The 72,089-nt window shown below is 41.3% G+C and overlaps 1 protein-coding gene across 6 annotated transcripts; it reads right to left on the minus strand.

Moving 5' to 3' along the window:
- Positions 1–2,156: 2,156 nt before the first annotated feature.
- On the minus strand, positions 2,157–52,169 carry LOC116995764 (ankyrin repeat domain-containing protein 26-like). Of its 6 annotated transcripts, none has more exons than XM_033058712.1 (39): positions 51,785–52,169; positions 49,962–50,076; positions 49,525–49,698; positions 49,302–49,408; positions 48,650–48,787; positions 47,723–47,874; positions 44,673–44,723; positions 41,845–41,878; positions 41,693–41,762; positions 40,404–40,464; positions 39,031–40,040; positions 38,377–38,512; positions 36,093–36,154; positions 34,877–34,979; positions 33,339–33,367; positions 33,172–33,238; positions 33,023–33,067; positions 30,818–30,903; positions 28,181–29,161; positions 27,148–27,356; positions 26,448–26,597; positions 25,479–25,512; positions 25,190–25,328; positions 24,558–24,771; positions 22,401–22,584; positions 21,872–22,018; positions 19,121–20,074; positions 17,465–17,617; positions 16,350–16,525; positions 16,057–16,150; positions 14,947–15,021; positions 13,661–13,795; positions 12,633–12,745; positions 12,074–12,215; positions 10,621–10,902; positions 10,100–10,335; positions 9,127–9,373; positions 4,685–4,730; positions 2,157–3,609 (listed from the first exon to the last, which is right to left on the minus strand). In XM_033058712.1, exons 1-39 carry the CDS (start codon positions 51,985–51,987, stop codon positions 3,488–3,490), a joined length of 7,476 nt encoding a protein of 2,491 aa, XP_032914603.1. In that variant the 5' UTR covers positions 51,988–52,169; the 3' UTR covers positions 2,157–3,487. The 6 variants fall into 6 exon arrangements, with proteins under 6 accessions (XP_032914603.1, XP_032914602.1, XP_032914606.1 ...); XM_033058711.1 differs by having other exon boundaries at positions 41,693–41,765; XM_033058715.1 differs by lacking the exon at positions 44,673–44,723.
- Positions 52,170–72,089: the final 19,920 nt, after the last annotated feature.

A 72,089-nucleotide genomic window follows, 5' to 3' on the forward strand; every position in this document is an offset into this window, starting at 1 on the left:
GATGTCCATGATTAAAGTGCAAGTGCAAAATCCATGAACACGTGTGCTCGTCAATGCTGAACGGAAACAGCCTTCTTGCTTTTTGCCATGTTTCTTCTAGGATTGTCCCAACTCATCCTGGATACAAGAGTCAGGCGTAAGTGCAGCTTAAATCTAGGAAGTGCAAATGGTCAAGGACTTTGAAAAGAAAGGTTTAAGGTTATTTTGTATAACTATGACAAAGTAGGATCACTCTCTGGAATTGCACTTCCGATTTTCAAGACAGCTTCTGTGAAAATTCATCAGCTCATATTCAATTAAAATTGTCAGGATCCAAGTGGAAACAGTCTCTGATAAGAAATGGAACAGAACTATTGTTGTTATTTAAGTGATGATCATTATGTGAGTGAAGGGGACAGCTTCCTAATTTGTCTAGAGACTAGTTTAACTTCTTTCATAATTTATAACATCCATCAAGCAGTTTTGAGTTTTATGCTGCAACTACTGATTTCACCATTTTACGGAAGTCCAGCCAATGCAGAAAGCAGTGAGAAAGGCAAACATTAATGTGTTTGTATATATCCATTCCATTTATGCATAAGACAAGTACAATGTTTTATAAGTACACTGTATGTGTCAATAGTTTTGAGTTTGGTTCTAATTATGCTTTTCTAAGTTTCAACAGCAAAGTGCAGAGGGCAGCAAAATGGTCCTTAGCTAAAAGGGAATTACCAGGCCACCCTACTGTTATTGCCACTCTTCAATACACAGGTATTGCGGAGCAGTGCCCTCCACCATCTTGGGTCTTTAAGCAGCTGAGCATTAGTTATGAAAGTACTGAAGTTTCCATGCTGTCTGCCATGAGCCACCTGAGCCTTAGTAACTTAATGAAGTGAGAAACTTCTTAGATGACACTAAGATGACAGAGGTTCTACCGCAGGACTCTAAAAGGCCTTATCAGTGAACATAATCTAGACAGGGAGAAGTACAGCTGAGTTACAAAAGGCAGTGAGCAACTTCTTTCACCTGCACTTCTGGTACTTATTTTTATCTGTTTTTTCCTGAGTGCATTCCCAGAACATCGACACATCTTGTCTTCTGTGTTCAAAATGAAAGTTGGTTTTTCTCACAGTGACTTAGATCCAGATGGTGAAATGAAACTGCAGGATTTCATTTAGAAATAAAGTTGGAAAGCAATATAGTCATTTAGAAGAGGAGATTAAATTTAGCCCATGTTTAAAGTAACTGCTTCTTTATCCAAAAAATGATCGGTAAACATTAAATCCTCATGCCCAAATATGTCCTCTTCTTAATGGAAGAAGACTTGGCTCCACTGTGGATACCAAGAAATCAACCAGGTTTTAAAATCCAGCTTCTTCAAAATATCAGTGTGTTCCCTGGCTACAGCCCTGCAACTCTTGAAAAAGAGGAAAAAGACAAGTGGAGGGAGGGAGAGAAAGGAGAAAAGAGACTGAGAAACACAGTAAAGATCATAAATATCACCACCCCATAGGTTCTGATGATAGCCTGTTGCTGTAGTGGCTGCAGACTGTATCCATCAAGAGAGAAGAAAAGAGTCCACAAAACACCAGGTCCATGGGGTTTATATTATGCTGAGACTAGCTGGAAAGGCCCCCTGTAATTCCCCTAGGTTTATGTACCACTGGATCATGGGACATTTCATGAGTCACTGACATCTTCTAAGATGTTGCAGCTCTCTCTTACCCAGTATATCCCAATCAATCACAGCCCATCCACCAAGATGAATGCCTTCATCCTAGGGTACTTCAGAGCTGAGCCATTATGTAAGGGAAGATATTGGCATGGTAAGGACTATCCCACTTTACAGGATTTGCTTTAGCCTCTTCCCTTATCTGGAAACCCAGTTTGTAGCCTCAGGTGTGCACATACATCTGCACTGAGGAGGCCACTCTGTGCATCACTAGCCAAGCACTATCCGACCAATTGTTTGAGCCAGTTCTGTCTCTTGCAGAACTTGGGCAGTTACTACGAATGGTTGAGTGTTTGCTTCATTCATCTGTAGCAGGCCAGTCTCTCACAGGAGAACAAGCACAGGCAACATGCATTTGTGAGCCCAGGAGAGCGCTGGAGAGGTCCATGAGCAGGGACAGGGTGGAAAGCAGTGCCAAGAAAGGGAACAATAAAACAAAGCCAGGTTCTAGATTGCAAAATTTATTAAATATCAAGTTCAAGTAAATACAGTGGAATAGCTACACAAAAATGTATTAATATAAAAAGGAAGTGTCACAGCAGCATTTAATGCTTTTCTCACTATCTGTCAACTCAAGCCCTTGAAACAGTGGGCAAAACCCTAAAATTCTTTCAGTATTCATTCATCTCAGTGCAATCACTCTTACTTTTCCAAAACTGGGACTTTGTTCTATCCTCTGCTGGTGACTTTTGCAGAGGGGAAATTCATATCTTAATTAAAAACTGGTAACTCCCTGAAATAAGTAAAACTGTTTATATGGTTGCTATCAATTTTTTACCACATCTGGGCTTCAGACACCAACCTCAGCTGCTAGCAGCAACAAGAAGACTGGGTATCCAATCACACAAGTTCTGGAAAAGTACTGAGGAAAGTTGATAATATTAATGCTCCTTTTTCCCCCCCTCCCACTGGAAGTGTTTTCAGGTGTACCACAAGTGTTTAAGCAAGAGCTGCAAAAGTCTGAAGCTGCAGCAATTTTTAATACAGAAATCAACATCAATACGATGAGAGGTACTGAGTTTGAATATCCCTTATGATACTCAAGTGTATTGTGACAGTGACTGATCATGAAGCTAGGTTGCCCATGGAGGCTTTGGAGTTTCCATTTTTAAATAATTAAAAAACCTACACAAATCTGGGAAACTACCTAAAGGTGGTCCTCCTAGAGCAGGAGGACAAGAACAAATAGCCTCCCAGAGGTCCCTTCCAATCTCACTCATTCTGTGATACTAAATAAAAATATCAAAAAAGACCATAAAACAAGTCTTGGCACTGCTACACACTCACCGTCATTTCAAACCTATGTTGCATAAAGTGACAAAAATGTAAAGTGCCTTTTTCTCCAGCTTGAATACCACTATAAGTTAATTAGCAGAAATTAGTCACTGCATCAGGACTGCAGCACTGGGCTCAAAGCACATCAAATGATGTCCTAAGCATTGAAATAACACTGGATAACTTACAAACACATTGAAATGATTAAACAGAACAAAGGGAATGCTTTTATAAAAACACAGAACATGAGTGGAGCAACATAATGGATCTACTGTAAGAGGAAACATTGCTGACAGTTTTGTCAAGCTCAAGAATCCAGATCAGCCATTCTCCTGCTCAGAAAAAACAGATGAGTGCACTGTGCTTGACATCCATGTAATAGAGTTTATATTCAGACTAAAATAAACAAGTTTTCACATCTGAAGTGGGAAGAAGAACCAACAGAACCATAGATGCTCCATTAAACCAAAAAATGTCCAGAGTCTTTCCACAGCATTTCATTCAAATCATGTAATTTTTGGTTAAAACATCACGGTACTCCTCTATTGCTTTACAAAGGGGATCCTGGTCTACATGAACGTTTTTTGAAGATCCGGCACATCCAGTTTCAAGTTCAGCAGTGGCTGTGGGGAAAAGAGACAACATTCCTTATGCTATTTTTACAGCAGTCAGGAAGAAATAAAACACTGTAAGAAGATTTTGCATAACTTGAGAGTCTCTAAACCTGAACAAGACTTTAAAATTTCCAAGGACACCTAACAAGGGAAGAGCTGGGCGAAAAGGAAGAAACACATTTTGTGCATATTTGCTTATCAGTGAACAGATTTGTAAAGCTAGTGACAGACATTCTGGAGGCTACACACTGAACATCTCCTGGGACTCCACACGACTCCAGGGGCCCTTAACAGTGTTAATTCTTAGCATAGCTCCTGCAGAGCTCTTCAGCCTGAAGTCTCTGTGTTCCTTAAATGTTCAAAGCCACGATTTATTGGAACACTGCAGCTACACAACTGCAGTCCCTGCAAAGCAGGGAGGACCAGTTCTCATGAAGCAGGTGGATTTCTTCTTTGGATGCCTGGCCTCAAACTGTAGAGTGTTTTATGCTCCATGTTGCAAGCACTGAACTCATGTTTGCCTAAACACTACTGAACAATCTCTTCTTGAAGAAATGTTTTTTCCTCCCTGATCATGTGCTTCTTACTTATTCAAAACAAGACTGCCAAGACCTAGGCTACAAAGACAAGCCATGAAACATAGGAAGAAAAATCAAGCTCTAACAGCAGACAACATGTATGGTATGGTACAGTACTGAATGCGATCCATGTACAGGGAAGGAAGGGATGGCTGAAGTCTACGAAGATCTATAAAAATCAATAAAAATCTGGGGGCTTCTTTGATGTTTTTGCTGAAGATTAACTCTAGTGAAGGGCAACTTCATTTTAAACTGAGTGTTTCTGTTTGAGCCAGTGGATGAATTTTCTTCTTGGTTTTTTTTGTAGGCGAGTGCATAAAATTCTGTGCAATATTTTGGGAAGCAGAAATTTTTCATGTTCAATTTCACATTCTAAACTGGACAGCTAGCAGAAAAAAATCTCTGTGCTTAGCAGAGGAAGTTGAAAATAATGGCTTGAAAGCTGTCAAGACATAGAAACAGTCACCTTTTTCCTTAAAAACACTCCTAATGTAATAACACATTACCTTCTTTCAGTTCCTTAGTGATTTTTTCATCCAGTTCCTGACGTACCTAGAATTATACACCAAATACACAGTTAAGATATAGTATGACTCACCTGTAACTGCTAAAACACCTAAAACATTCTTACACCCCACAGACAACATGATAAAACCTAAAAATATCATGCAAATGGAGATGATGGCCCATGACGGCCAAGAAGATGCCGAAGGCCTTGGACCACATTAGCAATGTAGAAAGGCTGAGAGAGCTGTGACTGTTTCTTTCCTGGGGTAGACAAAGCTCAGGTGACCTTGTCTGTGTGTATTAACTACTGGGAGAGTGGCGTAACAGAGATGGAGCCCAACTCATCTCAGTGGTGTCAAAAGAACAACTCCCCCCAAGCCTCAAGTATTTTTCAAGTGCGGACAAGCAGCAGTAAAAGCCTGGGGAAATGGGATCCCCCCTAGAACGTGAACTGATACATGGGTAGTGGAGGAAGCAGGAAATCTAAGGCCTAGACCAAAAGATGACCGAAAGCAGCACTAATCCTAAGCAAAGCTGCAGTAGTTGAGCTGTTGGAAAAAAGCACTTTCCCCAGTTTATGAAGCCTTCACAAGAACCAGAAGGTCCACAGGACCCTCTGCAACATGTGTGGATGAATCAAGAGAACAAAAATCTTATTTACCTCTTACTTATTCCAGTAACCTTTTTGTGATTCTGATCCCCACCCAAGGAAAGAGAAATAGGTGGAAATAAAGCAAACACATGGATTTCTCTGAAAAGGAATGGAAAGGCTTTTGCATGAAAATACACCTTTGGGACTTTGACAGTGTCTCCACTGTCCTTCTGCCCCCTCTGGAGAAGGCCCGAAGCAGCAAGGCCTGCACAACAGGCCCTGACTGAGGCCTGGAGCCAAAGATGACCTATAGATGAGCCTTCCAAACAAATGTTATCTACATATATTTGCTCATGAACAAAGCATTGTTCTATGTGTGCCTTTATTGGCAGAACACGTATTTACCTTTCCGCATCTAGAAAATGGATGAGGCCACATCTGGCCTAACCAGGGGGTATAGGATCAAAATCAACTCTCTTGGTTCCTCCTTGAGCCCTGGCAAGGCTCTGAGAGAAAGCCCAACAGGAGGATGAAATGACACAATGCCAGTTTGTTTGTTTAACAGTGTAAAAGCTGGGCTACTGTCACAGCAAAGTTGGGAGAGCCTGGTGGCCTGCAAGGTGGACACAACACAGGAGTTCCCAGAACCTTGGTTTTCCAGTCCTTCACTGTGACACCTTCCCCCCACAGCTGAGGTGTCTCAGACCAGGATGATGGCAAAGTATTGGAGTAACTGGTGATCTATCTTTCTTTATCACTATCGGCATTCTTTTGCAGTAATCATTAGGTACATTGCTTAGCTTGTCCTTTGTAATTCTTTACTAATGATTCTATGCTTTGATTAGCTTAGCATATCCTTCCAGAATTCTCTGCAGTTTTACTGCAGAATTTGAGTGAATTCCACTATGCCTCAAGTTGGTGTCTGTGTCCTGAGCAGGTACCTCTCACTGCATAGCTCTTCAGGCAGTAATATACTGGGTGACTTGCAGCAGTCACCATCTCAGTAATTCTGCTCCAGGAAGTGATGGTGACTTACTGCTTACCCCCACAGCTTCTTGTGCACAGCTTCTTGTACCCACAGCTTTATAAGCTTCATCTTCTAAGACTCCATGAGATGATACTCAGAGTCAAGAACTCAACTTCAGAGCAGTACTGCTACTGCACACACAACCGCTGCTGCTAGCCAGAACTTTTTGACTGTCAGAACAGGCGAGGACAGTTAGGAACCTTCTCCTCTAGTTTAACCAAGTTTCATGAGAAGATACGAAATCCATACATACGGTGCCATCTTATAGAAGCTGAACTACTACAGAAGCTATAACTTCACAAAGACATAAAGCACAGAACTACTCAGCAGCAAGTCACTGTTTCACTCAGAGAAACCAGCAACTTCAAAGTGTTCCCAGCTTGAGGCCAATGTGAACGCATCGGTAAGTTTGAATCAAATTCTAGCAGCATAAATAGACAAAACATTTCCAGTAGCACTCAAGCGTAAACAGTAGAGGCTACAAACCTTGTCACATCTCTGGCTGCAGAGAAGAGAGAGAAGAATTTTGATTAAGGAGCTGAAGAAGAAAGAAAAAAAGCCTGAAGTTCAAAGGTCTTCAGTGAGACAAAAGAACATGCCCTACCTGTACATGAGGCAACGAAAAAGCTCACAATAGAAAGAGCACTAAAATACAAGAGGGCAGATGGAAAATGAAACCAGGAACAGAAGTTGAGAGAGTGTAGGGAGCTGACATCCCCTTTCTCACATTCTGTAGGGAAACTGGTTTCATAAATCCACCGATTCACACTGGTTGCAGCTAGCAGAGCTAGCACCCACATTCATCAGCACCAGCCTTTGGCACAGTTGTTAGGATTTAAGCTTGACAGTTTATAAATATAACAAGCGGCCTTGAGTCCCAACATCTTCTTGCATTACTTGCAGCAGACATCACCTGCCCTAGGCTATGCACTACGTTTCCCAGTTATGCTGCACAGAACACTAACAGTACTTCCTGTATATGACTTGGAGAGGGAAGACCAGGCTTTAAGACTTTCCTGAACACACTGAACATTGAGGTACTTGAGGCTACAGGTGGTGCCATGTCAGTCTCAGTTGCTCTTTAATTGGTAATTTCAGGAAGACTTATCAGAACAGAATGAGCATTTCAATTTAGTGTAAGGGAGGATAAATTCACAGCAGGAAATCTTAGTCCCAGACACCAGACTTCTGCATGGATTGAGAGGAATGTGGCATGCTGAGATTCCCCTCTTAAGAGAACCTGGCTGAATTGGTAAGAAATAGGTAAGTTTTCTGTGGGTATAGCAGTTGACTCACCCTTATTCAAGGAAGAAAACTTCAGAGTTTGATACATTATTAGTTCAAAGGGAATCCTAAGAAGACAAACTGTTTATATTATGAGTGAATGATCCTCAGCTCTTCTGGTGACAACAAACTAAAAGTCTCCTCAGGTTGTGATCAAGAGCAGAGAGAACTTCAGCGGACTAGGTTCTACCAACAAAACTGCACTAGGAAGGAAAAATATTAGTATAGAAGAAAGCCCCCAAATTAAAAAGCAAATCCCCTCTGGACATCAGTAATTGAAGACTAGGAAAATGTCATACAGAACTGTTCAACAACTTTGAGAGAATGCTCAAAGTTGTAAGACACACATGCTCAGAAGAAACTCTATGGGTGCTGCTGAAGTCAGGACACTAAGAGAGAACAGTATCACCATTCTCAGATCTAATGCATACTTGTCTTAGAATCAGCTCAGATGTTTTCCACAAGTGGATTTGGAAGCATTTTTCACAAAAAAATTGAAAAGGCCTATATAGAAGTTTGAACTTCACATCTGTATTTATTAGCAGCTGTATAAAACAATGTACCACGAAAGAGCCTAGAGAAACACTTCACTTTTGTAACTAAATTTCCCTACTTAAAGGAAGGCAGCAAACCCCTGATACTGACAAAACTTTGAGATTCCCAGGGAATTCCAATGTCTTCTGGAAAATGAAAATGGAAAGCTCTACCTGAAAACTGTGGCTGTAATTAAGAAGCATCGAGTACTCCCACACTTTCTTTCCATTCACTGTCTGTTTTCCTTGTTCTCCAAAAAAGGCATAACTATTAAGCCTTTCCTTTTAAATAAATGCAGCCTTTCTGCCCAGTAGAGGAATGGTTTCCTCTTTTGCCTTTTTCTTAACATCTTGCTCCCATCTCTGGGTCCTTTCTTTCCCACTCTTCTTCTGTGCTCCCTACCCCTCCGGGTCTCCTCTTTATTTCCCTTTCACAGTGGGTCCCTGAGTTTTTCTTCCTTTGTGTTCTGCACTGAAGTGTAAGAGCAAAGTTATGCCATCCCATTCATATAATCTTATTTTTGAAACATCCTTTTGTTGGTATTAACATACTAAAGCAAGTTCTGTGAAGAAACTGCTAGACTGAAGATCAAGGAAGAAGAAAAAAGTGTCTCAAATGTCTGACTGGATTTGTCATACAACATGATGGTAGCCATTTTAAACAAGTTAGCAAAATCATACACTGGAATTTCATGTTGAGCTTAGCTTGGAACTCCCTGTGCCACAGTACCCCTTGTCACAGCTTCTCGTGTAAAAAAATGTCATGACACAGTTCACCGCTTTGACTTATGGCCTTTGACTCTCTTGAAAACTTTTACAAACCTGATGACTAAAAATCTTCAGCCTTACAATGTACACCTGTGCACTGTTCTAAGGATTAGAAGTTGCTTTGGCCTATTAGACAATATGGACCAATAAAGAGATTTTAACTTCAGGCTAAAAAGGACAACCTTGCCTACGGCCACGCTTCAGCAGCAGTTGAGAATGATATTTCAAAATGCTTACCTTGGCCACAAAGGCTGCAACCCTGTTTCTTGAGGATAATGTGTTCTCAGTTGGGCTGAGGAAGCTTTCTCCTAGACTGAGACTTCTGTTCAGTCCCAAATGGTTGCCAAGATGTCCCAGTGCAGTTGAATAGAGAACTGGAGTTGCAGCCAGACCTCCACTGACAATGCTGCTCGTGATTAATGATTTGCTTTTGTGGCGCTCCCGGAGGAGCTTAGCATTGGTTTCTTCAAGTCTCTCATTAGCTCTGAAACATTCCAAAGCACGCAAGCAGTTACCTTTGGTAGTAGCACTTGCCCAAAGTTAGTCTCCAAGTCCTTGATTATTATTTTACTTCTGAGATGAAGAGCCTTCAAAAATAGCACATAATTTGACCTGAGCTTGTTTGGAGGGCCTGTTTCTAAGATGTCACAGCAGGTGCAAGGAGCAGCATGGGTCACCAACACTGCTCAGCATGAGGGCTTCAAAGCCTTCTGTGAAAGCCATGTCTTTACATAGCTTTTTCTGGAAGGCACATCACCTCTATAACAACTCTGGGCTGGCCCCCCTTCCCAAGGGAAGCTCAAAGCTCAGAGGCACTGCTTAAACAGAAGCCAAAAAAGATAGTTTCTATTTTTCCTTCACAGAACAGAAATCTGTTCTGAGAGGCCTACCCTGATTCAAACAATAAAGGACATGAAATTTATTTTTTCTGTTGTACAGAGGATGATATTATAGGGACTGGCAAAAAAAGCTGCCAGTTAAAACAACATCAGCTTGCAAAGTATATCCTGTTAATGCCATGATCAGTTGTGTTCCTGATGAAACAGTAAAGAGAAATGAAGGCCTGCTGAACAGGAAGGATCTTACAGTCCTTTTCTCACAAACATGCCATGCTTTCAATGCTGGCTAGGTGCAGAACAGGAATTAACAAAAAATATACATGAGGAAAAAGGAGTTTCTTATTACCAGTCCAAAGAAAGCATAGACTTACCTTTCCAGTTTCTTTGCTAGGCATCGTCTAGTTTTCACTTCCTCCAGATACAGCTCCTTGTACTTCTCCACTTCTGCCTGCACAGATTCTTTTGGAAAAGTACTGTCTTGTTGAGTATTTTTTATCTTGTCCAATTCACATTCAAGATCTCTAATTCTGTCTTTTAGCTGGTTTCTCAGAGAAGCATGATGACTGGCTCTGATGTGTTCTAGTCTGTCCTGGGAGGCTGCCTGTGCCTGAAAGAGACAGTACCTTCAACCACCAGAAAGAGAACTGTCCCCACCTGTCAATTGCATGTAGCCAAGTTCAAGGGCCCAGCTTGGCTGAGAGGGGCAGCTGTGCCTCCTCACTACCATCAGCAATCAAGGCAAAACCTTGAGTTAAGTAATTCTTTTCATTCAGGATGAAGTTCAAAGCTATTAATGAAAGGGCATTATCTCTGTAGGACAGTGCATAGAGAAATGGTGGCCACAACTAAAGTCTACAGAGTGCCTACAGACACACCTCAAAAAGTCACTCACTTGCAAAAACAGATTGACTTCTTGTAGTTTCTGTCTTATTTCTTGGCCTGCTCGTTCATCAACCTCTCTTTTATACTGTTCTATTTGGCTGTGATCCACCATGTTAGTCTCCAAGTGACGTTGGAGTTTTGCCACCTCTTCTTTCAGCTGGCATTTGGTCTTCTCCAGTTTTTCACAGTTCCCATGCAGGGTAGACAGCTCTTCTCGTAGATCCCGGTTTTGTGCTTCTAGCTGCATGCTTTTTTTAGACTCCATGTCCAGCTGCTGGGAAAGTTCAGCAACCTGTACATAGGGAAAAAAAAAACTTCAGAGGCATCTAAAGACAGTGAATTCTGTTAAAATCATTAAAGGGGTTGTCCACGGAAACTGTATTTATCATTTGCATACTCAATCTTAAAAACTTAATGTAACTGAGCTCTTCTTTTCCAACGAGATCAACCTTCACATCATTTGTGATAGGAACCTGAGGAATCCTTTTGCAGGTCTTCATGCAAAAGTGCTATTAGCTTCTGGACTAAAAATGAGTCACTGCAAAAGCAGTAACTGATTCTACAGTGATGCCTTCTAAAGCTGAACATATGGTAAAATGCGGCTTCTCTAGCAACAAATCTGAGTAATGGGTGGAGAAGTACATAAAGTTTATATGCTACTACTGAACAGCCAGAGCAACCTCAAAAACATCTCTGGCAACAATACTTCTGGGTCCCCATGCCAAGATGGGCTGAAACCTGTGAGCAGTAAGTTACAGTACTTCTCCTATGTCACCTCTCCTCATTGTATCCTGCACAGCAACAACACTTTTCAGGAAAGGAAAGTCCCAACTGCCTCTGGCTGAACTCGTCCTCGAGACGGGGCTCAAGGGTTGCTCTTGCTGTGTGAACAGCAGTGGCATTCCTCTCCTCTCTTCCAGAGAAGGAACCCATCTGTCAGACCTAGGTGATGCTGCCCCAGCCTCACACTGCAGCTGGGCCTGAGCTGAGGCCCACTGCTCTCAGCCCTGACCCTCACCCTTGAACATGATGGGCTGGTAGGATGGCAGAACTGCCTGTCCCTAAGGCCTCGCCTGAGGATCTGCACTCTTGGCTGACCCCACTTGCTGTCACCAGACCTGTTCTGTTCTTCTTGGTGAGCACCTGTGGGACAGCTCCTTGGCCCATGAGGTCATGGACCTGCCAGCCTTGCTGACACTCTTGGCTTGCCCTTCCTCTGCAGCTCAGTCTGCCCTTCCTGTGCCATTGCACATGACTGCTTTGCATCCTTAGCTATAATGACATCATCAGTATCAGTCACCTGCTTCTCTAACAGTAGAAAAAGCACTGATAGAGGTCAGTCAAATCTAAAATACAGCCAAGGAAAGAAAATCATCATGACAAGAAATACAGAGAAAGCTTCACACAGGTTTGAAAAGAAGTAACACTACAACCAAACAAACCCCAAATTAAGCAGAGCTCACCTTTGCTCTCAATCTATCAACTTCACTGACCATTTCAGAATATCTGCTCTTCATTTCTCCCTTCAAATTAAGCTGGGACTCCACTTCTCTCTCTTCATATACCCTTATTTTCTTCGTAGCTCTACTGAGAAGTTTCTTCAACCTATACAGTAGATCAGTTCAGAAAACAACGAAACACAGGAATAAGCAACCTTTCCTATATGCTCTCAAGTAAGGAGTGCAGACATAGCTTTCTTAATCTTTAACATATTTGATAGTACCAGGAATTGCTGAGAAAAGACCCGCTCTTCCTGTGTCACAAATCACCTGGAACATCCAAATTTCAGCTGAAAAGATGAAGACTTTCTTCCCCACCCCTGGAGAAGTGCAGGGCAACCTGGATTGACAATTCCTCTTGCAGCTCTAAACTAAGTATAGGTTCATGCACAGATGTACCTTGCAGGAACTAACATGAGACTTCAGTTGGCTCACACAATATGAATGCTTATTCTTACATTACAGTTAAATAAAACTGGACTTCTATTCAAGGATATCTCTTCACCACATCAAAAAGGCATACCTCTTAAAGTCTTTCTGCAATTCTAAGTTTCTTCTCATTTCTTGGTCCAGACGGAGTTCAACTGGGCGTTTTAACTCTATCAGTTTCTTCACTTTCTTTCTTTCACTTTCACACTTTCAAAACAGAAAAGACATGTGACACATAAAACATAAGAACAATAGCTACATACAAATCTGTTCTCTAGCCTTCCCCACAGAGAAGCTGCAGTCCATCTCCAACTGTTAGTCAAGTTCCACATCAAGTTTCACAGCAAACTGGCCAATAATGAAGAACAAAAATATATGCCTCCACTGAAACAAAGGTGGAAAAGATGCTGGACTCAAGAGTTCTCAACTCATAGCAAGGTTTATGTAGGTATGCTTATCATGGAAGTATACAAATAAATCTGAAGTTTTTACAAGATCTTTACTGACCAGCAGGAAGAGGAATTTGATCTTTGGGAATTTTTAAATATACTATTCCCTTCCACCTCTTCTTTGTGGCTACTTACTTATGTGCTAGTTGTGCTTTGTAATTTCTTTATACCCCTACAGATGAGGAGGGAAAGACTTCCCCTTTGAAACTGTCAGTCATTTCTGGTTTCCAAAGCACTAGTTCATTTCCCCAGAATTCTTGCAGTATGTTTTTCTGCAAGGCTTTTAAGTATCCATTACCCAGAAAAAATACTGCTGCTCCTCCATGTACTGCACTGGAAAAATGAAATACTTCAAACCTGCCCAGAAAACGAAGGGGTCAGAAGATGGCCAGAAGGAATCCAAGAAAGAACTGGAGAATTGCAGCCTTGCTTCATGCACTCAACTGATGGAAACCATACTGGGAACTCTTTCAAAGAAAATCACTTCAGAACTTATAAAAGATAACCAGACAGCTTTCATTTGCTTCCTGGATGATCCACAAATCACAACATATCCAGAGCCTGAATGGCAGGGGTAATTTTAAAAAATGCTCTTTATGTAGGAACTCAGCAAAAGGTTAATGTAGTTCTCTCAGGTACTGGCTTAGGTCTCTGGGGAATTTTCTGGATTTACCTGTTCAAAGAGGTCTGCCTTTTCCCTGTCAAGTTGAGCAACACGCTCTTCGAGGTTGGATCTTGACTTAAACTGCTCTTCCCACATGCTCTGCAAGTCCTTTGATGTCAGAGACAGCAAATTCTGCTTTTGTGCCTGTAAAACCAACAATGGCAGAAGAAGAAAATTAAGGTGACCATAAAGAAGACATGGCAACAGAAAGCTGTAACTTAAATGGAAACTCTCTCCTCTCCCCATTCAATATCTATGGTTAATGTTAATGTGGAATGTAAAACACAGCTCAGGAAACATAACCAAGAAGAGAAATGGAAGACGGTAAAAAGAATGAATGCTATAAGAATGGTGAGATGAGGTTGAACTTTGGGGAATAACAAACATACACACAAAATCACCCTGTAGCTTTCTTCCAAAAGGTTCTCCAGTGTTCTTTACATACTTTCTAATATTCTCACTTCTGGTGCTCACCACAGAATATACCTTACCCTCATGGCTTCTGTAACAACTATAAATCTCTTGAGAGCAAGAAAATGTTTGAAATTGACAATGGTATTGATGGTTCTATCTAAAGGGACAAAGATTTGCCTAACAGATGCATTTGAATTGAACAGAACTTGCTGATTCAGTTCAAGTATAAAGACTGGAAGTTGACTAGATGCTTTTAGTGGCGTTTTTTAAGGAAAAAAAAAGAAAATTACAAAAGAGATAAAGATAAAAACAAGACGTGTTTACTGGCTACAGAAAGTGACAAAACACTTAGCACAGTCTCAGATAAAAAAAATCCTTAGGATGTATGACTTTAAGTCCTTACAGAGGAGGCAAAACATTGGGTCTCATGACAAAAATTCACATGGCCTCAAGATAAGCTCTGGCAAAACTGGAAAGATAATATGGATCTGTCAAGTCCAGTCTCTTCTCTCAGCCTTCAACCACAGATCTCCAAGCTGTCCACAACATCCATTCTATCAGTCATTGGCTATGGCTTAACCTGGTAGGCAGCTAAGCATTATGCAGCCACTTGCTCACTCCCTGCAGGTGGGATGGGAAAGAGAATTCATCAGATGAATGACACTGAACACAACTATCTTGCACACCACAACACATACAAAACACAGCAGTAGGAAAATGAGGAAATGAACAACCATCTCCCTTGAGGGTTACCTTGCCCTAAAGCCAGATGGGTATTTAACAGCTGTGTGCTTACACAGCCCAAATGATTTTTTCATCTATTACCTACACACAAAAATTTCAAAGACTAGAAGAGTCATTCACAGAAGCCTGTAATGTACCTGCTTGTGGTGGTCTTCTGCAGCTGCCTGTGCTGTCTGTAAGTTCATTATCAAGTCTTCCAGGCGGTTATGAACCTATAGAAGCATTACAAGAAGCAAGAAGGCACACTATGATTTTCTGAAGTTACACCTCACTGACAAAAATATTACACAACCTCTTTACCTCTTTATTCCTACACTATTTACACCCAGTAACAATGACCAAAACGGCTTTAGTTTGATGCCACTATAAAATTGTTAGAAATCATCACCTCTGCATTTGGTGCACTTGGGAGAAAGACCATGAGGAATATAAAGAATCTTCAATGAAAATAGGCTGGAGCAGCTTTTCTCATGAAAATCATGCCCTATTATCAAAGTGGGTGGATTTGTGACTGCCCTCCCACTTCTCTTGACAGTATCAGTACATCATAAAATTTGACTATCACATGTAGTGATTTTCTAAATACCTTCAGCTGTAATTGACATCTACAGTCCTAACAGAATCCTAGTTCACTAGCTACAGTACACAAAAAGCAACAATAAAAAATATCTCTTAATTCAGGCCACAGATATGGTCCTTATCTGAGCTAAAATTAACCACTGCGTAGAAGCAGTGATAAATTCCAAGGCTAACATTGAGTTTTGCAGCTACCACAAGCAGTCCTCTTCACTGTTTCATGAGAACAGACACACAGCAAGTAGCCAGAGGAAAAGCAATTCTGTACAGCAAAAGCTCTGGGACATATAATTTTGTTTCAGTCTGATGAGGTCAGCCAGGTCTCTGGAATAAAGACTCTTGGCATCAATATACCCAGTTAACTTGAATACCTTAAATGAAACACATCACAGCCCTCAAAGCAGCCATGTAATGTTATGAAGGGTCTAAAGTTACACCAGTGTATTGCTGTCAAATCCTTACCTTTTAGAGTGTTTGCTATAGCACGGGAACATTTTCAAAACCAGATGGCTGGGAAGTAGAGCAGGCTGCTTTCTGAGCAGCCTCTATTCAGAAAAATGCAGGAACTGAGCTTCCTTGGCTCTCCAGGAAAACCTCACCATAACACTTCCCCACAGAAATAGGTAACTAGGCTCAGGAGTCATGAAAAGTAAAATTTATGAGCAGCTTACTGAGGCAGAGGCTTGCAGGTCTCTCTGTAGGGCTTCAATCCTGTTGCTTTGTTGCTGGACAGTTGCTTCCAAACAGTTCTTTTCAATTTCAAGGCTTAAAAAGAATTATAGGTCTTATTATAAAGATCTGCCAGAGCACAAATTCCAAAAGAAGAGTGCAAAATAATAAAATGCAAGAATGTCCTTCAAAATCTTAATAATTTGCTGTGATGAAACAAGACTACCTATCTATGCTGTGGTTTCCAGCCAATCCCTGCAAGTGACAGATATCTCGCCCCCCTGTGTTCTCTTACTGTTGCACATGTTCTTCCAGTTGTTTTATAGTAGTGTTAGTCTCAGAAGATGCCAATAGCTGGTCCTGCAGTTTCTGGGCAGAAGCTGTTGCTTCTCTTTCCTTATCATCCAAGGCAGTCTTCAAGTCATGAACACAACGCTCAGATTGAAGATATTTTTCTTCCACCTCCCGCAACTGTAAAGTCACAGAAAGAATCCACAGTTGTCAGGTGAGCTTTTATACAGAGGAGTCACCTGCTGCCCAAGGATTCACGTGCTGCAGATATCTGCCCATACTCTGCCCAAATAACTGTAATCATCTCAAGTACTTTCAAAGCTTTGCTTCTACTAGCAACACAAGCTGTGTTGCTTTGCCATCTTCTACAGCAGCCTCTCCCATCCCTCCATGGATTTCCTAGAGTACAGTTCTAACCACTGACACTGCTGGTCTGATCCTTTTGGTGACTTAGGATGCTCTTTGTATTCACCTGTTTGCTTCTCCGTAAAAACATGAATTTACAAGCTCATCTGTCTGTAGTGACTTCAAAAGTCCCTCATTAGGATCAGATTTTAAATTATTTTCCTTTTAGAACTCCATGGCTTCTATACATCCATACCTTGGAAAAACACCGTGAAAGGTGGTCCCTAACTCAGAAATAGCTTGTACGTCCCTTGCATGAAAACCACTTAAGGATGGCAAATTATAACAGTACCAAAGAAGGGGGAAAAATGCAGAATAAGTTACAAAAACATTCAGAATTTGACATGCTACATGGTGACAGGTCAGGGTGTGGGGAGGGGGAAAGCAAGACGGCATAAAAATGTCCAAACACAGCAGTCCAGTACTTCGACTGTTCTTCAGAAATCAGACAATCTACTTGGCTAAACCAATGGCAACAGACATAGACACAAATTTATTGTGAAAAGCACCTTCACAAATAAAAATTTTGTCCAAGTAAGGGCATAATGTCCACATGTCAAAGACATGGACAACAAGTTTATAAAACAATGTAATTGATTCCCACATCATTAAATCTATCCTGTTACATTTTTTCCTGGGATTATAGGACAACATCCAATCCTACTTTCAATAACCACCCTAAGATTTATTTATATAATTACAGACATTATGCACCTTGATTTTGGACTTTTCCAATTCCTTTTGCAAGTGCAGCTTGTCTTCCTCCAAGTCACTGCGGTAGCGTGTAGTAACTTCCAGTGAAGCTTCTGACATAGATTGCTTTTTCAGAGCATCAGCAAGCTCCTGCTGCAACTGTCTGATCATGCCCTAATGAAACAATTAAATGAACATAAATAAAGCTGTAGGAATATGAAAAATGCCTTTACTCTCATTTATTTGATTATAGAGTTAGACTTGTCTTTGGATTGAACTCAAGTGAAATTGTCACCAGGAGGCATGTGCACAGACAATCACCTCTCCATCCTTCTCAGCTGCACACCCCCAAACTGTCAGCAGCTGTTCATGAGAATTTTGGTTTCCTAATATATAAAAAAGACCCAGCATCGTTCTACTTGAAACTATGCATAAGCACACACTGCAATCATGGAAATTTTTCTAACAAAATCCAAAGAAATCAGTTATGATGGAAGAGCCACAATCTGACTGTAGATACTACTTTGTTGACCAAAGGCAGTACTTGGTATCAGGTAATTCTTTGTTCTATTCCTACATTTTACAAAAATAACTAAATGAATACCTATATCTAAAAGCTCTTTTTAGATATACTCTAAGAATATGTTGAATCACATCCTCTTACAGCTGTCTTAATGTTTTAGAATAACAACTAACTTAATATTAACATATTACGTTTACTACAATCTAGATAACTCATACAGTTACATAAATGTACTATTTTCAGAGGGAACCTGTTGTTTTGGTATGAAGAACACACAGCAATTCACAGATTAAAATGACTGACAGTATTGCTGGAGTTCTTTCCCCACACACCCCTTACAGTAACTGACAAATGAAGAATAAAGCAGTTATGTCACACATGCCTGTATTTATCTCACTCCAAGATTCCGGACTTGTTAGGAAAAAAGGAAGTGTAATTTAAAATCACTATTTGAATCATTAAAGGAGAAATCGTTCAGCAGTGTGTCTAAATACTGATTTTTATTAGTTCATATTGTCTAGAAAGTAAGGGAGATTAAACAAAATGGGTAAGGCAATTTTTAAGTCATTACTCTACCTGAAATTGCTCTCATTAGAGAATACCCTACCTACTCCTAGGAATACAGATAATGATGCATTTGCCAGACAGATCCCTTAGAGCCCCCAGAATATTTACAAATTAACACCTGGACACTATAATACTCTTCAACTTTGATAGCAACTTAGGGAGAAACAATGTTTTTCCTCTGTAGGTCTATCTCACACAATTCACTCATCTGCATCTTCATTTCTCAACTGCCATATTCTTCCTTTTACGTCACTCTTGTGTCGTAACTTTAAAAAAATCATTAAATACCTAAACCAATTCTATAGGGCAAAAAATGGACTAAGGAAAAGAGATGAAAGAAGTTCTAGAGAAGAATCACCTTTCTTGATCAAAGCAGACTTGGATACCTTTGCTCTGCTCTCTGCTCAGATCTGAGGCTCTAACATCTCATTTACCAAAACCTTTCCACAATTTCAAGAGAACCACAACAAACCAGAACAAATCATCATTATCTGGTCCCATGCATATGGCTTGTAACTAATCCACTTTAGAAACAAAATAATTTCAAGAACTGGAAAACTTTAAATTGCTGTAAGTCTATATTTTACCTCTCTCTCTATTTTGTCAGTCTCATATTTGAAGACTTGTTCTCTTAAATCAATACACTTGGCATTTAATTCCTTGTTTCTCTCTTCCACTAGGTAAACTTGCTTTTCAGTATCAGCTCTGAGTTTGTTGAAAATATCATTAAATCGATCTTGCACATCATTTACTACTTTTTCTTTGATGATTCCTTTGTTCTGCAGATCTTCCAGCTGCTGACGGAGCAAAAGGTTTTCACTCTGGAGCTGGGCTAATCGCTCCTGCATGGATTCCTGCTTTATTATAAGTTTGTTTACTTGGTCTTTCTCAAGTTGTCGAGCATGATCGTATTCCTTTGCCTGAGACTGGGTTTGACTTAATTCTTTCTGTGTCATTTCTAAAACCAATGTTTTTTCTCTGAGCGTTTGTTTTAACTGGTGAAGCTCATTTTCTAGACTGTTAGCTTTGCTTTCAGCTTTACTCAGCTGCTGAGACAAGCTCTTGTTGGCTTCTCGCACATCTGAGAGGTCATGATGGAGCTTGTCTTGCAAGCGAAGCCATTCATCACGTTCCCTCTGCAATGTTCGTTCAACATCACTTTTTGATGACTGGTGACGTTCAAGCTCTTGAACAGTAGTGTTCAAGCGGGAACGAAATGATTCGATTTCTGTCTCTAGTCTGTCTTTGCTTTCTTTTGTCTGCTCAAGTTTAGAAGTTAGCATAGCTGATTCTGTCTTTAGTAAGTTCAGTTGCCCATTGTACTGAAAAACTGTTTGTGTTAAGGCTTCCTCATTCAGCTTAAGTTCTTTTTGGAGATCTTCATTTTTTTCTTTCAAAGTCTCATTTTCCTCCAAATATTTTCCTTCTTCCTCCTCGTGCCTACGTCTTATTTGATCAAGTTCTAGTCTTAGCATGGCAATTTCATCTTGCAGTAATTGATTTTTGTACAACAGATCCTTTTCTCTCTCAGTGTCGGATTCCTGAATGAGAGGGAACATGAACAAATATCCCGGTAGGAAAGAAATCTAAAAAACCACTTCAGCATTAAACTGTACTTTAACATTTCTAACATTGCAACATGACTTCAAAGATGGGAGTAAAATTTCAGGTAAGACATAAACTACCCTATGAACCAGTTCATGTGTCCAATGCAGGCACAGAATGAAAGCGTAACATAACCATAAATAAACACACCAAATACATAATGCCTTTTTCCCCATAAACTAGAAACTATATAAGAAAATTATTTAAAATGTTTCAGGTATAAAGCGTTATAATATAAAATGAGAGTGCTTTCTTGTGTGTGCATGCCTTAAAAACATTCCCTTTTAGATTAGTTTAGCTGTGTTACCAATCTGGTAAAGTATCTGTTTACCAGAGGTAAAATCTCTGTTTACCACGTTAAAAGGGTATTTTCCTTTTTAAATGTCTTCTTAACACTTTTTTTAGCATATTCACCCTGTATTTATTGGGCAGCACAGCCAAGAACAAATAATTCTTCCAAGAATTTCAGATTCTTAGTAAATTCAGTAAACTTTTCAAGACTTTTTTTTAATTTAATAGTGTTTATGATTGCTTATTCTCCTTCAAATTAATTCACTGCTGATCTTCCTTCATAAAACTTTAATGTACGGAGGTGGAAAAGAACTTCATACTTAGAGTTTGATAAGGGAATAAATAATTTTTAAAAACCCAAGTAATGACTACACAGAGTGAGTGTGAAACAACTTTTTTCCTGGTCAGTCTGGATGTAGGTAGCTAGGTGTTTTACGGTGAGAAACTTCAAAAAGTGATGATAAAATGTCAAAGAAATAAAAACAAGACAGTTTAAAAAATGGCGTAAATAGTGTTTTCTTTTAACTTTCTACTTGTACCTGCAGTGTAATTTCGCTAATACAAGCCGCACCATTTTGACCAAAATTTTGCTCCCACACCGGAAATGCGGCTTATACTCAGGAGTGGCCAATATGTGAATAATTTTCTGACATTTTTAACCTCAGGAGCGCAAACCGAGTCAGTGCAAACTGCAAAGTCAAGCACCTGCCAGTAAAACCCGGCATTTACGCGGTTGTTACAAATTGGTTACTCTGCTGCGCGGCGGGTGGAGCTGCTCATGCAGGCAGCACAGGGGGTGGGGAAGGCGAGGCAGCTCTCTCCTGCTTGGCCCCGTGGCTCGGGGGGGCTCCCATTCCCACGTACCGCCGCTGCAGGAGCGGAGTGGCTCCATCCCCACCTCCCACTGCTGCCGCGGGTGCCGGCCGGCTCTGTGCCCCTCCTGCCACTGCGGGGCAGCGCTGGGCTGGGGCGAGCAAGCCCAGAGGCAGCAGCAGCTGGCCCCAAGCGGCAGCACCGAGCTGGGCCGCCCAGCCCTGTCGGCAGCCCCGAGCCCTCATGGTCTGAGCCGAGCCAGTAAACCCTGCCCTGCTGCGGTTCTGTTACTATTTGGCAACTTTGTTGCACGCGGGTCCTCCCTGCGAACGATAGAGCGGCTTATACTCAGGTGCGGCTTATTTATGGACAAAGAACGAAATGTTTGCCAACACCCGGCAATGCGGCTTATACACAGTGCGGCTTGTATTCATGAAATCACTGTACATACAGCACTGATACTGCTTTCCAGAACTTTTAAAGACAAAAGGGAAAACAGAAGAAATATTTGCACAGTAAAATTAGATTGGTAAACTGCAAATAATCCACCAGAAGCAGAAAAATATTTAAGTTATAATAAAACATTAGAACAAACATGGTGAAATTTAATTAGAAAAAAATTTGCTTACATCTGAACTTTTTCCTATAGTTCTTCTTGTTTCTTCTTCTAGTTCCTTTTGTCTCCAAAGGTGGTTGTTCAAAATGCCTTCCTGCAGGGCTCTGGCACTCTTTTCCTGAGAGAGCTGTCTCTGTGTTTCATCACGCTCGTCTTCAACCTATAATAATATAATTAAATTACTTGCACCTTCAGAAAAATCAAAGCCAACAATATCGTCCCACTCTCCCTTTTATTCTTATAAATAATTTTGCTTTCCACAGCTATGATAATCCATCAATAAATTTTAATTTTCATCTGAAAAATTAGGAGGAAATACAGAATGTTTTGTAATAATTGAGAAAAATAACTCTAAAGTCAGGCTTTGAAATACAAACAAAAAAAGGGAACAGAATACTTGGAAACCTGATGTTCTAAAAATCTGGCAATAGTTATCCAATGCCTCTTCCATGAACAAAGTACCTTTCTTTAGGCATACTGGAATACAACACCAAAAAGAAGCAGAAAATAAGGTAAAGTGTTTAAGTCATTATCTAATATACCTGTTTGAGGAGCTTTCTCAGTGTTACTAACTCCATTTCTAAATTCCTTGATTGTAATTCAAGTTGCTGTTTCTCCTCCATTTCTTTACAATATTGCTCTTCTTTCTTTCTGAGTTTTTCTCTTGTTTTCTCATACAGTGTTTCTACTCTGAGCCTCTTTTCCTCTTCTTGTTTCAAAGTAAACCTGGGATTTAACAGTAAAACAGTTTCTTTAATCAAGAAACTAAAATACTGATATAAAAATTAGATATTCTAAACTATGAACTTGCAGAAACAACTCAAACCATAAAAACATTAAATATTTTCAGACTTTTTATTTTTACTCTAATTTTTAACTTTTTAAAGAGTTAGTATGTCATTCCATTATCCATTATTTCAGTTTTACGATATATGGAAATAAAAATTGACTGTTTCATCACTTTCAAGTTTATCTAGGTAAATATACTGAAATATGCACATTTCTGTTACTTCTGGAGAAGTCATCTTCATATTACAGACAGATCATGAGGAGTTTGTCTTAGCAATCAAAGCAACATTTTGACTATGATTATTATACATTTTCTTAACATGATGAGCACTAGTTAGATACTTTGGAATTTTGAAAAATAGTGGCTAAGGTAAAGTTAATTTTCTTCACATGGGTCTGTTCTTGAATTGGTGCTGAAAACAGCTGATAATACAGAAGTTTTTTTCTAGATGCTGAGCAACATCTGCACAGCAACAAGGCATTTTCTGCTTCTCCTACTGCCCCACTAGCAAGGGGGTTGTGGGTGTACAAGAAGCTGGGTGGGACAGCTAGGTGACCCGACACAAGAGATTTTCCAAACCATATGACATCATGCTCAGTATATATAGTGGGCAGAAGAAGAAGGAAGAGGGTAAGATAGTCAGAGTGATTGCATTTATCTTCCCAAGTAACTGCTCCATGTGATGGAACCCTGCTCTGCAAGGGATGGATGAACACCTGCCTGTCCATGGGTAGTGGTGAATAGATTCCTTGTTTTGCTTTGCTTGTGTGCACGGCTTTTGATTTCCTTATTACACTGTCTTCATCTCAACCCATGAGCTTTCTCAGTTTTACCATTCTGATTCTCTTCTTGCCATCCCACTGGTGGGTAAGTGGGTGAGCAGCTGCATGGGGTATAGTTGCCAGCTGGGTTTAAACCATGATAAACTGCTAGAGTCCAATACAGGTAAAGCTGGGACTGGCTCTGTCTTCTTCATAATCCTTGTCCATACACCAGGAGGCACAACTCAAAGCTCAGTTCCCTCAGTCTCTCCTCACAGGGCTGATGCTCCTGCTCCCTGACCAGCTTACTAGTTCTCTGCTGAACTCACACATACCAATTAAGATCCCCCGGTACTAGAAGGCCAAGAACTGGACACAGTGCTCTAGATGATATTCAGTAAGTGCTCAGCAGTGGCAAATAATCACTTCTTTCCATCTCCTGATCTGCTGCCACTTGCCTTCTCAGCTGCCAGCTCATACTGGTTCATGTTCATCTTGCTCTAGCAAGACCACCAAAGTCTTCTCAGCAAGCTCCTTGCCCAGGCTATTCCCAGGATATCATCACAAGAGGATACTTCTTCCCAAGAGCAAGGTTCTGCATTTGCTCTTGCTGAATTTCCTATGGTGTGTACCAGCTACTCCTGTCTGAAGTGATGCAACAGTGGTTAAAAACCTCACATCCATCCAAGTCTAGCTCAGGATTATAGAGAATGGGGAAACCCTGAATTTCACTTTTCAGATAAGCAAACATACAAGCAAATAAGCATTCTATGCTTCTCTAAACACTTCTGAGTTTAGAACTCTGTGAGAGTTACCTGGATTTCTAATATACATCAACAGAAACTGCAAAGACAAAAACATATCCCATATATATCACCTCTCGTAAATCTCATTTTCCCATACAAACTCTCTTGCTCTCTTCTCTGGCCATTAAAAAAAAGCGAGAACATCCAGACGATTACAGATGGCGCTAATATTCAGGTGTTTTTTGCCCGACATTTCATCTTTCCTTTATAGCATAACTTGCCCATGGGATTCAAAATACAGAAAATCAAAAGACTACAAGCTTCTCATTCATCCATCATCAGCACCTTCTGGTACATTAAAACTGACAAGGTAATACATTATCAGAACACAAGATTATATACTTAAGGCTTTGGATATCACTCTTCCATTCCACTTCTTGATGAGCCAACATGGATTTCAAATCTTGAGTCTCTTCTGCTATTAATTTTGACTCCTCCTTTTCACTTTCCAACTTTCTTACTTCTCTCGAGACTGCTGCATACCGATTTTTTTCATGCTCTATTATTTGTTCATATTTAAGAAGTATGTTTTGAATTTTCAGTAAAATAGCAGAACCTATTTAGAGACAGAAAAGACAAAGATGCACATACGCATAAATACTTCATAATGTGTAAATTATTTGATTTGGTGTAGGTAATAAAGTTTAGGTAGTGGGAATTCTCTGTGAGAAGAGGCCAGGAGTTGCACCATGCCAGACAGACACAATGGATCCACTGCATGGCACAGCTGAGCCTTTCGCCATGCTGGTGGCACGTCAGAAAAATATATTTAGGAGAAGACAAAACCACCAGTCAGGCAAAGGAAAAGGAAACAAATAGGAAAAACAGCTGCACAGGTCAGTGACAAAGAGGGTGGTGGGAAGGTGTTTTCTTAAATATAAATGAAACAAGATACCTAGGAGTGCACACAAAGAAAATCATGTTTTAAAAGAGAAACTTGTAACATGTGAGGAAGAAATAACTTTAGAACATACCTGTATGATCCACAGTAAGCTGTTCTAAGAGCAATACAGCTTCTTTGTAGGTGGATGATGGTAATTTGACATCCTCTGAAGTTGTGTCAGATGAATGAGTTAAATCAAGGTCATCAGTTACATCCATTTGTATGCTGACCTACAAATACAGTATTTTCTGTATGCAACTATGTAATAGTACAGATGCATAAATGATTCATTCTTTAATTCACAATCCACATCTGATAGATCCCATCTGAGTGATTAAAAGCTGATAAAACTATTTATGAAGAAACTAATTTTACAGTACCTTATCCTTTTCATTCGCTGCTTTTGCTGCAGGTCTGGAAAACAGAAATGTATTTCAGTTCTGGAATGTTTATCTTGCATTAAGAACAGTATCTAAAGTTGTTTTGAAAACCTAATTTCAGTAGGGAATTAAAGTAAAATTTAATACAATAATTTTTTTAGATGTAGGTGAATACTGGAAAAAAATTATCATCATTATTGGAAGATGATTTTTTTCCCAAGTTATTAAGCAAATATTTGAAGTAACTGTTCACTCAATTGACAGGAATCATACAGCTACAGACATGGAGATATACAGATACATAGTTATGTGCATTCCCTGTTTAACACTAGAGGTTTAGTTCTCTTCACTATTTAGACTCTTTCCCTTACAGGTCAAAGAACTGTAGTTTTGGATTCTCTGGTGTACTTAGGCTACTGCAATGGAGTTAGTTTTGTTCAGAGCAGCCCACACAATGCTGTGTGTTAGATTTCTGACCAAAACAGTGTTGACAACACAGTAGTGTTTTGGCTATTGCTGAACAGTGCTTGTACCCTGTCAACAATTTCTGTTTCTCATTTTGCTCCCTACAATTAAGTTTGAGGTAGGCAAGAAGTCAAGAGGACATACAACTGAAGAAAAAAAACAAAAAGGAAAAAACGTAAACCCCAAGATGCATGTGATGAAATAGCAACTTTGTTCTAGTGTAAGTCTCTCCTCTCCCTTTTTAAAAATATAAAATACATCTTTACATCTACACTGACCTTCAGGTAATTTTTTAGCACTTGTGCACATTGTCTTTATAATGAACTTGGCTAAGATGTTCAAAGCACATTAATCAAATAAAATGTGTTTTGGAACACAAAAGGCATCAGGTCATTTTGTCACATGAAGGAACCACTGTGCACATCAGGTTTATAAAAAACTTACCTTTAGGTCAATTTTTATCATTAAGTAAGTTTTAGTTATAACATTCCTTATATTCAGTACCTTCCTTCCTCCTGAGATGTTTCACTGAAAGTGATATCATCTGGTACTCGAAAATTATTCCCATTGGAAGAACTCATCTGCTGATTAGACTTCAGCCTTGAAGTCTGTCCTTTATTTTTCTTTGCAACGTCATGATTCAGGGCAAATTCACTACATTAAGCAGAAATAAAAAAATTACCAATTGAGTTTACAGAAAATATTTCTTTGAAATAGATATACTTAAGATGTGACCAGGTCAACTGAGATTAAAAATATGTCTGATAAAACACAGACTTAACTCCAAGGATTGTGGAGTATTTAGAAGTATTTTAAAAATCTTGCCTAGCTATAAGGGGGGAGAACATGGAACCTGAACTAGGTTGAGACAGTAACTCATATACACATTAGAGGACGTATTAAGAGCACAGATTCCTCTGAAGAACAGAAACACTCCTGCATAGGATTTCATAAAAATATCAATACCTCCTTCAGAATTTTGAGATTAATTTCAAAATATATTTTCCCTCTTCCTAAAAAAAAAATGTACTTTTCTTAAATGTTTGTGAAGCAGTGGACTACTCAATATTGCTTTCAGCATTAAAGAAACTGCTTCAACTTGCACAATATTACAAAACCTAAAAGATACTTAAGTAATTCTAAAATCAGAATTAGAGATGATGTTTTCAGTTATACTTTCACTGCCATTTTAAAAATTTCTGACCTCTCATCAGGTGAAAAATTCTTGATGACTTTTTCTTCTGTAGTGTTTTCATCCTCCATTTTCAAACAGTCATTCTCCCTTAGTGTAAGCTTTTCTGTCATTTGCTGATTAGTAATGCTGCCTGGTGGTACATTTAATTTATCAACATTTTCCTCTTTTGCCACAGTCTGCATATTAAAACATCTTTCTTTGCTTTTTTCCCTCTCAACCTACAAAAAGAAAGTTAAGTTTCAAGTATTAATCAGTATTTCCATAAAAAAGAAACACAATATCCAAGATCGAATAATTCAGGGTTTACCTCTGAAAAACTGTAAAATGAAAAAAAATACAGACAAGTATTTTCACAAAAATTACATTACAGAGTGTATTGTCATTGAAAGTACTTCAAAATCACTCATGATTCTGTGATGTAACAGAAGTATAGTCCTTAGGAAGAAAACACGAACAACAATGTAAAAGCATTACTGATAGATTAAAGAATTAGAAGGACTGCACAATGTTAGTTATGAAAACAGAAATAAAAAAAAAAAAATCAAGTGCAAGTGTGCTTGGTTACTGCTTCCCCCATGGAGGGTAGGTAGGGTAGCAGGGAAGATTCCAAACCCACAAGTAGAAACAACTCCACTTACAGCAAAAGGAATGCAAGTGAAGGGCAATGAAGACACACCATGCAGAAATCACAGCAAATGGAAAGTTCAGTCAAGACCCTGTTCAAAAGCTATTTTCATTCTTTGTTTCAGAATCAAAACTGATTTAATTGTGTGCCCTTTTTTTAATGTCAATGAAGTGGTAACTTCTTACACTGGAACGGAGTGCCACATACTGTTAAACTGGAAAAATAGTGCATTCTGTATTTTCTGAAAAAGGGGGAAAAGGCAACTCTCCACTGCTCTCTTTATTCGTAAGTATTGCATTTTCATTCAAACAACAACTAATCTGTACAAAACACCTTCATTTAATGATGAATAGCTGAAGTGAACAGGACCATTGATATGGAAAAAGACTAAAGAATAAGGAGTAGCAGGTGAACTACCTCTTTTTGCAGCTGTACCTTCTCTTTCTCCAAAGCCAGGAATACTGCTTGCAGCATTCCTACCTTACTCTTAAATCTTTCCATATCTCGTTTCAGTTCTTCATCAAGACTCCTTTCCAGCATGCCACATGATTCCTGAGCACTAGGGAAAAGACTTTCAGTTTCTGTTTCTCCTGTATTACTGTTGATAAGGCAGTCCTTGGGAACACCATCATTAAATCCAGAGTATTTTTTAAGTTTCATTTCTGTTTCAGAATGTGCATTTTCATCACTTGTACAAACAGGTCTTACTTTGGGAAGAATATTAGAAATGTCACCCAAAATACTTGGTTTTAAGCTATGTCTCAGGGAGTAAGCAGAACCTTCCTCTGCATTTTTACTACTTCCATTATCATTCTCTTCTGTTTCCATAGCACGCATTTTCTTTTTCTCTCCTTTTGTTGGAGACACCTTTCTGTTATCTACACTGTTAATGCCAGTTTCTTCATCTGTATTCCAGGTATCTTCTACGTTTGTCTTTAAGCTATTATAATCAGGAAGAACTGGAAGTACAATTTCCATTTTGGGTACTTTTCCACCCAGTGTAAGTTTAATATTTCCAAATTCACCTTGGCTTTCTAACTTATTACTTGATTCTGTAACAGGAGATGAAGGAATGTGAGAACTCTTCCATTCTTCACCAAAGCCATCTTCTGGTACTTCTTCGACAAGGGAAGCAGTTTTCCCAGTTTCATTTTCACCAAACAACTGCTTCAGCTCTGCTGTAATGTTTTTAAAATTTGTTTTCAATTCCCTTTTCTCATTTTCAACCCACATTCTTTCGTATCTTTCTTCCCAAGGTTTTAGATTTAACCCCTTGTCAGCACTGTATGATTCCACATTTTTTGTTAGGACTTTCTGATGTGAAACTTCTGCTTTGTCAGTCTGATTTTCATGTGATGTTTTTTCTATCAGGTTGGTAGTTTCTAAAACATATTTATCCTTAAGTAAACAGGTACAGACAAAAAGATTACCAAGAAAAAGGAAGTTACAGTTAATCTAGGTAATTTCCATTGCAAAGTCATCCAGTCATGTAACAGAAATAACAATATCTAGATATTTCAAAAGCAATTTTTATAATATAAATCAAGGGATACTAAACTAAAGGCGCACTGACTCACCTTTTTCCTAAAAATAAAGGAGTTACTAGCTACTAGCACTTACCAGAGACAAGTTTTTCTAGGATTGAAGTTGTCTCAATGAGGGGTTACTTTTACCTTTAGGCCTGCCTGCTTTCGGCCACCAGTGGCCTCTGTTAGAAAGCAATTTATTTTTTCATGTTTTATTGCTTTAATACAGTTTTACTTTGGAACTGCCAATGTTCCCTCACCTTCCTTCATCCATTATTCTACCGTCTAGCATTTTACAATTCCCTGCCAGCTAAGCTAATACAGAGTTAATGAACATGACAACCTTTTTATTGTCTGCCACACGGAGAACTGTGCCTATTTCTTCACCCAAGGTGCTGAAATGTTAAATTCCATCCCAAGCTCCAAAGAAAATGCATTAGGGAAACCTATTCATTCCTTCCCTCGTCCCAAAAGTCATGAACCCAAACTTATGTGAAAACCACACCATACCTCACTCAACACCCCCAGTCTTCTCATATCCCTCAGCCCATGGCCCTGCTGCTCCACAGCTCTGGCTGCTTCCATCCCGTGTCACGTTTTTCCCAAAATGCTCCTTCCCCATATGCTTCCTAGTGCCTTCCATACAGGGCTGAGACCATCCAACTCCATTCTCTCTTCCTGTTAGCCAAGCCCTTCTCTCTGCAAAAATTCCTGCTTTCAGAACAGGGAAGGAGCACCTCAGCCAGCTACTATGTGTGGCAGCTTCTCCATTCCCCAAGCTCACTGCACAACCACTACCACCTCCCAGCAGGCCTAAGTTCCTTGCTCTGGTAATATTTCATCATACCTGAGTGTGGGGGTAGAGGGAATTTGCTCCACTTCCCCTTGAGGTGCTACAGAAGATTCCAGACCCCTCTATCTAGGCCTCTCCCTCTCCTGTTGTAGGTACAACACAAACAGGATGCCTGCCTTATTCCTGTCTAAAATGCCCTTTGAAAAATCTTTTCAAATACTTACTAATATGGCCAATCAAGCACCTATTTTGCAGGGGCACGGACAGCATTGAGAAGATTAAAAAATTTAACTTCTTTTTGTTTCTTCTTTTCTTACAAAGTGGAAGACCAGGCACACTTAATCAAATAGATCAGTATACTATAAAGACAAGATTCCTTCTTTACTTAAATGTACGTTTTGCATAGGGAAAAAATGAATTTGACTGCACTCTTTCTCAGCACTGTGCAAAAGGAAAAACACTGAACAAAGTCTAAGCAAACCAGGTAGAAGAAAATTAGTGCAACAGCAAGTATCCAATATAATAATAAGCATTTTTCCCATCATAAGAACTCTCTGTATTCCATTTTATTTCAGGCTGTTATACAACTTCTATCTACAGGATTCTCCAGAATTATTCACTGACTGGTAAGTTTCCTTTACTTTACAGGTGTATAATACATAATTTTCTACTTTACAGTGTATAATACAATATACTGATCAAGATTCTTAATTCCAAATCTTAGGTGTTACATACCCACACTCCACAGTTTACAATGGCATCCTTATCATCTTCTTTTTCAGCCGCTGATGACATATGAAAAGTAGATCCTGAGTACTCACCTACAGTGAGAAAAAGGTATTTTGATAATCAGTAAGACCTAATATTACTTATTTACATTTGGAGTGCATCTTGAATCCTATTTGTGAGAAAAAACTGGACACATAATAATGCGTCTCCTCTAATTTTTGAGTTCTTAGATACAAAAATTACCATAAAACAGACAGGAGATGCATCTGTGTACATTTCTTTCTTACAGGGCATTTAAAGGAAATTTGCTGAAAATCACTGTAAGTGGTCACAAATCAAGCAATTCTGTTTCTTAAAGGCGTGTTACCGCAATCTCTCTCTTTGAAATGCTGTGTGCCATACAGTAACTACTTACATGGCTCCAGCAACTGTGATTTCCCTATGTGCATGTGTGCAGTGCACAAAGAATCACAGCTTTGAAATATTTTAAGACCCCAGTTTCACTCTACACACGAAACTAATCTGCCTCTAGACATGGATCTGGACTGAGTATTTCCGACTGCTACCTTATCTGTTGCAGAAGACACAGATGGGAACTGAAAGACAGATTTGTGAAATGCTGAGAAACAATCCATGACCTGAAAACTTTGCTCACGCTGTTGAAAACTGGATTCCACTCTTCCCTCTCTCAGAATTTCTGTATAATATGGGCAGGTCACAAACTTCTCAGAAGCTCATTATCTGGCAGCCTACCCTGAATCTCTATTACACCAGAGAACTGGATCCCAGATAATCCCAGATACAATCTAGAAGCAGCACCTCACTGTCTTGTGACTATTGTTCTTGTAAAAGACACGTTGAACACTTTTAAGTGACAAGTTTTCAGAAAGAAACAAGTCTTAGCAAGTCAAGTGGGGAATCTAAATAGAAGAGATAGGGGTTTTTCACCCTTATCATGCTGCACCTCCTGTCTTGCTCCATTAATGCCATGGATTCTACACAATAGTCTTTCTATACACAAAGTTCCATTGCTAAAGAGGGACACGGTATCATTCCTACACAAAAAATGAGCATGACTGAGAAAAACAGACAGGTATCATCATAAAAATAGAGAAGGGCACAACCTCACTTGGCATTTTCTGTTCTTGGGGTGTACTTTTGCAAGCCTTCATTCCTTGAAGGGCTCTTAACATTTGATACAAACTCACAGTTACCAACTTTATGCTTGAACTGGAGTCTGAGCTCCTCAGTCAGTCTCCAGAGGTCAATTCTGGCCCCAAGTTACACAGTGCGAATTAACGACCTTTTCTTTCCTCTCACCTCACTGCTGAGGTAAAATTTCTGAGTTTTTTTGTAGATTTGACTGTTGGGTATTTCAGCACAAGGCATTTCACAACACACAATTAGTGGATTGACTGCACTTATTTCACAGGGTTGCTATGATGATCTCTTGATAACTCTGGTGCATTTCAGATAGTCTGATAAATACTAAACACAATAACAGCAGCAATAATTAGGGATTATCTAAGATTAATGTTCTACAAGGAACAGAGGCATTTTTCCTTTGTCCTTGTTTTTCAACAAGAGGAGCTTTAGACTTTACTCATGCTTATAAATATCCCAATAGCAAGCCGTTTGCTGGTGCAGATGAAAGCTTCAGCCAGCAGTTAAAACCGACAGATGTGCTGGTGGTCGAGGAACATTTGTAGATAGCATCACAGAAATTACTGCAGAGAATGTACTAAGTTACCACTACCAAGACTGCTGGTAGAAATCAAAAGCAACTATTTAGAAGTGCCCATCACAGAAGTTTTCAACAGCAGCAATGTTGATTCTGAAGTCTCAGTCTCCAAGTAAGATTTAGGATCTTTAGAGCCTGTAAGATCTATTTCACATAGCGCTTAATCAATCTTGGAATTCCTGTATAACTGGCAGAGAACAAGGGAAAAGGCAGAAAATACACAAGGCAACAACATTCTTCCATCTTCAGCTCTGCCTGAAAAAGGAAGATGACAACATGTACAATGGAGAAAGCCAACATCATGGAAAGGAAGATGACAGGAGGGAGCAAACATATACAGGTGCGTATTTCAGTAGTCATTCTGTTTCCAGAACACTTTGTTAGAACCATTAATTTAAAACTAGGAAAAGATTTGCAATTACAATGTGTCTGTCCATGAAAGAATAGGACAAAGAGATGATCATTAATACCTTCAATATCCTCGCCATCTTCTAACTCAAATTCCTGCAACAGATCTGCAAAACATACAACAGATGCCTTATTAAATACTCCTAAAAATATTTTTAAGCTATAAAAGTATTATTAAGCTAAACTCAGAACCACTTCATGCAAATATTACCTGATTTCTGCTGCCTGGTTTTAGGAGAAGTTTCGTTCATTTTCAAAGGAGATATGGGAGTCTTCAGCTATAAAAAACAATTCAATGATAAAACAACAAATTCAAAGTAACTACAAACTATTTAACGAGCAGAGTAAGTAGTCAGTCTGACAGGAGCATCTACTTACCTGTGAATTGTTAGGTTTCTCCAAAAAGCCTAGAAGTGAAAAATATTTTGGGAAATGTTATTTTTTAAAATTGTACCTTCTACTCCATTCAACATCAGTAGTTTTTACAACTACATATTAGTCACAAGCATTACTTCATCCAGAGTACAATACTGAACATTCCATTTACCTCATCATGACACATGTGTCATAGTATACAAGAAAAGAACAATGCAGACTTCCCACCATGCACTTTGAATTTGAAAAATAATTATCACAGAACTAGGACAATATAGGTGAAGCAGTAAGGTCATGCTTGCTAACAGAACAAGATTAAAATATTTAGTCCTTTTGAGGAGCTGAATCCTGCTTTCTAAAAGGATTACTTCAAAAGCCAAAGCTGGTCTAATGTAATGAATGATCATAAAACAGCATTATGACTGTGATTACACTGAAAGTGCTTAATACTGAGGAGCATTTTCCTTTCCATTGATGGAGCTCACAAAGGATGGGTGCAGACACAGAAACCTCATACATGTCTAACAAGGTAAAATCAAGTCAGTGCTCATCAGATTGCTGTGGTTTAGCTGGCAGGGGAATAACAGAAACAAATGTTTGGTTTTAATTTACATTTATAACATAGTTCCAAATATTTTTTAAAATTCTATCCAACACCAAATTAATTTCCAAACCCACACAATCCCACCTACATTTCTCAAATTCTCTGCTTAAGTCATCTTACAGTTTGAGTACTCCCACTAAATAAGTATATGAAAGAATACTTAGAATTATTAAGAATGGCTCCATGGCAAAAAATTTGTATTTAAATACAATTTTTTATATTAAAAAAACCCAAACCAACATCAAAATAACAAGCAGTATTCTATTTCAGTAAATGTGGTGGTCCAGCAGTGTGGAAAGACCTCAGAAAGATTACTATAATGACCTTTTACTATCTTTTCACACTGATCCTAAACTTACCTTATTAGAACTCTTGTCTATCTCCTGTGTATTTCCATGACAAATAGTTAACAACTACATTTGAAGCTCCTAGAAGCTTGTAAACTTCTGCTCAAGATGCTCAAGAGACAGTATCACAAACTACAGGCAGAAATCCTCACCAAAAACCCCTGTACTTATAGTCCTATTTTAGCTCCTAGGCAAAGCACAACATAAACCTATCAAAATGCTATCAAAAGTTAAGCTAGGGGGGACAAAAATGCTAAGCCAGATCATCGCTGTCTTCTGCTGCATTATCATCTACGAAGGTTAAATGTTGAGAAAGGTCAGCCCTAATAGACATACACTGTCATCACTATGAAACAAGGACCTGAATCAAAAAAACTAGACTCACCTGAAGAACACAAATAATGCAAAGAACTTCCTTTACAAACTGGCCAGCAAGTGCTGTGATTACTGGCATTAATTAACAAACAGTAAGCACTTCACTGGTATGGCCTGCACTCACACAATGACAGCATTTCAAAGGCAGACACTGATAAAAGTTTACTTTAGCCTATAAATGGTTACAGACAAACATTAGCCCACCAGGAAGTTACCATTGTCACTTTCCCCTGAAACAAACTGGGAGCATGGTCCATGTTTCTCTGCAGCTGGCAGCAGCACACCACATGATATTTTTCTTGGCATTTCAGAATCTACCTGTGTAACCCAAAACACAAATAAGAATAGGTACAAATGCATTTTCAACTCATTTTTATACAAAAGGTTCCTGCTAAACCAATTCATGTAGCATGGTATCAAGTATACTCTAGACACAAAAACATTTTTTAAGGTACTTGACAAGAATACATCAAAACACAGTATATTGGAAAATCACAGCAATTGTGCTTGTTTTCAGATCTTCGGCAAAAACTTCATACCACTATTCTGCCCCACTGACAAACCTTGACAAGCTGGACAACCACAAACAAGAATTAACTCAATGGCAGCTCAAGATACAGGTTTTGAACCAACAGCTGCGTGTCTGCAGTGGTCCAACATTTGTACTGAACTTGAAAATAACGTTCAAGTTGGTACTGACATTCCCTATCCATATATCCTGCAGTGGTGAATGAACACACTGGTGCTCCAAACTGCAAGAGCCATTTGGAGTGAACAAAGATTAGCAAGGCAGAGTTTACAACTAACAACATTTTAACCTTGTATTTTTGAGAAGGGGTGGAAAGAGGTCTTTCTTCTCAAAAGAAGAACCAGAGGGACATAGCTACAGATCTTGCTGATGCCACAGGCAGAAAGAACAAAAAAGGAAACAAGGTCAGCATGTGCAGTGTCTCTGTTGAACATGACTTTAAAGAGGGACAGAGAACACCTACAAAAGGTAGAGAGGATCTGTGCAGAAGCAGCTAGATGACACCTAGGTTGTAGACCTCAAGGACAACAGCTAAACTAGGTCAGCAGACTAGGGCTGTATGGTGAAAAAGCAACAATCTCACCAGCCTCTGTGAAATGGTCAGAGTATTTTAAGCAGCAAGGAACTTCACTGTTTCACTACTATACTAGAAACCAAACTCAAGAGCCAATTGCTGAGACCCAAGCCATTAGCTCAGCTTAACTTCATCCCAATCCTAACCGAGCAGCTGGCCTACAGTAGAAGTATTTCAAGGGCCCCCAGGTACAAACATACAGCACATGGAAAAAATGAGGAAATAAGCCTTAACAGCAGTGTCTAAATCAAAAGGAAGCTCTCAAGTAATTCTGGATCTTACTCCTACTTCCTGCGGTGGAAACCCTTGTGTCCTTCACAAAAAGTACCTCTGAATCCCAGGGAGATTCAGCATCTTCCTCTTGCTCTGCTCCCACTGTTGGAAGGGCACCTACAAATAAGATAAGAAGCGAGATGCTTGAGCATTTGTACATCTAAAGATGAAGGTTCCATTGATGAGGAGAAACTAAGAAGCAAGTTTTATTCAAATGTTTCTTCCCAGACACATCATGTTACCTCCTTTACACTTCCAGCTCCTTTTGCTTCCTTTCTATCAGAAGATGGCTATGCACAACAGCTGGCAAAGCTACAGGCAATATCCAACACGCTTGGGTAATGTTCAGGAAGATACGGCAGTATCCTGCAGTTCTGTCGTATACAGAGTTAAGGTCTCCCAGCCTACAGCTCCAAAATTTGGCCTTTACTATCACTTTCCACTGTTCCGGGGGTACCAGAGAAATAATATCCAAAACCTCCTCACACTAACATCCACAAAGTCACCAAGAAACAATGCTCCCTTTGTTGTACTGCTAGGAAAGATCTTCCCTGACAAAGCTGTCACCCAGCCCATTCCAGACACTAGACACCTAGACACCATTTAAAAATAGAGAGTCAGACCTCAAAACACTTAATCCAAACACACATAGGCCATTTCTGTATGGGGGGGGTTTAAAATTCAAACCTCTTCTCTATCAGACGATTTTACGGTTCAGTCTCAGGGGGTTCCTAGTCAGATTTTACTATTGTATTTCTGTTTTAAGGTACTGTAATTTCACAACCATAAGGTGCACCGGACTATAAGGCGCACCCCCCAGGAGTCGGCAAATTTTGCAACTTTGTAGATCAGATAAGGCGCACTGGACTATAAGGCGCACTTTTTTTTACAGCGAGGCTCCACCCCCAGCTCCCCCCACGCGGTTGCTGGCCGAGGCCCCGCCTCAACCCGGCAGCCATCGGCCCCTGGGCCCGTCTGTACCTGGTGGGGCCGGGCTATGCCCGCCGCCGCTCCGTGCATCGTCCCCGGGGCTGGGCTATGTCCACCGCTGCTCCGTGCAGCTTCCCCGGGGCCCCGCTGCTCCAGGAGTTCCCTGGTGCTCTGGGTGCCCCGATGCTGGCAGGCTCGCCCTGTGCGGGAGCCGCCCCGATGCCAGCAGGCCCGCCCCGCGTGGGGGCCACCTCCCCAATGCCGGCGGTTTTGTACCCCCGGCTGGGCTGCGCCGTCGCCCTTTCCCTCCCCCGCGCGGCCGCTGCCCCGATGGGCTCTGGTCTGATGCCGCTGCTGGGCGGGCTCTGCTCAGCTGGGGACTGTTGTGGACTCGCACTTCCGGGGTGGCAAATGTCGCAACTTTGTACATCAGATAAGGCGCACCGGACTATAAGGCGCACTTCCAGTTTCGGGGGAAAATTTTTAGTCAAAAGGATGCGCCTTATAGTCGTGAAATTACTGTACTTCATTAGGAAAAACTGATTCAGGATTCAATTGTGTGGACACATCCACATAAAGAAGGGGGAAAGAGCTGTATGCCTGTGAGGGCACTCCCCCTACAAGAGGCAACTGCTGGTTCCAATCTGAACTGTGACTACTTACACTATGCCAAATACACACTGATGGTAAAACACATATAGACGGATGAGCAGGTATAGGCACAACACTAGAATACAGCAGCTTCTGCCAGTGCCCCCTTTGCAGCATATGAGCAGCAGCTACACATGTTCTAGTAACATCTACAGTAACAAGCTACTCTGTGGAGACAGACAATGGAAACGGTGCTTTCTCTTCCTACTGTCAGACCTCAGCTAAGCATCAAAGTGCTCTACTCTGACTAGGCTGGTGATATTTTCAAGCACACACATGTGATGCTAGAGAGACCGCTTATATTTTAAAACTGAACAAGATGAGGCACTGGAACAGTTTTCTCTCAGCTTGACTCAAATCCTTCCCTGGCTTCAGCCAAGATCAATCACAGCCTTTCAACGTGACAGTACTTGTCATAAAAGGGAATACTGTTGTCACTCAAGACATTCTAGTCCTCCATCTCTTTCTCATCTGTGCATTTTGTTCAGATCCCTTCAGGGAGAATGCAGCAACAAATCAAGAATGGCACTTGCTTCGTATCGCATTGCTTGGTATACAATGCTACAATTTCAGTTCTTTTAAGAATGAATGAAAAGCAATGAAATCTGCTTTCCTTCTCTGCCAATGCCCATTAGGACTCACAGGCAAGAGGAAATTTTGCTATCATAGGAATCAATCACCATTTTAGTTCATTTTCTATGCATTAATATTTGTAGATGAAGAACTTGGGTCAGGATTTACAAAGTCATTTCTCTCACCACAGTTGTCCTTTGAAGCTTTGAGGACTTCATGCCTGTCGTTAAAAAGAGAATTTTTCACATCCTCAACAACTGTAGTTTGTAGTTTTTTGCCAGCACCCTCCTTCTCCTCTTCTTCGTAGTCAGATGATTCTTCCTAAAAGAGATCAACCAAAACAGCTGAAAAGAACAGTAACAAACACCATCTTTGCTGTTCCTCCATAAGCAATTCCTCATGTCAGTCTAACCCTAGCTTCATTTAAGGTACAACATTTCAGAGCATATTTCTTATTTCCCTCTACTTTGCTCCACAGAAAATCATTAGTTTCCCGCTCTCAATCTTATGCAAAATTCTTTTTGTTTCCTCACTTTCAGCTATCACACCATGAATTTTCCTAAATGTAGCAAAACTTCCCGGATAAAAACCTCTAACAGAACTGATAAAAATCTAACCAACTCCAGAGTCTACTGCCTATTCTTTTTCCATACTGTATTACCATACCATAGCCAAGAAACTGTTTGACTCCAAGTAAGACACTAACATTAAAAATGGATGATGAAAAGATGGATATCTGTGAAAGATAAGCATTAAAAGAAATCCAGTTTACTATGTGTTTCTTATCTATATGACAATTAGAAAATACCCCTGTGATTGAATAATCTTTATATACTTACTTCGGTGCTTGAATGAAATGCTGCTCTCAAATCTTCTTCTTGCTTATTTAAGTGTAAGTTTTCACTTTCTTGTTTCAGTGGTTTACAGACTTTATAATCTACTCCTTCATATTCCTCTTCAGTATCTTCACCATCCACATGTTCAAGTATGTCAGAGGTTCTTCTTTCACCTTCAGGTCCTGTGGTTTTTTCTGCTAACCAAGAATTATTGCCACTTTCCAAGCTATCACTGAAGCTTGACTTTTTCTCCTTAACACCAGAACTATCTGAGAGAGGCTGAGGTATCTCTTTTTTCCAGTCTGTCATTTCAGAGCCTGCAAAACAGGAGTCAGCCTTTCTGTGAAACGGCTCCTCAATCATGCTTTTCCTGTTCCAGCTTTCTTGCGTATCTTGCAGATTATTTAGATTTTGAAAGACAGGTTGTTTTGGTACTGACTTGCAAGATATTTCATTATTCATGATCTTAGGAGACACTGCTGTTTTATTTTCTTGAAACTTTTCATGAGACCCAGCTATGAAAGACACAGGAGTATCAACAGATTCCTTCACTTTTTCATCATGTTCTTTAGTTATTTCATGATCATCACAGACATCTTCAGTTCCACATCGAGCATCCCCTTCATGCTTTGCTTTACTGAAATACTCTAATTTCTGATTAATTTCCCTTTTAGATTCTGTTTTCTCTTCTTCCAGTATTTCATTAGACTGAGTTTCTTCATCTTCCAGTTCTTCCTCCTCCTTTTCATCTTCAGTAAAATCTTCATCATCCTCTTCCTCCTCCTCCTCTTCCTCCTCATAATCATCATCACCATCTCCATTGTCATTTTCATCCTCTTCCTCCTCCTCTTCCTCCTCCAATTCTTCTTCATCCAGATTGCTTGCAGCTGAGATGTCTTGATTGAACAATTCTTCACTGTCTCCCTTGTTCACATTTGCACCTGAAGGGATTCTTTGTTTGAGACTTTTCTTTGGCGACTTAGGACTTTCAATTCTAGAACCACCACCATCATCTTGAAGTACAAAAAAAGAAAAATGCATGTGAACAGAAGGAATTATGTAAACAGTAAATGGCACGTTATCAGATTAATGTACAAGAGAGAAGCCATTTGGGAATATTCAGAAATGGAGAGGTGGGGCTGGGAAGCATGGATGATGAACTTGATGAAGGAAAAGGACTTAAGAGGGGATTAATATCTTCATTTTAACGACTTATTTTATTTTATTCTGAATTATTAACATAATAAATGTTTAAAAAATGCTACTTTTCTCATTTACTATTTTAAAAAAAAACACCCAAAAATCAACCAAAAAAACTACTTAGAAAGTCTACTTTATATATCAGTGTATCATGCAACCTTTTGGAAGTAACTTACTGTTCTTCTTGAACTGCTGTGAAGCACTCATTAACAGTGTCAGGTTTGGCTTCTGCAGCTTCTGTAAATAAAGATTTTTAAAAAATTTTTTTTTAACAGTAACAACAACAAATCCTTTGTTCACATCAAATCTTGAACAGTAAATATAATCAGACTGTCCTTATGACAGTGCTGGCTCCACCCTACACTTCTAACTACACAAACACTCCTCTCATATCCAATTCAGTAAGTATTTCACAATGTGCAGGCACCCTTCTGCAAATCGTTTCCAAAAATGCTCACGTGCATAATCGTTCTCAAAATCTATTTCTAATATTTGTAATACTTAAGTAAAATTCAATTATATTTAAAAGTGCGTTTTCAAGATGCTTACTTGCAAATGTGCGCAACGTAAGTAACTAAAGAGATCCCCATACTTAATGCATAAATTTAGTCCCTGCAAGCACACTAAAAAATACCTCTAAATTTCAAAATCATGGTAGAAAAATGTATCATTTGTATTTAAATCAGTGCAAGAAAATGAAATCAAGTTAAATCTAAACATGCTTGCATCTCCAGCATTACAGAGTGGGCTGAATTACCACACTCAGGTTCTACATCACTGCACAATGCCAGTGCAAGAGTTGATGCTCCAGACATCACTCAGAAGTAGATAATTCTAAGGATCATTAGTAAAAAAGTAGGCATGAGAGCTGGTAACTAACAAAAAAGTACTACCCAAGCATTTAAAAAAAAAAAAAAGAGGAAAAACATGCACTGTGAGATCACATGCAAGTACTGAATGTCATCTTATAGAATGTAATAGATGACCCATTTGAGTAACTCATCTGTTCATTAAGCACTCTTGAAGAACCTGCTGAGGAAAGGAGAACTAGGTGATGAAGGATTTTTTTAGATTTTGATATATAAATATCCTTTTATCACTTAGGAATCTATCCCCAAATTTACAGAAAACAATAACAATGATTGGAGAACAGGATAGGTTATAATAGTAACTTGCAAAGTTTTCAAGTCTGCAAATCTGACTCACATGAAAACAAGAAAAAATACAGCGATGTGGTTATCTTGTCACCTACTGCTTTTTGGCTCCAAATTACAAATTTACTGCATAGTCTCTCACAGCTACAGGTCCTTTAGAAAAAACTCACAGCAGAAGGAAGGCCGGTAGGCCAGACTGCTTTAAATAGAAAACAATATTGGCTGGAGCTGCAGTTTCTTTCAGTTCCAAAGAAAATTTGCCTTCAAACCCCTTATTTTTACAGGATATTTTTCCTGTAAATGCACCGTACCTTGGGGGTAAAATCAAGTTCCTCTTCCTCAGAGGTATGCCAACTGTCATCGTTCCCCTCTTTCTCAGAGCTTCTTTAAAAGCAAAGCAAAATGAGTACCATGTCTCTCAAGTCATTCCTCAGGTAAGTGTTAGGTACTTTTAACGTCTCACCTTATTGAGTCGCCTTGGGAGAAGTCATCTATTGCTGTTTAAACATTAATCAACATGTTGAAATTAAATTTAGCATGTTAAAATTAACCATTTAAAAATTAAACACTGAACATGGACAACTCTACACATCATAACAGAATGAACCTTTGGGTAGTAAATTCAGTACAAGGGGGCATAAATGACTGCATTTCCAAAACAAACACTGAATTTATAAAAAAAAAAAAAAAAAAGAAAATTAGAAGACCAGAGCTACATCTCTTTTGGACTCTTATACCCAGAAGTTTAAAAAACATAGAAACACACCTAAACTAAAAAAAACCAAAAAAAACAAAAAACACCAAAAAAATTTAAAAAAGCATAACATTAATACCCTACAATAAACCGTTATCCCAGTAAACAGTTAACAAAATGGTGGTGGTTTAGCAAGACATTAAGAACTTCCAAAGTACTCATCTTACGCACAAGTACACATCACTAGCAGAGATTTATTATTTTATGCAGCATTATGTATAACATTACATTAAGTATTACACTATCTGCTGGTCTACCCAGTTCAGATTATTTTGCAAAGGTAATGAAAATCAAAATGCATAATCAAGCTCTAAAGCTCATTGACAAAGGAATTCAATGGACAAAAGTGGCAAACCTAGGGCATTCTATAGCACACTCCAAACTTTCATCAGTGTTACAAATGTGACTTGCACTTAGGATAATAGGATAAATCATGTCAGAAGGAACCTCAGGAAGTCTCTCAGCCAGCCTTCTCAAAGTAAGCTCAGTCATGAGGTCAGATAAGGTTGTTCAGGTCTTTATCCAGTCTGGTCTTAAACACCTCCAGGGAGGGAGACTGTACAACCTCTCTGTTTTACTGCTCCCACATTCAATTAGAAACTATTTTGTTGCTATTTATGCCTCTTATATTTCCAACTCCTGTCATGTATCACTGGGAAGCACCTGGCTTTGTCTTCTCACATGTACCAGAAGCTGCTGCTAGGTCCCCTGCAAATTCACTTCTCTAGGCTGAAAAAATCCCAGTTTTCCCAACCTGTCCTCAAAGGGCAAATTTCCTGACCCTGATGAATCTGATGGCCTTCTACTGAACTTGCTCACTGTTGAAAGACAGATCTGTCTTGCACTGGAGGCTCAAATTACACCCAGAGCACTGGACACAATCCAGAGAGTGCCAACTAGGGCTGGATAATCACTTTCCTCAATCTCTTGGCTATGCTGCTCTTAATACAACTCACGACACTGTTGCCAGGTCACCCTGCTGCTGGCTCATTCTCAGCTCACTCTGCCAAGACCCAATCAAGCTTTCTCAGCAAGGGCATGTCTCCGGCCAGCGTGCTTTGTAGCAAGGGGTTGTACCACTGCGCACAGACTTTGCATTTGCCCTGGCTGAATTCTGCTAGACAGGCCTGACAGTTCATTTATACAACCTGTCAGAGTAAAAGCCTCTGAAAGATAGCACTGTCCTGATGTGCATCGACTGATCATCCCAACTTAGGGCTATTTGCAAACTTGATGAGAGAGCACTCTAGTACATCACCGATCTACCAAAGAAACCTGAACTCTAGGAATCCAGCTTCAAGAGTGCTAGAACCTCTCAATTATCTACAGTTAAGATGAAATAAAAGGGCTCTTCAATTCCAAAAACAGAAGGGGAAAACAAATACAACTTTCACATAGTAGCTATTTCAGCATTCCTCAAGTTCTTGGTAACTAATTCTTGTTAACTATCATAACAACCAATCCAAGGTCTTTGGCAGAATCATTAAAGGGAAAAGTAAACAAAGGCACATCATGCCTGATCTCCTCTGCTAGCATTACACACATAAGAGCATGGAAATTTTGTCTGTTCTAAAGACAGAGTACATGTGGGAATTTTGATGAGTACCTCTCCTGACCTGCACTGGGCTTTTGGACAATGAAATACAGTGTACGTCACATAGAGAAAAACGTAGAAACTGAAACGAGGACAAGCTAACAGTTAAAATAAAAACACAGTCTCTTCTACTGTTTCCTACTGCAAACACACAATATTTAAATAATATTAGTTGTAAATACCACAGTTTCCTGTAAACTCATTCAGTACCAGCAGTCCAACCTACCTGCTGATGTGCCAAACCCAATAAAATTTCTCCACCAGTGTGGAGCAGTCAGTTATCACTCTTGATGGGTGACTTCAGTTATACTTCCAAATAGTACAATTATAAGTAATGAAAATAGCTGAGTAAGTTTTCTGAAATTTTGATTCCAATGAATAGATTAGGTTAGTTGGGTAGAGCATGGTGTTAATAATACCAAGTTTGTGGGTTCAATCCCTGTATGGGGCTCATTTAAGAGCTGGACCTGATGATCTTTGTGGGTCCCTTCTAACTCGGAATTCAGTCAGCTGTGAATAGTAACTTTAAGCAATGATCAAGATCAGGTCACATTGTCCTTTAGAAGGTAAGAGATAAAGTTTATGAGCTACCTTTCCGACAGAACTCTGATTACAATAGAAATGAGATCTAGAAAAGGATTGCTTGGGGATTGCTTGTTTCTACTTTAATTCAAGCCCATTTCCATTTCAGAGTAACAGGAGAGCTTATTTAAAAAATTATTTACTATCACCAGTGACACAAACCAAACACTAAATTCAATAATAAAGAACCAATGCAAAACATGCAAACAAACAAAAGTCACACAAAGCCTGCCCTCAAATGTAGTTCATAAAACCAGTACAATAAAAATAGGGACCTCCAGGATAATAAACGTCATAGATGTGTTGATATTTGTATACTGTACAACATGTTTTGTATTTTAAATGCTACTGTATAAAATACCTTTCCTTGATTTTCCTGTTCTTGATGTCTGGTTAGGAGACTGTTGCATTCCTATATCCATTTAGGAAAAGGCATGGAAAGGACAGATGGAACAATGACATCAGAATAAACTGGAATTTCCAGAAACTTGGAAAACATAAGCAGTACGTCAAAACAGCTACAGCAATGGGAGAACATAATGTGACTATCAGTCTATTCTACAGTTAGAAGTGCTAGAAACAACCCAAACACAATCTACAGAACTCTACTCTCAAGGGACAGTGTCAAACAGTAACTTAATGTACTTGCTCCATGTAAAACATCCATAATTCAGTATTTTGAAACACTGAAATATATTATCAGAAATATACTCTCCTGACAATTTTCTATTTCCCTCAACTTGACTACTCGTTGTCTAGCAGAGATGCAAATTAAATTCCTTCATGGTTGTAGAGTGCATTATACATTATATACATATATATATACACACACATATATATATATACATTATACAGCACACAAAATTCCTTATTCTAAGCATCTCAAAAGAACCAAATGGAACCAAATTGGAGACTATCCAGAAGTTTCAAGGAAATCTTGGCTCCCTGCAGTCAGACCAGCATGCAACTTTGAGACATTAGTTATTTACACACACTGGTCATAAGTTACAGTTTCAGCACAGTTTTTAGTTATCCCTTGCTAAAAAAGGAACCCAGAAACTTGTTGCCTTAAACCAGATCATTTTAAAAGTTGTGTCAGTTGGTGCCTGATACAAACACAGGTGAGTTCTACCTCAGTTTGAAGAGTCCTGCTTACATTCATTTGACCATGCTGCACCATTCACATACAAAAGCTATGCCACCAGCCAGAACACAGACAGGACAAGAAGGCAGCATGTTCCCCCAGGGCTATAGAGCAGGCCACAACTGGACCGAAATGAGCGCACTGACTGGTGTGTCATGCGTATGTGTTTGTGTGCGTACCTATCTGCATGCTGTGGAACACAAGTTCAGAATATAAATCACTATGCATCTGCTCTACCCATCCCACTTAGTAAAATTCTGTATTTTAAGGCAACAAATTATTCTTCTATTGCAGTTGACACCATATTTCTTCATGATGTAACATTTATCTCAGAGCAGAACAGAGTCCTGCTTATATGGATTTTACCACATGGGATGAATATGGCAAAATTACTTGTAGCAAAACAAAATACATTTGAAGAGTCATGAAAGCACCTCATGATGGTTTCTCATCCCTTCTACATTTCTGAGTTTTCTGAAGAGATAATACAGGACAGCTTTTTACTGACCTCAGGAGACAGAAATCACTGAAGCACTTAATTCTTTTCTAAGAGCTCTATGATGGAAACCAAACAGTTTCTGTAGGGATTCAGGAACACGAAAGGAACAATACATCACACAATAAATATTTAAATAAACTAAAGCCAACTTTTGAAGTAGGGTGAATTGCTCATTAGAAGAGAGTATTTTGAAAAATATTCAACAAATGCAAAAACAGCAAAAGGAACAAGGACAACACTGAAGATGCCAGAAAAATTGTGCAGAAGAGCAACGGAAGTGAAAATAATTCCAAAACGGGTTTATCTGTTCTCCTGAGATCATGCCAAATTCTCCTCTAACAGTGGCTTTAAAGTCTGTTACTGCAGCATATCAGTAGGACTCTCATGATACAGGATCTGTATCTCCTGTGTGCAAGCTAGAGACTGCAGAATTAATGGAGGTAAATATTCTCTATATGTTAGTAATCTCTCAGAGACATTAACAGGATGCACTGTCTGGGCAAAATTAACATTTTCGTGATTAAACCACCTGCACCAAAACCTTCAAAAAAAAAAATTCCTGCAATCTATCAAGAAACTTTCCAAATCACTGACTAGGTCAAATCAAGTGTTGCAAAATCAAAGGAACAAAGTCTGACTCTAAATTAAATTCCTGTATGTAGGAAAAATCAGTGAGGAAAAATATCCCATATTTTGCTCATTTTTGTTGACATATTTATGGAGTAAGGAACTGTATTTAAAAGAATAATGAACTGTGTTTGACCACTGTCTTCTTCCCATTTGCCACATAGTTCCAAAGTAACACCCTTAAAAATCTGGAGGGAATAAAATCTCTCACTTGTAAGGCTTGAGATACAAGGCAAACTATTTCATTTACACTAAGGTATTAATTTTCTAAGATTCCTCTAGGACTGTGAGCTCATTCCAGGAATTCTAAAATTCCTCTAGGACTCAGATTTTTAAAACTTACTGAAACAGCTAATTTTTTCATCACAAGGCAATTTAATTGTTTTCCTGGATCACAAGGTAATAACTATTTTCTAAAAAAAAATCATATAAATTACTGAATGTGGAAGAAAAGCATTATCTTTACTGTAAATCAAACTATGTTCTAGCAAATACAACATACACAGACACCGCAATGTTATTGCCAACAAAGTTACTTTTCCAATATAATATTTGCTAAGTATGTCTCTATGTGGAAACAGTTACAACTGATTTTGACAAACAGGACATCCAAAAAGGACTTTAGTGCAAATGGAACTATTAATATTAAAATGAAGACACAAACTCCATGAAAATCAACAAGACATGTACCTTTCTGCTCATTTCTCTGCTGCTTCTCAACTAAAAGGAGCAACTACTCAGGTGGAACTCACTGCTTTTGTAACTGGATTTTCACAATCTGAGTTGCCATCTCTAGGTAAAAGTACACACTTGAAACATAAAAACACTTTTGCCTAGCTCCTTCCCTATCCTCCTCCTCCTCTCTCTCTCTTGGAAAACCCATATAGATGGGCAGTCTGACAGACAGAAAAGTAACAGCTCTAAGAAGTGAGCAACAGAATGCAAAACAAATGTTTTCACAGGCTGACAAACACCACTTCCAACTATCATGAAATAATCACATTCACAAAAGCCTGTGCTTCTCCATCTGATGCCTCCACTAAAACCAGCAGTGAACACAGTAAACACTAACAACACAGAGCCACTAAGAAAAGGCCACACTGATTCTCCTTGTGAGCTACTCCATGGTGAAGAGTCTTACCTCCTCTGTCCACAGCAGGTGCACCCAACGTAAAGCCAGCAGCTGTTGCCCGGTGTGGAGTGCCAAGTGCTGCAATGCCTCGTGCACCACCACCTGCAGAAGCTTCTCCTGTGTTTTCCCAGTCTGCATATTCTGCCAGTTGTTTACTAAGACTGTGCAGAGAAAGAGAAGAAATACATTAGGCAAAACATAATCACATACCTGCATAGACTATTTAATAGAAGTGTTAACAGCCACTTCTTATCCAACCTACTCTTACCCTATCTTTAGCCATATAGATTTATATACTCATATGGCCTTACTGCATGACTATTACACATTACAATATTCACTACAGTCAGGTTCACTCTATAATCATATTCAAATCTACGAAGGTATTAACTCCTGCTCGGTACCTGTCAAGTCTCACCTCTGGATAACTGGACACAGACATATTTTAGAGTTCATATTGAGCAAATGTGAGCTTAGCAATAAAACTTGAAATCTAACAGAGAACTCTGGGTAAATATTTTCCTCAACTTCCAAATTAACACTAGATACTGGAACAATATATATCAGAAGAGAAGAAGAAATGGGCACAAGTTGTGCCAGGGAATGTTAAACCAGATATTAGGAAAAATTACTTCAGTGAAAGGGTTGTCAGGCATTAGAACAGACTGACCAGTGAAGCTATTGAATCACCAGCTCTGGACATATTAGAAACATGTTGCAGATTGGCACTTAGGGACATGGTTTAGTGGTGGGCTTGCAATGTTAAGTTGAGTCTCAGAGGTCTTTTCCAATCTAAATGATTCTATGAAGACATTACTGAGCATACTTCCAACACAAGTCCCAGCACACTATTAAACCTTGGTCCTGTTATCAAAAAGTATCAAAACCCACACTGATAACTAACAACTTACTCTAATGATACAGTTTAAAATTTACCTAGAATATCCATGAATAACAGCATAATCCTCAGCTGTCCATCCGTTAGAGTCTTTCTGGGAAACATCAGCACCATACTGAAGAAGAACCTTTATCAGACTAAGCTCTCCACCAGCAGCAGCAGTCATAAGTGGGGTTCTGAAGGATCCAAGAAATATGATATGAAATAGATTGTTTTATACAGTGACTGTAATTATTTTTGTTTCTGTTTGCCCTCAAAAAAGTATTCTTTCCATTACTTTAAAATGAAAAAGAAAAAGCATTTTTCATTAAGAGAAACAATAAAATGGGAGAGGGTCTCAAAATAACTAAATGTTTAATCTTAAAGCTTCCACACAGACAACATGTACACACTCTGCTACTATGCAGGAGATAGCTTTTTAATTTGAGGAATGTCACTGAGCTAGTGACAGGCTTCCTGCCAGAAAGGCCACCACAGACAATAACATTTTGCAGTCCTCAATGTGGAAAACATCAAACAAGGTATGACAGCAAGTCACTGAAGAATGACCATCTTTCACAAATCACACAGAAATAACTGCTTCTGTGTGGCTCCTTGTTTTGTATTTTTTAAGACCTCATTCCCATGCCTCTCTCAAGCCAACCTGAAGAATATTAAAAAGACCAATGTAAAGTTTTGACAGCCTCTCACCTTTCACACTGATCTCGAGTGTGCACATCAGCTCCTTTTTTAAGGAGAAACTCCACTATTTCTTCATGATGTTCGGAGACAGCAAGAATAAGAGGGGTATATCCCTCCTAAAAGGGCAGACAAAGTTAAAAATCTAATCAAATTTTAAAAAAAGCTAAAAAATCTTCAAGAAAAATAGTAACAACTTTTGGGAAGAAATTCATTAACAAATATAAGAAATTACCTTATTTTGAGCATCAATATTGGCATTATGTTCAAGTAACAGCCCTCCTACCGTAGTATTACCAGTCAGGACAGCCAGGTGAAGGGCAGTGTTGCCGTCAGCATCTGCCAGATTTGGGTCAGCACCATGTTCTAGCAGAATAGCCACACATTTTTCTTGCTGGCACTGTACTGCCTGGAAACAAAAGACAAGCACTTACATTCCAGCATTTACATTTCACTTTGTTGCAATTCCCCCATCTTCCTAATACTGGGAATTACGAGCACCTCGTAATTAGATTATGTTAGAATATGTTAGATTAGCTAACCTATGCCCATTACACACCAATCACAATATGCATGATTTTTCAAAGGGCCACATAAAGAATACTAAAAAATACATAATATAGTTCAAAATCAGCAAGTCTCACTTTCAAGAATATACCATAATCCACGTACCTTCATCAGTGGCGATCTGTTATCATTGTCAAAAAGATTTAGCTTACACTTGTTTTCTACCAGACACATAACTACATCCACATGGCCATTTGCACAAGCAAGATGCAGAGCTGTCCTAAAAATTAAAGAAACTGAATTAGCACAAAGACAATTTCAGGCTTTTTTGACAAACACATTACCACAAGTTTCACTTTACAAATCTCAAGCTTAAGAACCCACTCCATTACCAGCAGCTGCACACCAAATGCTTGGGACTTGCTAGCAAAAACCCTCCCCAGTATCAGCTTAGTAAGGGGACGTTTCCTTCACTGTAGAACTGAATCTCCAGAGATTCCTGTGCCCAGGTGCTGGGTACTGCCCTCAGTGGGACTATACACATAGCACAGCAACAGAGACCAAAGCTAGGGAATCTGAAGACTATGTCAAGTCAACTTCTAAGTTTTTCTTTGATCGTTTATGGGTCAGAAGTGTTTTTGAGATAACTGAATGGCTTAATTGCAAGAATATTAGAGTTTCCCCATACTTGGAGAATTTCTCCTTTTTTTTTAGCTTTTTTACTACTGAAGCAAAACCAAGAGCACATTTGCACCAAAGTGCCTCCAACAACATGTAGCGAAACAGAGAGCAGAACACTCTGATCCTGACTTCCAGAAAAGCAGTTTTTGACTTTCCTGTAATGCTAAACTATTGCAGTCATAAAAAGCCTACCACAGAGGAAGTCCTCTCCAAGGGGGTAATACTGTCTTTCCACAATATACAACCAGCACAGGAAAATGGAACTCTTTTCTTCAATTCAAAGCCATGCCAGAAAGAAAAGCAGTCCTTCAAACCACAACATCTTATGTCTAATGTCAATTAACCACTCTACTTGTACACAAAGACACAATCACCGAGGAAGTCCTTGCATGTGTTTCCTCCTATCTTTATAGGTGTTTTCAGGGCAATAGATCTAGATTAGTTTTACTGCTGCCAGAAGTCCGGCCTTCGGAAGCTGAACTACTCTGCTAAAACCAGCATCTCTTCAGAATATCACAAAGGATTTGACTCTGAGCCTTGTCAGAAAAGGTGATTCCCTTTTGGTTATGACACATCACTAGGAACTATGTTGCAGCCCAGGGCTTCTCCTTAAGGTAGAACTGTTAAGTGCTTGGTGTGCTTGACTCACCTGTCAGAAGCAACAACTTCTCCTGCAAGTCACTGACCAGATCTTCTAGTCCAAGGTACCAATTAGCCATACCAAAGCCTCAGAGCAAAAAACTAAAACCACACTGTGTCTTAGGCTGCCACATTACACTCACAAAAGGCAACTACGCATGCAGCATCAATACACAGCATGTTTATTTTGTATTATGAATCCCTCCTAACTGCAGTGTTCACCTTGCTTTAAGTTGCTCCCAGCTGAGGCAGTGCATCCTTCGGGCTCAACTACTGAAGCTGCACGCTGAGCCCTCAGAGGTGAACAGAGATAGATGTGACTACCCTCAGACTTCAAACCCTGGCTGGAGAATGACCACAAGGCTCCTCTTCCAACTCCCCTTTGCCAGGCAAGGAGCTCGCTTCCCCCCCTGCATCCCTGGGCAAGGACACACGACTTCGGGAATGAGGGCACTGAGGAGGTCGGGTCAAAAACGGTAAGGCAACAGCTGGACGAATCCAAGAGGTTTGTGGCAGCACAAGCCCGATTCCCAGAGCCAGCCAAGGGCTGCGGCGCCCGCGCCCCCACTCCTCAGAGCGACGCCGCCGCTCCGCTCCCGAGCCGGGAGCTCCCGGGGCCGCTACAGCCGCACCTGGGGCCCCGAGACGCCGCGCGCTCCCGCCCTTACCGCTCCGCCTTGTCCCGCCCGTCGATGCCGTATTTCTTCAGCCCCTGCCGCACCTGGGCCAGGTCGCCGCTGGCGGCCGCACGGTGTAGCTTGCCTAGATCCTTCTGGCGAAGCTCGTAGGCACCGGCAGGGCAGGGAAGGGAGGCGTTGCCAGGCGGCGGCTGCTCCTTCTTCTTCCTCCCAAACCCGAAGATCCTCTTCATCCCGCAGCAGGAACGCAGGCACAGTCCCGTCCAGGGAAAGCGACGGCGGGCTGTACCGTGCCTCAAGCAGGGACAGGGGAGGAGAACTCCCGGCAGCGATCTCGACTCGGTACGGTTCCTGCGGAGCGCAGCTCGGCCGCAGCCGCAGCTCCGGGGCACAGCCCGCACCCGCCGCCCCCGGCAGCCCCGGCCCCGCGCACGGCGAGCCCCGCGCAGGCGCGGGAGGGCAGCGGCGGGCGGGCCCGCGCAGGCGCGGAGGGGTGAGGGACCGAACAGCTCCGGGATGGAATTAGTGTCCCAGGGCACTTAGTGCTGCGTGGGTGCCGCTATTAGGCTTGGGTGAATGGCTGACGAGAACAGTCAGCAAGGATTAATACGGGAGGAAAGGGGATGGAGCGGAGCTTCAGATAGCATCTAGTTATGTGCGTGGCCAGATGCTGAGGAGCACGTCTGGTCCAGGTAGCTGGGCTCGCAAGCTGCCGACTGAGATGCAGGTTAAGCTTTGGGTGGCAGCCCGAGGCAGGAGGCCGTGAACTTGGCCAGCCTTCTGGATATCCAAGGGCGCTAAGATAGGTGACACTAGTCCAGTGAGGAGACTCAGAGACACAGCAGGAGCCTGGACTTGCCGGCCTTTTGGGTTACAAAGGAGATGAAGACCGGTGACACCCGCGAAGTCCTTGGACATGGAGAGGAGGGGGAAGAGCGAGAGTGGCTCAGGGGGCGATTGTGAGGCTGTAGAAGCCCAGAAGTGCTCTCCTCAGAAGGCAGCAGCTCGAGCTGTTTCTGTGTTACTGCACAGCAGTTATGAAACGAGATAACTGAGACTCTGCTGTGGGAAAGGTGGGCTCGGAGCGGCAGGGAAGCCTGGTCAGACTGTGCGGGAGTAGGGCTGATGTGTCAAGCGAGGCGCCCCTCGCCCCGCTGGAGCCGCCCGCCGTGCAGGGGCTGCGCTTCAGCAGGGGAAGCCTTTGGCCCTGGGGACGTGACTGTCCGAGCTTTGTGAGTGGTCAGAGTGGGAAGTTTCCCCATCACCCATGACAGACTCAGACAGTTGCTTTCTGGTAAATGGGGCTAAGTTGGCACTGACACCGAGCAATACAAACATGCATGCGGACAGCCTGTATGAAAACGTAGTATAGAAAGCAAAATATTTGGTAAGTTGGGTATAATTCTCAATATTGTACTGCTACAGTGATGCCACTGGATAGTTCAGGTACCATATAATTTGGGAGTGATGCCATGGTACAGTATATCCTAGGGTATTTGGCTAATGGACCACCTTGCCAGAGCACTTCTTTCTATCTTTAGAAACTACTTGTTGTATATGAATTTCTGAAAAACAGATGGCAAACAAAACCTAATTCAAACAGAGGAATGCATTTCACTATGCCTAGCAATAAAAATATTTATTGCAGTGGAACAGGAATATAGTACCACTTTTTAGGGAGGTGATTCAGCCCTTTAAAATACTGTCTTTTCCTTCATCACTAAGAATGGTACATATAATAAAATTTTTATTTTCCTTTCCAGAATAAATCTTCACAGCTTTATCAAATGTTTGCTTCTGGCAGTTTCTCTTGTACTGAGGTGACTGATGTACAGTCACTTTGATTAGTTGATTCTTAGTGTACTTGCAGTGTTCTGTTTTTTAAATGTTCTCTAGAAAGAAGAACCAAAATAATAATAACAATAATATTAAAAGATGAAAAATACTCTTTTGCTGAAACTAGAGCTAAGTAGATTCAAGTTGCAAACCCTAAATTTCTATGAGTATTAGGAAATTACTATTAGTAACCATTTTGAGACTGTGTGTGTAGCCAGTCTGACCATTTAATGGAATAATGGAGAGCAAATTGCATTTTGTAACTGGATGTATTTGTTTTGTGCAGCCATCTGAAAAGAAAGGCAAGTTTTTATTTACAACATGGCAACATGGGGTAAACACAAGTCATCTCTATGCTCTTCAGGAGGATTTAATCTCAGCTTTTCAAGTGGACACATGCTCAGCCACAAATAATTTTGTTTTTACAGATTATTCCCCAACTAAGACCAGAAGACTCTAATTCAATGTCAAATATTTCAGAATGGTATCAGTAAAAACCCCTCTGATTACAACATAAGCTTTAGTTGGTGACTTTGATAGCTGAATGGGCTAAAATTTGCTTTTGTGTTTTCAAATATAAGGGTATGCTGATGGGGTCAGTCATATGGCTACAACAGGAACCGTTCATTCCTTACCAGCCAAAAGAGATGTAAAAGAAATAGCTTGTCTCTGTCACTAAAACAACCGTCAGCCGTTTTTATCAATCTTTGTTTCTACTATTTCTTTAATTGTTTTGACTCAGGGCGCTGTTGAAGACATCAAAGTGTTTGTTTTTACTTTTGAGCCATTTGTATTTTTAATTTAATTTTTATAGTTCGTTTTTGGATTTAGGTTTGGGTTTAAAAAAAAAATTTGGTATTCCCTATTCTTTTACTTCTATTCTTTTACTTCTATTCCTATACTTTTTCTGTTCAATGTTCTCTATGCTATTCTGTAGTTTTCTCAGTACCATCTAATAGCAGCTGTTTTTTTTTTTCCTGTCTGCATGAAATGCTTCATTGCTGTTCCCGAATTCTTGTTTCATTACAAGACTTGTGTACCACAAGAAGATTTCCAAATGGGGCTTAAGTGTGACTTAAGTGTTGCATAAGCACTGGTATTTGGATTAATCTGCTAAAGGTGTACCTTTCCTTCATCATGATTCACTGCAGCTGGATAATTTAGCTCACAATCTTTGGACAGCTGAGGTATAAGATGGCAGTCTGAAATTCCCCTTTGCCGGTATGGCTAATACCCCTATTAGACCACCTGGTGTATTTTGTCTACCAGGAAGGAAGTGCCAGTAAAGACTTGGGCTGCTAACAAGATGTTGCTAAGTATCTGGTTTGGTACACCTGCTTTGCAACTGCTGTATTTACAGGAGTGGTACAACTTAAAAAGCTGCCTGGGAGGATTGCATGTCTCAGTAGTGCTGACTCTGAGGCTTTGAAGGGGACGGGGTAGTTAGCATGGATCCTGCAGACAGTGACTTCAGCAGCTTTTACTGTAAGTTGAGAGCTGCATCTGTGGTGGTGCTTTGGTGTGCTGCCTCTGGAGCCTTCTACAGTCATTGGGCAGTTGCTTAGTCAAGCAGGGGCAGTTTTACTTGCTCCCAGTCCAGCCTGAGACACCAGATCCCATGCACACGGTAGGATTAACAGCTAGCTTCCCATTCAGAACTAAGTACAAGGGATTTCTTTTGGCTTCCTCTTAAGTGATGAACAAAAAATGTTATTTTCTTTTCAATACAGTGAGTTACTATACAAGATTGGCTCAGTTGGTCAGAGAATGGTGCAACACCACCAAGGTTATGGGTTCAGTCCCTTCATGGGCCAGTGGGATGGGAAAGAGAATTAGAAAGAAGTAACAAGAAACCACTAACTTGTGGGTTCAGGTAAGAAGAGTTTCATAATTGATACAAACAAAAAGGTAAGAATTGTAATTTTTAAAAAAGAAAAAATTAAACCCAAAGAACTGAGTGATCCATAATACAGTTGCTCACCACCCGCTGATTGATGACTGACTGCCTAACTCGACTCAGTTTCTATGGTGTGGAATATCCCTTTGGATAAGGTAAGGTGTCCCAGCTATGCCTCCTCACAGCTTTTTGTGCATCTCCCCAGTGGCTGAGACATGACACATTGAAAACTCCCTGACTTCTGATAAGCCCTGCTCAGCAACAGCCAAAGTGTGTTGTTGTGCTGGTTTGGGCTGCGGTAGAGTTAATTTTCTTCACAGTGACTAGTAGGGGGCTGTGTTTTGGATTTGTTCTGAACACAGTGATGACAGTACAGAGATGCCTTTGCTATTGTTAAATACTGCTGGGTCTCCAGAGCGCAGTCCTGGGCCACCTGCTCTGGGATAGGCACAAAGTGTCAGGTCCTGAGAGCACAGTCCTGGACTGCCTACTCAGTTAGACAGCATTTGGGATTCCCCTGGGCTAAATTAGGCAGAATAATGCCAAACAATCAAGTAGGAAGTTTTATTTGGCAGTAATGATGGCAGAACAAATCTTCCTTTCCAATCTTATTCATTCTGAAAAGTGCTGAATGTTCAGAATCCAACTGCATTAAGGCTGCACATTCTGCTTCAATGGAGAGTCTGTCAGTGATTCCAGTAATGGTAGTGAAATAATTTGAGCTAAAATGCTTTGTTGGGTTAGACCTATGGCTGGGTTTAATGCATCCATACAGTAAACTTAACATGTCAATTATTCTGAGTCTATAGCACACATATCAGCCCTGCCCAGACGTGTGCTTGAGTACAGAGAACGTGTGAGAAACCTAGCGATGGAGAGGTATGGGAGCCTTCATCCTTCCAGCAGAGAACAAGTATACAAATTAGAGAGTAGGCAGAAAGTTAATGATGGCATTATTCACTTTGTTGTCTGATGAAGTGTTTTGTTGTGCTTACAGTTTTTGTCAGCTGTGTTTCAGATACTGATAAATTTGAGTTTGGAGTAGGCTTAGACATGGTTTTCTACAGACCATGATTGTTCCCAGAAAAGCTCCCTGAAAGCTTCAGTTAGTAAACGGTTTTTCTGTGACCCTCACATACTGACTATTATTTTCAAGTACAAGCTAGTTTGAATTTCTTGAAAGACTGAGACTTTCTGAAATAATTATGCATAGTTGATGTTTAAAATCAAACCAGCATCAGATAAAAAGAAATCAGTGCCAAATCAAAATACAAATGCAAGTGATTTGCTTATATTGCAGTCTTTGATCAAACTGTTAAGCAGCCAGATTTCATTGGCTGATACACAGCATGACAGAATTTACTGCTGCTTCTTACATCATTTGTCTTTACCTAGAATCTATAGTACTGTTGCTCCTTAGCAGAGTTCTCCTCCTCAATGATGTGAAGAACTCATGCAATGCACTGCTTATTAAATTTGTTAGCTTCCAAAGGGCATTTGGGATTGACAGCCCATACATTTTCTAATATATGTAACTTTGAAGGGGATCACCTGGAAAGGAGGTGGAACATTGTTTTAACGCACTTTTTGCCAACTGTACTTTGGTGTATGTGTGGAGAGTGATGCGTCAAAGTTCTAATGCCTGCCTTCACGCACGTGAGGAGATGAGGACTGGTTAGGTGGACTTCCATAGATGTCTATTTCCCAGCAAGACCTGGGAATGGTGTTTTTTCTCGACTTCCAGGTCTCAAACACCTCTAAGCATGAAACTAAGACTGGAAACATTCCAAACTCATTAAGTGAAAGGATGAGAAAGAACAAAGGGAGTGCTTTTGTAAAAGCATAGAACATGAGTGACGCAACATAATGTAAGCTACTGTAACAGGAAACATTTCTGATGGTTGTGTCAAGCTCGAGAATCCAGATCAGTGAATGTGATGATGAGAAAAAATGGATGTGGTCCTTAATGTGAATGCAAAAGAAGCTAGGTATGCTGAAAAAATCCAACAGATGAGTGCACTGTGTTGGAAAACAAACGGGAGATGGAAAACAGAGAGCACAGCTGAAGGTATAAGGCCTGGAATAAGAACTCATAGATATGAAAAGGTACAGCAGATTTAGCTAGAGATGTGTATGAAATGATGTGGTTTTGTAAGGCTGCCAAGTAATGCAAACTACAGGTAGATTCTGTAGTAGTGGGAAAAATTCTGCTTAGAGATATGACTGCTTAGAGCTGTAACTGCTTGGAACTGTAACAGTATATAAGGCTGAACTGTGAGGACTTCACACTCGGACTTGTTTTGCTCAGGCTTTGGTTTTTTGCTTGGATTGATTTTGCACCCCTTTCCAACACTGAAGTGCCATGTCTCAGGCCTAGCAGCACTGTGCTTGACATCCCTTTAATCGACTTAGGGCTTATAAACAAGGTTTCACATCTGAAGCAGGGAGAAGGGAAACCACAGATGCTCTATCAAAGCAAAAATGTCCACAGCGTTTTATTTAAAATATGTAATTTTTGGTTAAAATATCGTGGTACTCCAAAGGGAATCCTTATGCAGTCAGGAAGAAATAAAACACTGTAAGAAGATTTTGCATAACTTGAGAGTCTCTAAACCTGAACGAAACTTCAAAATTTCCAAGGACACCTAACAAGGGAAGAACTGGGCGAAAAGGAAGAACCACACTTTGTGCATATTTGCTTATCAGTCAACAGATTTGTAAAGCTAGTGACAGTCATTCTGGAGGCTACACACTGAACATCTCCTGGGACTCCACACGACTCCAGGGGCCTTAACAATGCTTCTTAGCATAGCTCCTGCAGAGCTCTTCAGCCTGAAGTCTCTGCGTTCCTTAAACGTTCAAAGCCGTGCTTTATTGGAACACTGCAGCTACACAGCTGCAGTCCCTGCAAAGCAGGGAGGACCAGCTCTCATGAAGCAGGTGGATTTTCTCTTTGGATGCCTGGCCTCAAACTGTAGAGTGTTTTATGCTCCATGTTGCAAGCACTGAACTCATGTTTGCCTAAACACTACTGAACAATCTCTTCTTGAAGAAATGTTGTCTTTTTTCCCTGATCATGTGCTTCTTACTTATTCAAAACAAGACTGCCAAGACCTAGGCTACAAAGACAAGCCATGAAACATAGGAAGAAAAATCACATTCTAACAATAGACAACATGCGTGGTATGGTACAGTACTGAATGCAATCCATGTACAGGGAAGGAAGGGATGGCTGAAGTCTAAAAAGATTTATAAAAATCTGGGGGCTTCTTTGATGTTTTTGCTGGAGACTAACTCTAGTGAAGGGCAACTTCATTTTAAACTGAGTGTTTCTGTTTGAGCCAGTGGACCAATTTTCTTCTTGTTTTTTTGTAGGCAAGTGCATAACATCCTATGCAATATTTTGGGAAGCAGGATTTTTTCACATTCAAGTCTAAAATGGAGAGCTAGCAGAAAAAAATCTCTGTGCTGAGCAGAGGAAGTTGAAAATAATGCTTGAAAGCTGTCAAGACATACAACCAGTCACCTTTTCCCTTAAAAACACTCCTAATGTAATGACACATTACCTTTTTCCAGTTCCTTAGTGATTTTTTTCACATATTCCCGTTGTACCTAGAATTATACATCAAATACTCAGTTAAGATATAATATGACCACTTGTAACTGATAAAACTCCTAAAACATTCTTACACCCCACAGACAACGTGATAAAACCTAAAAATATCACGCAAATGGAGATGATGGCCCGTGATGGCCAAGAAGATGCCAAAGGCCTTGGACCACATGAGCAATGTAGAAAGGCTGAGAGAGCTGTGACTGTTTCTTTCCTGGGGTAGACAAAGCTTAAGTGACCTTGTCTGTGTGTATTAACTACTGGGAGGGTGGAGTAACAGAGATGGAGCCCAACTCATCTCAGTGGTGCAAAAGGAACAATTCCCCCCAAGCCTCAAATATTTTTTCAAGTGTGGACAAGCAGCAGTAAAATCCTGGGGGAAAGGGATCCCCTATGTACTCCTATGTGTGACCCAGTTTGTCCCCAACTTGTATCCACCCCTGAAAATATCTTGTTGGGCATTCCCCACCCCTTGTCCATCATTGTAAGCTTGCCCCTTGCTCCAGAACTTTTCTTGCCAGTCTTACCCTGGCCCAGTCCCTTTTGAAATCCCCTAGTACTCGATGCCCCTTGGCCCATGTGACTCCTTGTCCTCCCCCTGCTTCTCTCATTGCTTTCAACCCTGTAAGACCCTGCCCTCCACTCCTCCCCTAAGGATCTTTTATTGGTCAATTGTTTGTGCCCACCTCCTGCTCTGCCCCCATATTTAGTCCCAAGCACGGTATTGTTTGGTGTCTTTTGCCTCTATATCCTCCAAGCCTGAAAAACTGACTCGGACTTGAAAGTTTTGCAAGCTTGATGACCAAAACTCTTCAGTCTTACAACGTACAGGTGTGCATGGTTCTGAGGATTAGCAGTTGCTTTGGCATATTAGACAATATGGCATGGAACAATAAATGGATTTTAACTTCAGCCTAAAAAGGACAACCTTGCTTACGGCTGCTCTTCAGGAGGAGTCGAGAATGGTATTTCAAAATGCTTACCTTGGCCGCAGAGGCTGCAATCCTCTTTCTTGATAAAAAGTTCTCACATTGGCTTATGAAGCTTCCTGCTGGACTGAGACTACTGTCCAGTCCTGAACTGGTGCCATGCTGTCGCCGTGCAGTTGAATAGAGAACTGGAGTTGCAGCCAGACCTCCGCTGACAATGCTGCTTGTGATTGACGACTTCCTTTTAAGGCGCTCCTGGAGGATCTTAACATTGGCTTCTTCAAGTCTCTCCTTAGCTCTGGAACATTCCAAAGCACACCAACAGTTAGCTTTGGTAGTAGCACTTGCCCAAAGTTACTCTCCAGGTCCTTGACTATTATTTGACTTCTGAGATGAAGTGCCTTCAAAAATAGCACATCACTTAACCTGAGCTTGTTTGGAGGGCCTGTTTTTAAGATGTCACACCAGGTGCAAGGAGCAGCACGGGTCACCAACACTGCTCAGCATGAGGGCTTCAAAGCCTTCTGTGAAAGCCATGTCTTTACACAGCTTTTTCTGGAAGGTACATCACCTCTGTAACAACTCTGGGCTGGGCCCCCTTCCCAAGGGAAGCTCAAAGCTCAGAGGCACTGCTTAAACAGAAGCCAAAAAAGATAATTTCTAGTTTTCCTCCACAGAATCCAATGCTGTTCTCTGAGGGGCCTATTCATACTCAACAAGTAATGGACATGAAATGAATCTTTTGTGTGGTACACAGGATGAAGAGATTATAAAGACTGGTAAAAAAGCTATCAATTATAACAACATCAACTTCACAAGTATGCTGTAAATGCAGTAATGTTGCTAGTGTGGTGTTCCTGCTGAAACAATAAAGAGAAATTAAGACAGGGCTGATTAAGGGGATAGGTCTTGCACCAGAATTATGGTATCTCATGCTTCCACACGTGACGCTGAGCAGGTGGAGAAGAGCGATTTGGAAGGAAGATGCATGAGGAAACAGAGTCGCTTTTATTAACACTCCAAGAAATGGACTTGCCTTTCAAGTTTCTTTGCTAGACATTTGCTAATTTCCACTTCTTTCAGATACAGCTCCTTGTACTTTTCCACTTCTTCCTGTACACACTGTTTTTGAAAAGTTCTGTCTTGTTGGGTGTCTTTTATCCTGTACAATTCACATTCAAGATCTCCAATTCTGTCTTCTGGCTGGTTTCTCCGATGACTGGTTCTTCTTTGTTTTAGGAAGTCCTGAGCAGCTCCCTGTGCCTGAAAGAGACAGGCAAAGAGAGAGAGAGAGAGAGAGAGGTTCAACCACCAGAAGGAGAACTGTCCCCACCTGTCAATTGCATGTAGCCAAGTTCAAAGGCCTAGCTTGGCTGAGAGGGGCAGCTGTGCCTCCTCACTACCATCAGCAATCAAGGCAAAACCTTGAGCTACTACTCTAAGTAATTATTTTCACTCAGGATGAACCCAAATCAGTACTACTATTCAAAGCTACTAATGAAAGGGCACTATCTCTGTAGGACAGGGCATAGAGCACACTCTAAGGCCACATGCTATGAAAGCCAGGTAGGCCCTCATGTGCTTTCTGAGCAGGCTTTATTCAGCAGAATACAGCAGGAACTGATCTCCCCTTGTCTCTCTGGGAAAATCACACCATAACATTTCCCTGTAGAAATAGGTAACCAGCCTCAGAAGTCATGAAAAGAGAAATTTATGAGCAGCTTACAGAGGTAGTGGCTTGCAGGTCTCTCTGCAGGGCTTCAATCCTGTTGCTTTGTTGCTGGATAGTGGCTTCCAAACAGGTCTTTTCAAATGCAAGGCTTAAGGAGAAATAGAGGTCTTATTAAAAAACCTGCCAGAGCACCAATTCCAAAAAAACAGAGTAACTCATTCAAAATCAAAAGCATCATTCAAAACCATAATGATTGGCTGTGATACAACAAGGCTATCTATATAACTATGGTGTAGTTTCCAACCAACTTCTGCAAGCAACAGACACTGTGATGTTCTCTTACCGCCCCATGTGTTCTTCCAGTTGTTTCACAGTCTGCACATATTGTGACACCTGATCCTGCAGTTTCAGGGCAGAAGCAGTTGTTTCTCTTTCCTTCTCACCCAAGACATTCATCAAGTGCTGAACACAACGTTCAGAATTTAGATATTTTTCTTCCATCTCCCGCAGCTGTAAAGGCACAGAAAGAATCCACAGTTGTCAGGTGAGCATTTATACAGAGGAGTCAGCTGCTGCCCAAGGATGCACGCAGATATCTGCCCATACATTCTGCCCAAAGAACTGTAATGGTATTAAGTACCCTCAAAGCTTTGCTTCCACTACAAATAAACAGAAGCTGTGTTCCTTCTATTCTGCTACATCAGCCTCTCCCATCCCTCCACAGATTTCCTAGAGCACGGTTCTAAGCACTGACACTGCCACTCCAAGGCTTTTGAGGACCTGTGATGATGCTGTTTGTATTCACTCTGTTTGCCACTGCATGAAAGCATGAACTGACATGCTTTTATTCCTAAAGAAGGAAGGAGTCTTGGAAGTGTCAGAGGAAACTGCTCCAGTGGACCTGCTCTGGAGCACAGCATGGTGCCAGGGGAGCATGGGGAGTTTTCTCAAGTGGCAGCGATGACAAATGCAGCACTGAGAGAGGTGCCAGCTCCCACTGAGTGGGAAACAGTACAGATCTCCGAGGAATGGCAGCTTTGCCTCCATGTGGTGGGGCCAGGAGGGACAGCAGCAGTTATATCCTGGTGAGCAGCATTTCAGCAAAGGCTCCCAGATAAACTGTGCTGTTGCAGAATCATGCCTGGAGTTGGGAAACACGCCAGGCTGCTTGGGGAGTGTTCTTAAACCAGGAAAACCTCGAATGCAGACCAGAGAGAGGAATCCCATACCCCTGACCATGAAGTGGGGAAATTGTGAGGAGAAGCAGCTCTACCTCAGCATGGTGTGAGGGGCAGAGGCAGAAGGGACAGAGGCAGATCAGGGGACAGAAGGGACAGGTTTTCCATACCTCCGCTTTAACCTTCTCCAACTCCTGCAAGCGCAGATTGTCTTCCTCCAGATCAGCTTCATGGCTTGTGGTAGCCTCAAGAGCAGTCCTAAAGCATCCAAAATTTGATAGGAAACATGTCCAATTATTTTTTCCCTGATTGCTTCCAAATCAATTCTTTCCCCCTTTCCTATAAGCACAGTGAAAGGAAAGCCAGGTACATGTAATCTTGGAGAATTCAGCTTAGAAAGGATCTTAAGAGATCTCCGGTCCCACTGCCTCCCCAATGCATTCTTGACTGACCTAAGGCCATGGTGTTTAGGGCTCCTTCCGCTGCTCTTCAAAATCCCCCTGGATACACCTGCACGAATGCCTGGGGTAAGCTGTTCAACTGCCTGACCATGTACATGGCAAGAGATTTTGTCTTTTTGTGTGGTTGGAACCCATCATTTCCCCTTGAACAAGTTGCTTCTCTTTCTCCCAATGCTCCCATTCATACCACTTAATGCACCAACTGTTCCTTTGCTTAAAATCCCCTCTCCTGCAGAGCAACCTTGCTGCTGAGCTAATGCCAAGTTTCCCAGTGTGTTCTGGGTATATGTGGGGAGAGCACAGCACAGACAACACTTTCTGACAGTCCTCAGCGGACAAAGTACAAGAGTACTGAAGGTCAGGGAGCAGCCAAGAGCAGACCTGCATTTACCAGTCACATGGGGACCTCCTTCCATGTGGCTCTTCCTTCTTATTCTAAGCTCGTTCCCACACCTCTCCTCAGCCACACCTGCTGACAACTGAGGAGGCCTGTGTGCTGTTTAGACAAATTCCTCACCTTTCACACTGCTCTGCAGCATGCGTCTCAGCTGCTTTTTTTAGAAGACACTCCAGCATGTCTTCATGCTCTCTGGACACTGCAAGGTTTAAGGGGGTATATCCCCCCTGAAAGAAGAGACAATCTCCATTAGAAAAACTGAGACAAGCTTGGCACCTGTTCAAAAGAGAAGTTTTACCCACATGCCAACGTTACCTGGTTCTGAGCATCACTACTGGCGTTATGCTCAAGTAACAGCCCTGCTACAGTAGTGTTACCAGCCAGGACAGCCAGGTGAAGGGCAGTGTTGCCGTCAGCATCTGCCAGATTTGGGTCGGCACCATGTTCTAGCAGAACAGCCACACATTCTTCTTGCTGGCACTGTACTGCCTGGGAACAACACACAAAGAAGGGGGGAAGACTTTCAACATTTTTGTGTCACTCTTGTCACAATTCGCTCATCTCCTGAATTGAAGGACATCTTCAAAGATTTAGCTAACAGAGGCCTAAGCCATGCCATTACCCACATGCATGCTTCTATGGCCCTTTTGTGTAAGGAATCATGCCAGATACCTCTCCTGTAATGCACTGTCAATAAGCTCCACTTACAAGATCAAAAGACAGTCCACTTACTCTCATCAGTGCAGTTCTTTTTAAGTCATCAGCCAGATTCAGCTTGCAGTTCTTTCCTGCTAGATATCTGACAACATCTGCATGGCCATTCGCTGAAGCGAGATGCAGAGGCGTCCTACAAATTAAACAGATGGTCTCAACATAGAAAAAACAGATAATAAAATCAGTGCTTTACACGGCCTTGGGGACCCTGCCCGGCCTCTGCTCCTCCCACTTGCTGCTGCTGCATCAGCCACAGGGCAGAAGAGAATGGGTGAGGTCTGAGCAGCTAAAAAGCCTACGGCAAAGCGGCAGGCCGGCAGCACGCCCTTCCCACTGTGCTCGAGCCAGCAAGGCAGCTCCAAGCCGTGAAAAGCTCTAGGGTTCACTCCTGTCCGGTTGACAGGACAAATCTCGCTTTTCAAGCCATTAGCTTGAACGCAATCCCACACCCGGCCTTAAGAGCGGTGCTTCCAGTTGGCATCCAAAGCTGCCGGGGGGGTGGTCGCACCATGCTGGTGCTCTCGTTCTGCCTTTTCCTTACGAAAAGCCTGCCGAGGACTAGTGGAGCTTGGCTCAGAAAATGCCTTGGCAGCGCCTGCCAGAAGCAGACAAGGTGTCCCCTCAGTGGCCCATAGAACTGACCGCCTCTGCTGGTCTGGCGGGTCGATGCCGACTCTCTTGTAATACCAGCGCCACCGTCTCAGCCAGGCCAGGTCACCGCGGGCAGCCGCGCGGTGCAGCTTGCCCTGGACCTTCTCCTTGCGGTCGGAGGCATCGGTGGCGGCGGCACAGGGCTGCTCAGATGGGCTGCTGGATGGCGACTGCTGTCGCCGACTGCTGAAGAGCCCCCTGACTCTCTTCTGCAGGGCCTGCCACGACATGGCCCTGCTGGGGGCGATCCAGCAGCAGGAAGCAGCCGGCGGGCCGCTTGGCTCCGGGTGTGGATGGGGATGAGGGACAGGGAAACGAAGGGGATGAGGACGGGCACTAGGCACAAGGCAATGGCTGTGCCCAGAAGCCTCCAAGACTGGCGGCAGGGACGCACAGTGCTCCCAACACGCGACAAGCTGCTGCTCCCGGAGTGGGTTAGGCAGCTCTGAGCGCCGGCTCCGGGAAACAACAGAAACGGCGGGCAACGACAGAACCCCGGGCAACCATGGAACCCTGGCAGCAACAGAACCGGGGCCACCACCCATCTGCGGCGCCTGAACGGTCGGCGGCGTGCGCGGGAAATGACCGGGGTCGTAAACACACGGCACGGCCCGGCCCGGCCCGGCACACACGGAGGCACGGGCACCGGCACAGCCGTCACGACGGGCCCCTCGGACGGAGCCTGCCCGCGGCCCGTGAGGCTGCAGCGGCACCGGGCTCCGCCTCCCCTCAGGCTGCCCCGGGGCTCGGTCCGGGCTGCTCCGGCCGGGCCTGAGGCGGCGGCAGGCGCTCGAGCAGCTCTCGCCTCGCTCGCTCTGGGTTCTTCCCTCAGCGCACGGCCAGGGTGCCCCTCGGCACACGTCCCCGAAGTGAAGCTCAGGGTGCGGTCGGATCCCAGTCCGAGCGGGTAGGGTCCACTGGAGGTCTCAAGAGAGGATCGCTCCGAGGCTGCAATAGCGGAGTTCCAGGACAATTCCCCATCTCCTCTGTCCTGTCCCGTCCCTCTTGAAGACCAGACAGACCCCTTAGACCCCCACGCCATCGTAACTACTAGCAATTGCTGCTTTGCCAGCTGCCAACGCAGATTTTGTGTTCTGCCGCTCCACCAGATAAGCGACAGCAGGCGGCCCGCTGCAAACACGCGTAAACCCGCCCCTCTTTGTCCCTGTCACCAGAAAGTGAAGGCCCACAGGTTCTGCACTTGCTTTCTGGGTGGCTTCGGTTTGCTCTTTCTTGAGTCATTGTACTTTGCAAGATGTTGCGATGTCTTTTAAACCGAAGAAGTATTGGAAAGGGGGCTTTGTTGTGAAGAACGTTAGTAGATGCAAGAAGGGCATGAACGGGCTCTGTCTATAGCACTGTGGGAGAATAAATGAAACTTGCCACTAACAATGGTCCTTTGTAGCAGACCTGCCAGGATGTACAGCACAAGTCCTTGCTGCCGTATCAGCCTGTGACCCTTGCAGTCATTCAGCCCGCAGGGATATCTCAGTTTGTGTTCACAGAGATGCAGGGACAGTAAGAGTCACTTCCCAGCCTAGTGTTAAAAGGAGATGATGCTGAATAGATAGATGGGGGAACTGTGCTGGGAGATCTGTTCCCCAGTAGTTTTGGAAAAGAAAGCTTACACCACCATAATTGTGGTAATTAGTGTTTGGTGACAGTGTTCTCCCAAGTGACCCCCCTAGTGTTGTCTGTGCCCAGACCTTGTGTAGGTGAGGTTATTTTGTGTTATTTAAGTCTGTTCGAATCGTGTGCTGTGTCCCATAATCACTCCACAAGTCAACAAGAAGACTTCTGGAGTACACCCTTTCAAATGGCTAAGGATTCTCCTATGTTCCTCCTCTTTCACTATCCTCACAACTTCATAGCCTCTTGCCCAGATTTCTTAACTCTACTGTGCACTGTCTTTAAAATCTTCCCTGAACAGCCTCTGGTGCTCCTCCAGCAGCAACTTGTTTCCTTCCTATTTAGCTTGATGCAGTGGAGAACTCGACAGTGTAGGGATACAAAGCAGCTTTTCAAAGAGCATACACAGTATGTACTAAAGCAGGGCTTTTGTGCTGCCCTGTTGCCTTCCTGCCTCTGTTTCCCTATGAAGGGGTAAGCTCCCCTGAGTGAAGAGACCATTAGTTGTGCTCTCAGAAACGCGTTACTGCTTTCCATGAACACTTCTTGCCATCTAGTGGCAGCAAAGTCTTCGTGCATTGTTTGCCTCACACTTTGACTTTTCAGGCACGGTACAAAATTGTTGTATGACTTCACCATCAAGCAGCAAGGTGCAACTCTCCATCCATGCTACTGACTGTGCTGCTGTGATGAAAGGTCAGGACACTAGATGGAATGGTCAGGTTGGGAGAACTATCCACTGTCAAGTAAAACCACAGGAGCGCTCAGGAATGAGAGCTTTTCTGAAGCTGAATGGAGTTGAGAGTTAATTAATCAAATACTCAGTATGTGATCATATGGAAACCTGGTTGATGATTTAGGGATGTATCCTGGAAGGTACTGAGTCTTATGAGGAATGACTGAGGGAACTGGGGGTGTTTAGCCAAGGGAAAAGGAAACAGCAGGGAGACCTCATCACTCCCCATGATGATCTGAAAAGGAACTTGTAAGCCAGGTGGGGGGGGGTCAGTCTCTTATTCCAGATAACAAGTCAGAGGACAAAAAGAAATACTTGAAGTTGTACCAGGGGAGGTTTATATCGGATAATACGAAAAAAATCATTCACAGAAGTGTTTGTCAAGCATTGGAAGAGGCTGCCTAGGGAAGTGGCTGAGTCACCAACCTTGGAACTATTTAAAAGATGTGCAGAAGTGGTGCTAAGGGACATTGTTCAGTGGTGGACTTGGCCCTGCTGAGTTAACAATTGAACTTGACAACCTTAGGGATCTTTTTCAACCTAAACAATCCTGCAGTTCCATGATTGTAGGGCCTCTAAAATGAAAAGCCATTATTTTGATGGGAATGTGTGTTTCATGTGCCTCCCATAACCATTAGGTATGCTGTGTCTCTGAAATGCAGCAGGTGTGTTGGACAGTACTTAAAACGGCTCCACAACAATAATGCCAAGTTGCCTTAGAGGAATTTCCTTCACTGAAATAGAGTTCTGCAGATCTGTAGGGATTGCATGTGGCCATTTTCCTGAGCTTCCATCCACTTTTGAACCTGGGTGTGAACAGGAACTAGAGGTTTCTCTCTATCCGTAATTTGTTCTAGTACCTGTTGTGGAGCTATTAAAATATGTTCTTTTCACATCCAGAAACTAGAAACCTGCTCTTGGTTACTCTGTACCTGAAGCATGCTGAAGTACCACCAGTTTGCAAGTGTGATAGCAGTAATATCCATCCATATTTGTGCTGTGGAACCGAGTCCCTGGCATGGGGGTGGTACATGCAAAAAGTCCATAGCACATAAATCTGTGGTTCTTCGGGACTGTCATTTCACACAGGAGTAGACACAACATAAAATGTATATATTTGTGGATTATTTTAGGTATGTTCTGAGTTTCACACATGGGAGAGAGGCCAGCCACTAGAATTCAGTGGGAAAACAGTTCTGTTGTCACACATCAAACATGGTGAGTAAGGGTCTGTCCTCATGTTGTCCTGGTAAACAGGCTGAAGATACTGCTACATAAACATAATCTAATCCTGGTAAGAAAATTACCCTATCATGGAATGTAGATTAGATCTCTTTATTTCCTTAGATCAGAAACCTTAGCTTCCCTCCACCAGTGCAATGCAATTTTGAGCTGTGACTTGAGTATTCCTTTTGACTGGACTGGATTCTGCACAGTGTTTCGACATCTTGGGAAATAATGCTTTGTTTAAAGCAAAGGAAAGTGTATTGTCTAAGAAGCCTGCTTACCAAAGGTATGTCTTGCTTAGTACTTTTCAAGAATTATTATCTCTTGGAGAGTATTTGGCCATTTTAGTTTTGCAAGGTTGCTCCCAATAAAGAATAGTTAAAAGGTGCTTTGAGGCAGACAGCTATTCTGGGACCTGCATCACTCATTACCTGTGAATATTTAGAAATCTCTGCAACTGTGTTACTAGAAAAGCAAACCTACATTCATTCAAGGAATTTCACTGGAGCAGGACAACAGAATTTCCATGTGAAAAACAAAGGCCTACCAGAGTCCAGGCTAGCTCACTGGATGCACACTGGTGCCACACCAGGCGTGGGGAACTGCCCCAGAGTAAGGCTTTCAAGAGGCAGAACCTTCAGAGCTAATTACTCTTTAGTGTGGTCGATGCCTAGAGCTGGCCAGAGGTGAGGGAGGCTCTCAACTTCCCACGCTCAGAAAAGCTCACTAGAGTTGGAAAATTCAGGGCATTGTAGTGCCTTAGGACTAAATATGGGGGTAAATCAGGGGGTGGGTACAAACAATTGACCAATAAAGGATCCTTAGGGGAGGAGTGGAGGGCAGGGTCTTACAGGGTTGAAAGCAATGAGAGAAGCAGGGGGAGGACAAAGAGTCACACGGGCCAATGGGGCATCGAGTACTAGGGGCTTTCCAAAGGGGTGGAAGAACTAGGGATTGGGCCAGGGTAAGACTGACAAGAAAGGTGCTAGAATAAGGGGCAGGGTTACAATGATGGACAAGAAAGGTTTTGAAACAAGGGGCGGGGAATACCAAACAAGGTAGTTTCAGGGGTGGATACAATTTGGGGACAAACTGGGTCACACATAGGGGTACATAGAAACAAACCATTATAACAATAACCTGAGTAAAATAAATATGCGCTGCAACAGACCAAGAAGTAAATCCTTCTAGAGTGGACTGTTGCTAGCAGGAGGTTAGGCTCTGTCACTGAGCTGGTAATTTTCCCCAAACGTGTGATAAGGGCTGAGATCTCATCTCAGAGCTCAGTTTTTTGGAAGAGCTCAGATAGTTAATTACAAGTTCTTTCTGCATCAGTAGGTCTCATAATGTCTCATGCGGTGACCAGTGGTGAACTATAGAAAAGTTGTTCCACAAACCTCTTCCTTGAAGCCAGATAAAAGGGAGGATGTCCACAGCTGATCAATTGGAGGGTGAGAGAGGTTAATTATTTTTGCCTGTTTGCTCAATACCAGCCTTTTCAGGCCTATGGAAGGAGAGACTGTAGAAAATTAAATGACACAGAAAACAATTTCCCTGGTGAATTAGTTGATTTACATTCCATGCATATGTTGTGTAATGAAGAAGGAGGGGTGAGGCTCAGGGGCACTGCTTTGTCTCTGTTGGAACCGTAGCCTTGTTGTCCATAGGAGTTTTTTTCTCAGGCTGGGGAGCATCACTGGATAGACCTATGAGCGCAGGCAAACCACAACTTTTGCTATCACAGTGCTATCACCCATCAGAGAAATCCCTGGCAGAAGATGCAAGCCAAGCCAGCCTGGGGCATTGTTCCTGTGGTGAGTGACACAGCCATGTCTGTTCCCACTGCCACAGCTCCACATTTTACGAATACAGTTGTGTGGCTCCTGGGATGAACCTGTTCTGGCTCAGTGGCTGGGCATGGGAAAGAAAAGCTCGATAAGTCCATCTGTGTAGGCATCCCTCACTTAACCTCCATGGGCTCCACTTCCACTGCGAATTTCCCTTTTTTTGGTATGTTTCTATAAATCAGCATAGATTTATGACAGAGCAGCTAGAAGAGCTAGTGGTGCATTTCCTTACAGAGAGTTAAACAGTGATCAGTAGGAGCTCAACATTCTTTTTCAATTAGCAGCTTTTGGCTTCCTGTTTCATACATGTAGTCGCTGTTCTGCCTCTTTGTTATCTCATGGCAAGATGATCAATCTTATTTTGGGAATAAGTGTTAAAGCAAAATTTTACAAACTTGCATTTTAATAATTTGCATTTTTTACATAAAAGTGAGTTTTCTTCTTGATTTCCTTCATATTCAAATCCCTCTGGAAGATACATTTCTGATAAATATACTGTCTGAAAGGTAACACAGATGCCTGATGCCAGATGGGAGCTGTTGCCTGCTCCAATATGTCCTTCACTATCCAGCTGGTAATGTTAGGGATACTCGTAAGGGAGAAATGTAGAACACAGCCACATTAAGAAAATTCAGGTTTTCTACAATAGTAACTTCTAGTTTGAATTTTAGGGCTTAAGTGTACCATTAATATTGTAATACATCATGCACTACAATTCCTGAAATTCTACAATTTAATGAATTTAAAAAGAGTGTACTTTAAGCAATGTCAATGAAAATGGAATTAAACTAGAATTTTTCAGTTTAGGGAAATGGTGATTAGTTGCTCTGATAATTTTATAGTGGATGAAAGAGTCCTGATCAGCCCTATGTACAGTACATGGCGCCAAAATAGATGTGAGGAAATCCTGCCATCACTATACATATATACTTACAGTAAGGAGATGCAGGAGATGCTTGCAGGCCTTCCCTAATCTCTGCTGGAGACTTGATTAAGAGCTGCCAGGCTGTTGGTTGTCTCTTGGCAGGAGAATGCATGGCACAAGGCTTTTTTGAACCAGCCAGGTTGGAAACCTGACACTCTAAAAGTAAGGCCCTCAGCATTGTTTTGGCTAATGTGCATGAGCAGAGGTTTGTGTAAATATAGGCTGGGTACTGCATATGGGACCCAAGCTAAAATCTGGGTAGCACTGACCTCTGATCTGAGGGAACACCAGTTTATCTGGAGATAGAGTCAATGTTTCTGCCTGACACTGGTTTGAACAAAGCAGTGTAACCTCTGATAGGATGCCAGAGATAGGGAGGTGTACACCTTTTCTCTGTAAATGTGTTTCTTCCATTCGGATGTTACTACAGAATGGCTCAGATTTAACAAAATGGCATTCGGCACAGGGAAAGTATTTTTCAAATAAATAAAACATAATTATAAAAAAGGCGTTCTAATTGACTGTAGTAATAATTTTTTGCATTAGAAATTATTGAAACTGTTCTGAACAAACATTAAAAGACTTCTGTTGCTACATTGCCGCCTTTTGTTATGTATTCATCC

Source organism: Catharus ustulatus, chromosome 4 (assembly GCF_009819885.2).
Source record: "Catharus ustulatus isolate bCatUst1 chromosome 4, bCatUst1.pri.v2, whole genome shotgun sequence".
Taxonomy (NCBI): domain Eukaryota; kingdom Metazoa; phylum Chordata; class Aves; order Passeriformes; family Turdidae; genus Catharus; species Catharus ustulatus.

What these genes read in the sequence shown, in the direction of transcription:
- LOC116995764 (XM_033058711.1), bottom strand. Translation starts at nt 51,987, where the DNA reads ATGAAGAGGATCTTCGGGTTTGGGAGGAAGAAGAAGGAGCAGCCGCCG. An exon ending in AACAGGAAAATCAAGGAAAG is followed by an intron (nt 41,879 to 44,672) that starts GTATTTTATACA and finishes ATGTTTAAACAG; the next exon opens with CAATAGATGACTTCTCCCAA. An exon ending in AACTTGATTTTACCCCCAAG is followed by an intron (nt 40,465 to 41,692) that starts GTACGGTGCATT and finishes CTTTATTTACAG; the next exon opens with AAGCTGCAGAAGCCAAACCT.